The sequence below is a fragment of the Nyctibius grandis genome, chromosome Z (assembly GCF_013368605.1).
Source record: "Nyctibius grandis isolate bNycGra1 chromosome Z, bNycGra1.pri, whole genome shotgun sequence".
In the NCBI taxonomy this organism is placed as follows: Eukaryota; Metazoa; Chordata; class Aves; order Nyctibiiformes; family Nyctibiidae; genus Nyctibius; species Nyctibius grandis.
This window is the reverse complement of record NC_090695.1, coordinates 60,260,557-60,332,645: the sequence shown is the minus strand read 5'-3', so window position 1 is coordinate 60,332,645 and position 72,089 is coordinate 60,260,557. Positions and strand designations below refer to the sequence as shown.

Genomic DNA, 72,089 nt, shown 5'->3' with positions numbered 1-72,089 from the left:
GCCTGTGTCCTAGTGCCAGTCCCATTAAGAAGAGGCTCCACAGCTAGGATCTCTTCCCTTCTTGAACTCATGTAATGGATGCCAAGTCTAAACATATTTTGCCATCATGATGAAACGTTTCCAGAGGCAGGACAAGGGTCATGTCGTGGTAAGGGGCTATATATGAGACAGAGTAGTACCAACTCAGAGATATGAGGATCTATCACGCCTCAAAAATTCAACAAAACACTAAAAATGCAAGCTTGAATTTAAGGATGCTATGTCTGAAACATGTTGTTTTAAATATCAACACAAGCACATTTTTAAAAACATGGTTTAGGCAAACATTTGTACATAAATATACAACATGTTGGAGAAAGGGGCCAACAGGGACCCCATACAATTGGAGCAGGACCAGCAGCCAGCCCTGCCCCAGCAACGATGCCAGCAGGGTACTGGGGAAGACTCAACAGGCCTCATTGAGGCACTGAATCCTGTTTCAGGGCCCTGGTGGGAGAGATGTCAACAAACTGATGGGGACCAGGGGATGCCACTAAGATAGCGGGGCTGGAGCACTGCCCTGAGCGGACAGGCTGTGGGACCAGGGCTGGTTCAGCATGGAGCAGAGATGGCTTCAGGACACCTGACAGTGCCACAGTGCCTACTGGGAAACGATCAATGAGATGGGGACAGGCTGCTCTTCCTGGCAGTGCCTCATGGGAGGGCAAGAGACAGTGGCACCAGCTGAACCTTGGGAGGTTCAGGACAGAGATAAGGACACACTTCTTCCCCTGAGGATGGGCAGGCAGTGGAGCAGGTTGCCCAGGGATGCTGTGCTGTCTCCGTCCTTGGAGGTTTTCAAGACCCAGCTGAATAAAACTGTGAGCACCATGGTCTGATCTCATGGCTGAGACTGCTTGGAGCAGGAGGTTGGATGAGAGACATCCTGAGGTCCTTTACAACCTGAATTATCCTTGATCTTACATTGTAAATGTCAATACAAATACATAAATATATACATATTGTGAATAGCTGTAGATGTACACACAAATACCTATGTGTACATGCGCAGTACTGTAGTAAAACACTACCTTCTCCACCTACCCCTAAGGAAGCCACTGTGCGGATTTTGATTTTTAGTTGCTTATTTTTGCAGACATTGCAATAGATGTTTGTTTTGAAAGAGATTTGATACAAAAATTTTCCTCCCTTCTTTCAGCTCAGATACCTGTGCTCCCCTCCTGCTTACACAGAGTTACCCTAGAGTTTGGGGGGCTGAGGAAGATAGGCTGAAGAAGTGAGGAGAGCACAGGAAGGTGAGCGAGTGTTCTGTGTGCGTCACTGACTACCAAGGTACACACACGGGATGTGCTGGGCTCTCTTATATAGCTAGAATGTTCACATACAGGATACACAGCTACTATTATCGTTTCAGAAGTACAAGCAAAATAAAATGCAAGTGAATTTGACATGTGAGGTCTGATATCAGAGCAGAGCCTCAGATCACTAGGGAAAAAGTTGTCTGTTAAAATTTATTTCCAGTTAATGCCTATTATCAGTAAAGGCAAAAATTAAACAAAAAGTAAACCCAACAAAATCCAAATTGTTTCTCAGTTACATTCATGCTGTGCTACAGAAGTCTTGATTCAGGGCAGAATTAGCCCCACTCTGTCTAATAGCTGTCGTAAAAGTGGAATCATTGCACCCTACATGCAATTGGATTTGATGACAAACCCCGCCGTCACTTGTCTTGCTTATTTTTCCTGCTGTTGGAGGTTTCTGAATAGCTTCGCTACAGTGCAGGTTGGAAGGTGACTCACTGGACCAATGGCTAAGGAAGGAAATATTGCTTTTCATCAGATTGCATTCCTAAAGTTCACCAATTTCAAGCAGCTTTTCCCTCATATTTTAAAAAAATAGACTTTTGTTGGAAGGGGCTGAAAAACAAAAAAAAATTGTCTTCTCTATTGTTTTGTAAAAATCACCACTGGCAGAAGATTTTCACATTTGGTTTAATCCTGAGTTTCTTTTAAATCAAGATGTCATTCTGGGAAGATCCTGGTTACGACCTAGTTTCAACAAACAGTATCACAACCTGGGTTGATCTAGGTTAAATGCCAAGAGGGTCATTGTTTTAAAAGTAAAATGACATAGCGCAACCAGGAGTAATGCCATGTATAGCACCACAGAAGCAGTACAAATGAGCTAACAGTAGGGCAAAGAGGTGTTGGGTAAGGGGTGTTGTGATCTGTCTCCTTCAGCAGTAGTGAAGACCTGAACGTAAAGGAGGAGGGGACACCTACCAGGGTTGCTACAAAGTCGGCTTTACTGCTACTGCCTTTATGACAACAATATAAAGTAACTCCCACAACACAGTGAAGATAAGCTCTTTAAAGAAAATATAAAAGCATTAGCTTGGCAATTCATCTGAACCTCATCATGCATCTTAGACATTTTTGAAGTTTAACAAAGAAAAGCACATCATTAAAGAATACTGCTCTATCACCATTCTTATGCAAATCCTTTCAGATAGTTGGGTGGAAAATTCCATCTAACACGCAGTGAGAAATAAATGTTGCAGGGTGGAAATTTCAGCTATACCGAGTGCATCTATCACTTGTATAATCCAAACTACTCTATGTGCCCTGACTACAGAATTAGTATTGATCCATTCACCATGTAAACATCAAGTACTTTATATTATTACTTGAAATAGCATGCTATCACAATTTCTATTTCCTCCCTCTATCTTAAATAGAAGTATTGCACATTAGCTCTTCCCTTCATGTACTTTTTTGCACAGCTATCTAACTACAGTGTTCAAGGCTGTGCTGGGTTTCCTGCAGACATCTGCAGTATTACCATCAAAGTACTTTATTTTCAAGTCATCTCTGATGGAAGGCAATACAACTCTCATTTACACTGAAACCTGTTACTGTGGCTTCTCTTGGTAAAACACACAGGGTCCTTTAAGACCTCTGTTGTGACTACCATTACGAACTACTACATCAAACAGCTTTCCCAAATGTTACTCACACACCTCTCATGAGTACCACTAAGATAAAAGTGGACTGCAAGAGTCTGAATAGCTATGTCACCTGAGCACACACAAGTGGGGAAAAAAAAATCATGATTTCTATCTCATCTGTCTCGACAAAAAAGCTGATGTGTCTAAAATACAGCTTTGGAAAGTGCTGGAAGACACCTAGAAGCATAACATGTTTCACCTGGTAGAACCTTGCTTGTCTCTGAGAATGGTGAAAAATTTAAAATGGACAAATAAGGGCTTGTCTCCAGAAAAACTCCAAAATTTTAGACTTGAGAGTTCATCCTAAAATATGGAGGCTTCAGCAAGACAGCAATGCTGCCTTAGAGCCGTTTGGCACTGGATGCACTTCGGCTGTTTCTCCAGTACACCACAACCCACACATTTTGCTTTCCGGGTGCTGGGTCACACCATCAGCAACGTTTCACTTGTTATTCAGTGCTAAATGAAGTGTCTTCAGCCCATACAGCTGCTGCAGTCAAAGGAGAATTTTCTTCAAAGATAATTTATAGATTGCAATGAAGACTTCTTCCCAAAAGAACAAACGAACTTTGGTGCCCACATCTTACTGCAGCCGCAGTGGAAGCTGAGCCCCCAGCTCTCCTAATAGTTTGAAGATCCCCATCTGCAGCTTCTGAAAACATTCACACCTCCCTCTGTTTTGTATTGGTGTCCCCATGTATAAATAATGCATCTTGCTGAAACTTCAGTCACAGTTCAAGCTGATGCAAAAATAGAAATGCGGTGACACCCTATTCAGACAAAACCTCTAAGAACTACCGTACTTTCAGGTAGCTGCAAAGAAAGCATGGTCTGTAGGCCAACAAGGAGGCATTACAGTTGAAAACGTTTCATTGATAATGCCCTGCTGCCTTCTTTCTGGAGCCATTGATTCAAGTCCCTGCCTGAGCTCAAACGCTGTGTGTCAGATGGCTGAGATCATGTCTCCATGGCAGCCAGACCCCAAGCCATTTAAAGCTTTAAATGTCAAAAGAGTCTTCATGGATTGCATCAGGGACTCCTGCAGCCTCCAGGGAGAATTGCCACATGCTGCCCAGAGTAAACCCCAATGCCTCCATTTACCTCTCTAAAATGACAGTGGTGATAAAGACGTTGTGTATTACTTCCAAAAAGGTCCACTAAAGAAAAGTGTGGCAGGGACGGGAAAGTGGCATATGCAGAAGCCTGTGATTTCCTCTGCTTGGTGGATGCAAGAAATGGTACGGTCTGCTGTCACAGTCAAAAGCATTGGGTAACTATTCATCCATGCCTGTCGCTGGTCACACAGTGTGCAAAAGGCACGAGCCATGACCACGCATGCATTTTGCACTGGGCAATCTTCTATTCCAGGTAGACTAAAGAAACAGATCCCAGTTGCTCAGGCCTGCTTTTTAGACAAGTGCCCACAGCAGAAGCACACCTGGTTCTTCGCTCTCCACCTGTCACCCATGATGGCAGCACAACCCCACAAAGCATCCATGTGAGATGATCTTCTCACCTACCACACAGCCATGCTGTGAGCTATCAAAAAATGCTCACTCTTTCATCTCCCTAGATGCAGAAAAAACAGAAGGCCTAATAATCTAATAAGCACACAGATCGTAAAGCCCATCATCCCCAAAGATGCTGAGTATGGCAGGACTCTTTATTTCCAGAACAACAGTGCATCTTCCAGATCTCACTCTCACAAGCCAGCACAATAAAGCCTCCAGCCTCAGAGGTCGCAGCTGTTTTTCTTACCACATTTCAGACACAGGCTACCTGATGCCGCAGCACATCAGCATGTCAGCTGCAATCAAAATTCCAGCAGCTCCGAGCCCAGAAAATATCTGGGCAATCTCAAACCTACCTGAAGGGAGGTTGTAGTGAAGTGGGAGTTGGCCTCTTCTCCCGGGCAACTAGCGATAGGACAAGAGGACACAGCCTCAAGCTTCGCCAGGGGAGGTTCAGGTTGGACAATAAGAAGAATTTCTTTACAGAAAGGGCCATTAGACATTAGAATGGGCTGCCCAGGGAGGTGGTAGAGTCACCATCTCTGGATGTGTTTAAGAAAAGACTGGACATGGCACTTAGTGCCATGGTCTAGTTGACAGGGTGGTGTCAGGGCAACAGTTGGACTCGATGATCCCTGAGGTCTCTTCCAACCTGGTTGATTCTGTGTGATTCTGTGTGATTCTGTGTGAAACCATGTAAAAGTGATGGCAGACAGTAAAGGGTAGACAGGACCAAGGAGGAGGAGGAGTACTTACAATCTGTAGGTGCCCACACACCTTCCGTTAGGGGCTCATTTCTCTCAGCAGACCCGCAGCCTCTCCCTGAGAGACCCATGTAGAAAATAAAGGACACAGATGGTAAATGAGTGTGGTTCAGACATCATTTTCGACATAACTGGAGTGATAATGATTCATGCCAGCTGATAATCTGACCACCGTGTGTTGGGGTGCTGGGGAGGGGGACGATTCTCTCCCTGCAAAAAGAAGGCAGTAAGAAAGCCCTGTTTCTGGGCAAAGTATGTAAATTTCAGCGCAAGGCACATTTCTTATTGTTTATAAAGCATTGTGTAGGTCTGTGGTCCCATGCAACTACTGACAGCCATCTTCTGAGTGTGATTCTTTTGATATGACCCAGGCAAGAGAGAAGCCTCTCTCCTCAGAAAACCAAATAAACCAGGTGCCTGCGATGCACCAGGGATTATCAGAGAAAAACACAAACAGGAAGACAGAAGACTGCCTCCAACTTCCGTCAGATAGAGAAATGTTCAGGACTCGACAGAAGCATCTCTCCTTCAGCTCTCAGCTTCTCAAGTGTGTCTCAAAAACAACACAAAAAGAGGCCCTCCAGCAGTTTCTCCAGGCCCTGCCTGAGCTCTCCTCCTGTTGGGAATTTTAGATGTAAGCACAATGCCAGTATCATGTGCCTTGTCATCTAGACGAAGCTGTAGGGCTGCTACAGCAATCAGTGACCAAAGTCACTAAGAAGAAGTTGCTGACAGACCCTGAAAACAAAACCGACAACCCAGCAGTAGCACATGAGGAGAAGGGCAGCTCAACTGCTCTAAAAAACTGAGGGTGGGATTGTCAAGCACATTGGAATTCACTGGTAGCTGGGCAAGTAATTCCTTTTAAACTTCCTGAAAATCCCAGTCTTTGGGAAAATGATCAGGGATAGCTGTTACAAGCACATCATGGAAGGAGCTGGAAACGAAGAGAGAAGAAACAGGAGATGCGTAAGGGCGATGCAAGAGGTAAACGCATCATGAACTCATCATCAGTAGATATGAATGGAGCTGCGCTTCATTCTCATTGGAAAAACTGACAGTAAGGACATACTGTAGCATATTAGCATACCATTACCAGTTTGGTCACTCATTTGTCCTTCTCACATCTTCCAAACTTCTCTAATCATCACCCCAAGATGTTCCTAAGTACCGCCTTGGTGTCCTCTGCCGAATCCATTCTTTGCCAGGCCATCACCTTTCTTTAGTTTCTCAGATACACTTCAGATACCATGAATCTCGGTAGCAGAGACCTGTGGACCATCCCGTGCAAATTGGTTTGTCTGTTTCCTTATTTAAAGCTGTGTTATAAAACATGCTGAAGTGTTCTTTTTTTTTAATTAAGCAATGTAAAAAAAAGGAAACTGTGCTACCAGAAATGACTTAGTAAGTCTTGCTGTTAATTTCATGCAACTGCTAATTATAAGGCCATAAAACCATTCTCCTCCCACTTAGGCTAACATAGTCAAGTCTTACACATAACCAGGTACCTAAGCAGCAACTAATGCTTTATCACTTACTCGTAGCCTGTCACCATCATCTGCTGCTTGAACCTAGCATACTCCCAAAAAAGGCTGGCAGCAGAACACTTGTACCACACTACTTTTCCTAACATTATGGCTAGAGTCTCTAAAGAGTAAAAGGTGGAGCCTCAGTGCACTCTAGGCACTTAGGAATGTTGTCTATGGCACGAATTGTAATTTTCTTTAAAAAAAGGAAGTAATAGTGGAAATAAAGACTGGAGGCCAGACCCCTTTGCCAGCCCAGCAGCCAAATACTTTTCACCATTACAGCTACATCCTCTGGCCATCAGTGCAGCCTGCTCCCTGCACTCTTTGCCCCTCACAAGTGGCAGGGAGAAACTCATGCATCAGATGAGCCATTCTGACAGCCCAACACGCAGAAAACCTGGATTTTGAGGTGTCCCACTGTCTCTCCTCTATCTTATACTCTATTGTTCAACTAAAATGTGTGTGACCCTAGGCAGTGACTCCCATGAGCATGTCCACCCACATGCAAGTCTGGCACATATCCTTGTTCTCACGGCCAAAGGACCTTTTGCATTCTCTACATAGGTCTCCAAGATGAGTGCACTGGTAATTACCCTGCTGAATAAAAGGTTCTGAACTGCAGCAGAGTAGCTTCCCTCTCCTGCTACTGTGCTGACTTCAAAAGGGTGCTTTCTGTTTTCTCACTTCAAAATAACCACAAGCATTTCTTATTGGGAGAGGATTTTGGAAGTGCCTGTCCAAAGCCCTAAGTCCATCACCAGCACTCCAGAGAGGAGGAGAGATTGCAACGACCTCCTGAGTTTGCAAGCTTCCAGCTGGCTGCATTTTGGGTGTTCCTCATTCAGTATGCAGCTTCCTTAAGGTGCCCATGCCTTGTCACTCACTGGAGCCCAGAGGTCTGGCTATGGGACCTGAATCAGGGCAGTCAAATACACTGAAGTTCAACATTTTACCTCCAAATTTAAAGCAGCCCTTGTGTTCTCTGTTGATTCCCATTCTGGTGCAAATCCCTGCTCAGAGCAGATCCTGCTTCATTTGGTGCTCAGGTGCAGAGTACAGGGTGCTGATAGGACACAGTCACTTCTCTCCCTGGCCGTGCGCTTCTCTTTAGCTTTAATTGTGTTGGCACTCTCAGCCATGCCCACTCGTTCTTCTTCTGTCGACTTCATGTACAGTTCTCTGCATCTGAACTCTGCAGATGCAAACCCCAGCTGCACAGCCATACCACTGGCAAAATGCAGTTCAGTCTCACCAATCACCCAGCCCTTCTTGATCACTACTGCAATGTCAACTAGAGTGAATTTTCTGTGGGGTTACTTTCTGTCATGTAGACATATCATGGATGTGTGTCTACACAAAGGCTTTCCCCAGGGAAACCCCTATGAGATTATTCGGGATAGAATGACTACTAGCCTGCATTTGCTCTAAAAATCAGGATAAAGTGTAGAGGCAATGAGTTAGTATCTCCTTTCCCTACGGCAGGACTAGGACATGCACATAGGTCAATTCCTTCAGCATAAGAGACAGAGAATCCGTGAAACAGTAATTAATAACCCAAGTTCTGGAGTCTTAGATCGCAATAAAGAACCAAAGTCCAAATCCTCAAAGGTATTCAGATGTCTAAGTTCCTTTGGTTTCAGCATCATTAAGTATCTGGGCAGGACCTACAAAATGTCACCTGCAAAAGCAAGGCCACACTCACTGATAACACAATTGTTTTCTCCATTGAGTTCATAAAGACTTCAGAACCAGCTTGCATAGAAGCATGGTAGTAGGTGGTCTTTAACAGCCCTGGAACAAGTTACAAAGGCAGGCTAATTGAGAAGCACACTTTTTTTTTGTGTAACAGAAACACAAGTTTTTTTCATTGCTGCCTGTGCTACTCTTTAAATGAATCCCACACAGACAGTTAGTTGGATCCTCTGAAACGAGAAGGCTACACTTGGCACCTGCTGCATTACAGATTGTGCCTGTGAAATTGAATTTACAAAGACAAGACCAGAGAGAATGGCAAAAAACAAGGAGCTGTTGAAATGATGTATTTACCTATATTATATTAATAATTTGTCATTAAGAATAAGCAAAGACTGCCATGCACTTCACAGTGAACATCTCCTTCAATAAGTCTTCAGCGTGGGACCTAAGCTATATACAAAATCAGCTTTTTGGGAGAATGACTCTCTATCATACATCGCTAATGCACAAGAAACTAAACCCAGCTGATTTGCAAGTACTACTGTTGTGTACATATTTATTAGACAATGCATATGAAAAGGTTACATTGTGAGCTGACAGGTGGCATTACCAATGTGACTTCACTCTGCAGAACTGAAATCCAGGCACACTGCTAATTCGTAGATTTAAAAACACCACATCCCTAAACAAAAGAAGTATAAAGATTGTTGGACAGCTGCCTGATGTTTGGGCTTGTCTGTTGAGAACAGAGAAGAAATCTCAGTAGGTCAAAGCTAACTATACACTCGAACATTTGTTAGTAGAGGAAGAACTTCATGTAACTCAGCAGAAACCCCCTCCAGGACGCGTGGAGTGTGTGTGTATGTGTGTAACGTATACAGAAAAGATAATTGTGTTTGTGCGAGTAACTTTTTCCCAAAATGTAAGCTTGCTCACATAGACCAGCCAAGGGTCACTGACAGAGTTGGAAGAAAAATTTTAAAAAGTGTGGGATTAAAATATGTAGTATCTCGTAACACTCCAGTGTGACAAGCTTGATGAAAAAGCACTAGTGTTTGGAGTCATGCAGTAACCTGGGAAGCAACTTCATGTAAGGAAATTAAATCTATGCTTACAAAAAAAAAAAAAAAAAAGAGAAAATTATTAGAATACAGAAAACAAGGTGGCAACCAAAATTCAGATTTCACTACATGAACCTCAAACGACTTGGAGAGCCACGGGACCCGTGCTGGTGGTGACTGCGCAGAAGAGCCTGGGGCGGGCAGCTCGCCCGCTCCGTGGGCTTGGTGCTCCAGCACGTGCTGTGCAGGTGGGCCAGCAGCGGCGTGACGAGACGCCGGCACCCCCGCGAAGGGCGCCGGCCCCCGGGCGTGCAGACCCCCCGTACTCGCAAAGGGCTCCCCGCCACCGCACGGCGAGCGGCGCTTCGAGCCCGGCGGAGGCACGAAGGGAGGGAGGGATGAGAGAGGCAGCGGGAAGGGAAGCCGGCACCAGCTCCCGCCGCTCGCGGCTCCTCCCGCTTGCAATACGGCGCGGCGGCGGCAGCAGGCGGGCGGGGCGGGGGGCGCCGTGCTTGCTCGCAGCGGGGAGCTGCGCGGCGGCAGCGCTCCACCCGCGCCGCACGGTGCCTTCCGCAGGGTGGCCGGCGGACGGGGACCAGCACCAGCACCGGGCGGTCGCTGTGCCCGGGGACCAACCGGGCGGCGGCAGCGGCGGGCGCGCGCCACCTGCCGGCAGGCACGCGGCGGGGCCGCGGCCACGTGGCACCGCCCGGGCCGGGACGCGCCCGCCCTCCCCCCGCTCAGTCCCCTTCCTCCCCGTACCCCCGGGGTCTCGCCGGGGGCGGGGAAGCCGCGGCCTCTCCCGGGAAGGAGCCGTGCGGCACCACCGTGGGGGCTGGAGACGCCCCCCTCCGCCCGCCGCCCCCGGAGTTTTCCCCCGCCCCCAGCCCGGCACTCAGAACCGAGCCGCTCTTTGCATCCTGTTACAGCCCACCCGGCATGTGCTTTCACGCGTCCTGGACCTTCAATTTTTCCAACCCCACCCCCTGCCTCTCCCCGTCTCCGAAACGCGCGGTCCCTTTTCAATGCCAGCCACCTGGGTGTCCAATTCAGCGAGTTTGTCCGAAAGAACGTCAGAGGCGCCATCCAGGGTTATCAAACTGTTCGCAGCTTTTCTGTTCTGCTGAGGATGGCTTCAAACGTGGGGTCCCTCGTTTCAGCATCTACGATCAGGTCGGCATAGATTCAGAGGCCAAGATGGCACCAGTTGTGGTCTAAACACTCCAGTTTGATTGGCTTTGGGTGTACTTCTTTCTTTGTCTTTCAGAAACAACAGCTCTGAGCTTCAAAATAAATAAAAGCCTTGAGGCCATCTATACTGTCTGTGAGCACAAGAAGATTCTGTGGCAGATCATTTGCCATCCAGAAAAGACTTTTTTTGAACAGAGGAGAGTGTGGAAAATTCATCAAAACAAATTCTGCAAAACGAAGCCAAAGTAGACAAGAGATCATCATGGGAAACTTAGCCAAGTAGGTTATTTCCCACCAGCTCTGTTGCCAATTGTTAAGGGGGCTTAAACGCAGCTGATTTTTTAGCTTTAATCCAGAACCATTGCAGAAATAGGGAATTGACAGAGAAGTATCTGTGCTCCAGAGTCTCACTTTTTTATATCAGGACAACACTTGCATCTATCAACAACCAACTGCCATGTTAGAGCACAGCCTTCATATCAAGAGGTAACAGGGAAATAATTTCTCATAGTATCCATCTCTTTTGAGATCTTTATTACATGGTTTCTTTTTAAAATTCTGTACTGTGTCATAATACATCCCAGTGCAGAAAGATTTATGTAAACAATTCTGTCACGTTACCACCTGCACTGAAGGAGCTGATAACCCACCTGTACTTGATTCCCCTCCAGGAACGACAGAACAGATGGGTTCCTTCGATGCTCAGTTCCACGTGATTACCTAAGGATGGCAGTAGCATGGGCAAGACATTCCAATATTGTCCTCCAACTTTCATATCCTCCAAGATTTCTGGTGAAAATGTATGGCCAGGTACAGTCAGCACCCACTGCAAATAACAAGAATTTGTCAGTCTTGCTGGTACTCTAGAATAACATTATAAATACATGAAAGTACTGCAGCAGGTACATGCGAATTTGTATCTTTTGAATTCTTACGGCATCCACACATCAGTGTCTTGGAAACACAGGACTGAAAAAGGCCTCCTCAGTTCTCAAATTAAGTCCCTATTACTGTAGGTAACTGCACGTTATGGTTCCCTCATAAACTTAAATCAAGTTAGTTTTCTCAGACTTATCGTTTACATGGGTGGTGAGTGACCAGGGTATAATGATTCAAATGCTCTTTTTTTTTTTTATAGGGAAAGCATAGAGAAAAGTGAACAAAAAGGAAGATTTTAATAACAGAAAACATTATTGAAGTACTTCTGGCAGTACCTTTTTTTACTTCTTTTGAACAATATCTTGATCTGTTAGCAGTCCCCCCAAGATCAAGTTAGTAACCTACTGCATAATTGATCTGGCCATCAGGTTGCCTGTAGACACTTCCTGGCTTCACCACTGATGTAGGGTACACACTGCTAGATGGAGTCCTTCCGCCAATTCCAGTAAATTTGACAACTAATTGTTGCTGAGATACACTGAAAAACAACTGAGCACATGTATGGAGTATAATAATCATCTGGGTCACTAGGGTTTTGTTAAGCTTGGTACTTAGAAGGCCAAGACTAAGATACATTGTGCATGCAGTCCATCTGAAATTCCAGTACACAGTAATTTCTAAGAATCAAGTGTCATATCCACAGAGATATTAAGGTGACTACCTCCCATTTATCAATCAGTTAGTGGGAGTTTCAGGATCAAAAGAGACCTGCAGGCAGGTTCCTATTCATATCCCCAAGGCATTGCTGGAAAAGGAGCTTCAGCATGCACAAAAATCCTTGACTTCTGGTCTGATAACTGAAGGACACATACCAGAGCTGTCATCTGCAGAACAAAATACTGATGGAGAAGCCAAAGTCTCAGACTTCCCAGGGAGATCTTCCGAGAAGAGGCAGTTGCTCATGGCGACTGATGGTACTTTAAGCTGATTGAGCCAGCAGTAGCAGTGGGGCTGGACGACACAGTGAGAGGGGAAGGGTTGGTAGAAAAGGTGATGTTACTGTTAACTTCTAGCATAGCTGTAGCAGCAGAGATCCTTAGGTTCTTGAGACACTTGGGTGTTACGGGTCTGCTACAAAAGGTGAAAAGCATTGGCTAGTGGGCAAGGGCAGGACGTGAAAGAAGCACATGAATGCAGCAGTGGTGTAAATGCTCTTAAAAAATCCTAACAAACGCATATTTTAAACATGCCAATTTTACACATGTCAATTTTACACACAGGTCTTGGTTATGCAAACAAGCCTAGGACTAGTGTACCACACCACCACTACCCACTAAGTCAAATATACACCTCTGTGTACAAAGGGAAAATGGTATCTGACTTATATTGCATGGGAAATACTGTCAGCATTGTGTACAGCTCAGCCAAGTTTGTGGCAGACCTTGCAGCCTAGCAGAGTGCCAAAATACATGGCCTAATGGGTTTTGCAGTGTACATGGTCTCATATTTTATTTGGTGATGAATACTTGCCATAAAGTGTTTGTGGAGACAAAGAGAATAAAGCAAGAGTGGTATTCATGTTGTTTGCCAAGAATAATACCACAATATTTGTTTATGTAGTTTACCAAAAATATCAAGTATCACAATATACAGGCATTAGGTCAAATTTATCTGTTACTGACACCATCTACCCAGATGATTGCAACTGAAACTGTCATTTGGTCCTCTATTTTAAATATTTCAAAGAACACAGGGTATCTCTTTTTGATTTTTAAGTCAAATACTCTTTTCGTACATATATATTATACATTACACATACACACTTTACTCTTGCAGGATACAACATGAACAACCATTCCAAAGAGAATGACACAGAGGCAAAGTCTCCTCTCCTTAAAGTTAACAAGGAAGCATAATCAATACCTAAAGTGAATGAGTTCACGAACAAATGTAAATCAAAGTGACATAACAGCAGGAGAAAGTTACTTTCACCATTCTCTGTCTTCTCTGGGATCAGCCAGCCCTGTCAGCCGAATTATAAATGAGCCTTGTGACATAGACATATTTTAAGTTTGTTTACCTTGATTTACTTTTTTTTTAAGAGAGAAGAGGGGTTTCAAAACAAAACCCCAAACTTGAAAAACAGTAGGTCAGGAAAATTTGTACAACATAATCCAAGCTTAAATATTTTCTTCCTTTTTGCCTCTTTTATTAATAAAAGTCCATAAGGAATCAAGCTCCCAGCAACAATTTCTGAGCAACTTTGGCCCTGGACTGAGATTTTTGTGACCGGACATTGCCTCCAATGAGTTCCCAGATGGAGTGCTACCAGACTTTTACGAAAGATGTTTTTACATCCTGGCCCCAGTTGTGGAACACAAAATTACAAGGAGCGGGAGGAATGAATAGTGTTAAAAATTGTAAATAAGACCAATGCATTTCAAATTAGATTCTGGTAGAACATAAAACAGTGAAGGTAAAATATCATTTGCAATAGAAAAGCAGAAGGAAATGAGAGAAAACTTGAATAAGCAATGGAATAATCACATCTGACACATAGCTGTATGCTGCAGAGTGTGAAATGATTCAAAGGATCATAGTTGAGCAGTAATGATGTAAGGTCCACTTCTGCTGAAGTTAGTGAAGACACTGCTGCTGACTTTACCAAGATAAGGATTATACAGCTCAGAGTTTGAAGGCCAAATGCCAGCTATCTCTAAACTGATAACCTTGGAAAAAGATCCCTTGTCCATTTAAATCACCTTGGCTTCAATGACTTTGGATGATTTTTGCCAGCCTGCTCCAGCTGGGGATGCAGTCATCAGTGGATAAAATGACCATGGGAAAATGTGTTGTGAGGAAAGAAACTCATGATGGAACACAGTTTTAATTGTACTTAATTAAATTTAGTATTTCTTACTGATGCTGAGTAGTATTTTCTCACACTGCAACTACTGTCATGAGCAATGAGGAAAAAGAGCACTCAATCTGGCCACAAACAAAGGCGCTGAATTTCATCATGTCTAACAGGGAGCTTCAAGAGAGGCTTCTGGACTCCAGATGAACACTTGGAAGTGATGAGGAACCCTCTGTGTCCACTGTCCTGGTTTGGCCTAAACCAGGCCAATTTTCCTTTCAGTGATTTTTACTTTCAGCTAAGTCTCTTCTAAGTAACTGCACTTTCTGAAACTAACTGCATGTTTTGCAGACAGTGTCTGCTTCTAGGACTGGTAACGATTCCTTTAAACCGTGACAGTCCACTGAAGTTTTATTCCTGAAACTGATAACTTTCCCTTTTCAGCTATGCACCTTAAGAACAGCACGTGCCTCCCTCTCAAGGCTTTGCCATCAGGCTGTCCTTTTCATCAAGAACAATTCAGGCTTCCCTTGAACAAAATATTTGAGCTTGAAGTCCTAAAATCCATTCCTCTCCCAGTTCCTTGTCACATATTTTCCAATACTCATAAGCTATAAATAGAGACAGATGGAGAGAAAAATAGACACTCATTCCCTTGAAACCTTTGGGGCCAGAAGAACTTTCTGGCAGGAAGCAATGGAAGAATGATAACTATTTTGCTTTTAAAAACCTTTGACTTGTTCCTCCTAAGTAAGGCCAGCTGATGTGTAAGGCAGTCAACTATTTTAGTACTATCATGTAATTGGCCAAGGAGTGGCTGAAATACTAATCCCTTTTAACAGAAGCCCTGTAAGTCAACTCCAGACAATGATCTCTGGAACTTCCCAAAAGACAGACTTCAACCCTGGCAAATTTTATACACATACAGGAAGGCACGGAGAAGGTGCCTTGTATAATATCACCAGTTTCAGGGATGCACAATGGCTGCTAGAGACAGGATTTCACAAGGCAGTTTTCACATCCAGATACTCATTGTCAGGAGGACACCTGTTTTGAAAAGATGCTGTGGGCGATTGTTCCAAAGACCTGACACTTGTCCTCTGGAACACTCTGATCTCTGGCTATGCTTCAGCTAGTTCTGGTAGTGCAGATTTCCATCCTCCATCTAATTTCAATGAAAGAAACAGAACTTCTGCCCGCATGTATGGTTGGAGACAGGTTGACCGTATTTTAACTAGCAAAGCTGCTATGTGAAAGATAAATTGTGATTTATAAGCAACTTAAATTATATGCAATTTATATGCAATTTAAATTATATATAAGTCCCAATTCTAATGCAAACCTCTTCCTTGGAAGTAACAGTTTAACAAATGTACAAATCAACTACTAGATCTTATGTCACTGTTGATGGTTTTCACCTTGCCTATTTTGTACCAATGTAACAAACAACTTAAATGCAGGAGGTGAAATGCAAGGCTTTTGTTCCTTGAAACAGGACCTCCGTGCTGTTTGGTCATCATATTTTCCTAGTCTTGGAAAAGAAAATAAAAATCTGTGAGCTTTTGGACTAGGTCATCAGCCCATTTGGACTAGCACAGCTCCTTTAAGGAAAATATTCACTTCTTTGTTTTGGAAAAGGAATAAAAAATCAGTCCCTACTTTTACCAAAAGAAACAATAAATCCTACAATACATTGATAGATACCTTTTCAGATGGGTCAAGAAGCACCTTTTAATTGCATAAACATGAGCTTGAACATACCCACTTGCTTTCAAACCAGGGCAGCAGTTGTGTATGGCAGAAGGTGCATTTACAGTTAGATAGTTGGTTAAGTTGGACAAGTTAACTGCCTCTGTACTTACTAGTTTTCTGTTAACCTTTTACTCCCTGAATTGCTTGATGAGTGTGATATTACTGCCATCTCTGTCACTACCGTCGAGACTGCCTGTTTTTCAAATTTGGTATTCATGCAAAATGCTGCCATACCTTTTACCAGCAGATGCCTCCCAGGCTGTGCAGACATGCACCCAGAACGCCTGTGTGGTAAGACCGTCAGGAAACCGAACAGCTACAAACCCTGTCACAATGCCAGGATGTGACATACAGAAATTTCAATGAACGTGCTTCAGCATCATGACTGCTGTATATAAAAAGTATTAGGGCCAAGCCTAGTTCAATGCATCTCATGCCTTATACTAAATCTTGAATACCTCTCACTGTTTAGCATAGCTTCGTGAATAGTCACTACCACCAGTTGTTTGCAACATCCTCCACGATTGCTTGTGACCAGACAAGTTAAAAAGCTAAACCGAGCTCTCTGCTTCTGTTTTCAGAGCTGACAGGGATACTTCAATGTTGCTCAGAGTACATTGCTTTATCAGTTCTACTACACATAGGCCAGAGAAAGCTGGTAATGCATGGACTATTACGTGTATTTTCAGAGCCATGGGAACACTCCAGGAAGAACCCAAATGGTGACAGAAAACACAATAATAAGGCAGAACAGATGAGAATCTAGAAACAATCCAGACAGTGGGGTTTTGTCTAATATATTTTCAAATACGAAAGTTAAAAGACATCATCAAGGCTGTGTGTGCAGAGAGCACAGTGATGCAGAGTTCACAAGAAGAAACACTCCGCTCAGACAAGGAAGCAAGTTGCAGACTCTTCCTCCCTTTGAGGCATTGGGATACTGGGACTACTGGTACCACAGAGACAAGAACAGAGATTACCTCCCTAAAGGAAGAGAGCAGCTTAGGGGCGTACTCCACCACCTCAAGCTCAGCCCCACCCCTACACAGGTCTTACACAGTTCGGAGGACATGTGTACCACCTCTCGTGCTTCTCAGCAAAATCCATACCTTGGCAATCATAACTTCAGCTTCTGGGGGGTGGGACTGCTGGACTGTGGAGGTGAACACTGGAAGACAAGTATTTGTCACTGCAGGTGGAGTATTACTCCATGGATAAAACTTCCCACATTCTGATCGATGCTGTCCTAATTAAGGATTACATGTGTTATCTGTGCTAGTGTAATACCTTCCATGCTGGGTAATTGACTGGCTCGGTCTTTGTCATCAGAGTCTTAGCCATGCCACACAAAACCGAACACTCCTATTCTACACATTGATCTTCAGGTTCACACACTCATTTTCAGGTTCACATCTGTCTCCACTGACATCAGGATGACTCCTCTCTTCTTACATCAAGTGTGTTGTGTGTTTACAGGCTCATGGCTTTACCTTCACAATCCTTTTGTACCTTTCTGCCATATTTTGCAGGATGACACTATTGCATGCCACCCAACAATGTTCTGTGATGTTAGAGCTCCTACATATGAATGTCTCACAGGCAAAATAATTTCATTCTTTTTAAAAATAATTACCATATTGTTACTTTGTAATGTGAATGTCAAAGGAGATAAAGGAAAATAACCATGGTAAGGTGGAAAGAACAGTTTAATTTAGCAGGCAATTAAAAATCTCCCAGTCACAGTGTGGACAAAGGGTTGCCATGGCTTAACAAGCTACAGCTCATCAGTTGAAACACATTTAACTAGGCAAGCTGCAAATACAAAACAGAACAGGTTAGTTTAATCTATTTTTGGTTGAAGACCGTCTTAGATGATGACAGTGAGCGGAGAGAGAGGGTAAAATGAGAAAAGTTGTATGTGTTGATGGAAGTAGCATGGCTTCATCAGCAGCAGAGAAAATATTAAGAACGCCCACTCCATAGAAAGAGGAAGACTTTCTAAAGGACACTTAGGCATCCAGCTTTGGTCCATGCCACTGGGAATTGTGGAAGTCATTTCCCACTGTGCTCCTTCCCTCTCCAAATCCCTATGAGTAGCAAGATGTTCACAATAAAGTGGAGCCAGGAATTGCTACAGCAAGGCCTATTCTCCAGCTGGATGCTCAGCACATCCATATGGGCTTGTAAATACATGTTGGAGAAGCCCTAAATAGAGTGCTTACAAGACAGAATGCAACCACTCAAAGAAGATGTCATGGCTGAGGAAATAATGGCTTTTAAATGTGCCCCAACATGCATGTACAGAAGAGACTGTGATGGCTCCAGAGAGCTGTCATTATGCTTTCCCAAGTTATTTCTAAAAGCTGAGGCACATGCAAACCCAGAACCCAGCACCTCTTCTCACCTGACTGCGAGCCAAGGACACACAGTCCCTCAGACAATATGCTCACTGCTGGATCTCCAGGCCAAGATTATCAAAGCCACTTCAGAAATTTGCACACCCAAGGGGAATAAAACATTAAATGCATTCAGCATCTTTCCAAGCATCCTCTTGTTAAGAGTTCAGGCTAAAGCTTTAAATGAGCATAGATGTATCTAGAGCCTTCAAGGCACTGCCAATGCCCTAATCACACAGAGCTGGAAACAGGAGCTGCATTTTTTTTTATCTTGCTAGTTACAACACATGTTAAATGGTTTTGGGGCACATGAGAACATTTTTTTTTGCTATGGGAATGCCATCACAGTTGGTGATAGCTATATCAAAGCTGATTTTGACTCAAGCTTTCTCATGGTTTATCTGTAATTCCTTTGGCAAAAAGCTTTGGGTATAATAGCAAAACCTCACGTCAAGCTCTTCAGACAATTCAACAACAGCATTCAGGCTATTTCATGGGTTACGCTGGAGGTGCCTGACCCACCCATTTCATGCTGAACAGTCCTTCATTTATTGGCTGTATGAAAGAGCATACTTTGGTGTGAAAAGGAGCACACTAAGCAGCAAAACTTCTGGACATCCACTAATCAGTCATGATAATATGAGGCAAAATAACACCGGGCAAGTAAAGGAGAGGTTTGTAGCTTGTTCATAGTTCAGATTCGGTAAACATAACAAGATAAATACAAAAAGAGGTAAGGTACTCTAATTAGATCCAAGAGAACCAGGGAGGCTGACCCATGGTTTGTCACTGTTCATATCCAGGCCAGCCTTCATGTTCAGCTAATGCTAAATACAGCTCCCAGCCCTGACTCCATAGGAAGATGGTTCCCAGATTTTATAGCTGTTCATATGACACAAGTCACAGACCTGACAACCATCAGGTAAAACCCTTGAATGGGGCACCACAGACTGATGAATAAGAAGACTCACCTTCCTCTGCTGCAGATGTTCCTTCTGGTTGCTGAGGCTTCACTGCCAAGGGGGAAGCTTAGCACTGCATCCATGCCAGTTTCAACACTTTTCCCATTTTGCTTTGTCTTTCAAGAGTATTTTATGTTTCCACAACACCAACCACAAGACAGGTAAAAAAATGCTTTTCCCACTTGCTTGAGATGCTCTGTTCTTACAAAATTAGAAGTAGAATGGCATGAGTTCGTACAAGTTAAAAAAATCAATACCCTCTCACTATTAATAGCACCATGTGATGGGCTTAAACAGGTACTTTTAGCATCAGCTTAACATTGGAAGGGAAAAGGGACAGGACTGCTGTAAACAAGACTAAAACCATTCTTTTTTTTTTTCCAGCCTGAAGCTTTTTGAGGCTCCCAATATTAGAACAATGCTTATTTTAATGTGGCTTACATCGGAAAATAACAAAACTTCTTTTATGACCAGAGTATTGAAATAAAACTCTTATCTGCAAGCTAAACAATCAAGGCAAGTGATCAGTAATATTACCACATGACCACAAACTGAAAAGGTAAGAATTTTTCTACCCACTACCCAAGATTTCAAAGTACTGTATTACCACAGAATATTTCCAGCTGCAGCATGATGATTCTTCCAAAAACATATTTGGCCTGAAAAAAAAAAGATGGATGCGTTTTACACACAGAGCAGATACTTACTGAAAATCTTCGTTAACCTCGAAGTCTGCTTTCTGAATGACAGCTTCAAAGAAAATTTTCTGTCAATACCTAGGCAAATGGATAGAATGCAGCTGAGGAAATTACTTTTTCCCAAAAATTATTCATTTTAAGGTTTTCTTCATTTTCCCATGATGAATTAAACATCAGTTTTCCATAAAAAATAATACTTCTAATTAAAATAAAGGGAAAAATAATTTTCACAAAACAAAATCCATCTTTTAAAAGAAAAATAGTTTTATTGGTTTTCTTTGCTACACAGAGTTAAAAACAATTTCCACCAATATAGTTTTCTTGCAAAAATATGTTTCCTTTCAGTCAAACCCATTTTCAGCTGGAAAAAAGCCGTCAACAAAACAACCATGCTCAATACTAATAGTAATAATTCACGCGTCTAGAATACCCTTTCGCTTGGGCTCCTGAAAGCGTTCTACAAATAACAGAATGAACCGCACACAGGCAAAAGAATGACTTCTATTTTATAGGAGAAAACACTAACAAAGCACAAGGGCCTGCTTTTCAGAAGCAAATATAAACATTACTACTGCAATACAGGATCAGCCCAACAGTCTCTCTAGCCCAGTAGCCTTTTGCTTGCCCAGTACAGGAGACACCATGGTCATGGAAGGTGGGATTTCTAGGGTGAAGCCAATCCTTTGCCCTCTAGATGTGCTGATCGCTGTAGTTTCCCAGATGCTGATTCCTGTAATTTTCCAGGAACCTCAGCTGCATAATTTTTCTTTGGAGGAGACTGTCTGCACCTTTCCCTGGCTAACAGGGTCTGCCAAGAGTAGATGCCAGGAGTACATGCCTAGAGAAAATCTGAGAATAGGTCAGGCATGTACTATATAATACACTCATAATACTCTTCCACCAACAAAACACTATGAGGCCTGCCTGAGTCAGAACTGGTATCTAATTGCTTTCCATTTCTAGCATTTCCACCTGAGGCAATGAGTTCCACAGCTTAATTATACATTGTGCAACTTACATAGTAGCTTTTTTTTTGGTTCACTCAGGGTCCATTACCTACCAGCTTCACTTGAAGCTGCTGTATTATGCAAAGAACATTCTGTGTGCACGAGGTTCGATTTTTATTTTACAGACCTTTGAAATAGCCAGTGTTCTCCTCTCTCTTCTCTAGCAGTCTTGATTTACTGAGTCAGTCACTCTCTGTGCCAAAGACAACCCATAATTATTACAAGTTTTCTTGCTCTTTCCTTTCACCATAAATAAGATCTGGTAGCCACATCAGTCTGATGCCCCTGGAGGATCAACGAGAAGCTCCATATTGCCCATACAAGAGGTGGTTAAATTCTGTATTGCCTGACATGACTACTTTACAGCGTACCAAGAAGCAAGGATGCTTTCTACTAGGAGTATCTTGTTCAATGCCCTCATTTATTTTTTTCTGACGTTAATGAATTGCTCAAATATAACCCCACTCTTCTCCACATCATTTCAGCCTGCGTAAAAAAAAAAAATCAGCACTGTTTGAAGATATCAGAAGCACATCTCATTAATAACTTGAAATGCCTGATTGCATTCTTGTAGTTCTTGCTGCAAACATATCCCCAGGGGTCTTACCCAGCTTGACCTTCTTAATCATTGCTTTTCCTTACAGCATTGATGCTCTAATTTCATAGACATCCATAAAGACCGGCTATAGACTCAGAAATGCAGCATGTCACCTCTTAGGTCAGCAACAATAAGGTTGTACTAGTGTTAGAACTGAATGAATTTTTAGTTCATTTCTGACAGCAGTCTGTTGCTTTTGCTATAGTAATAGCTCGCTGTATAGCATTTCTAGGAGTTCCTCCACTTTGTCCTGACTCCTTGTGTGCTTGCCTCATCTTGGGCTGAAGCTTATTAACCTTGTGTTCCATTCAGTTTGCATTTGAGGACAAGAACACATAGATAGCAATGCACGATTTGGAAACTTGTTTCCTGCGTCTGTATGCAGCCACTTCTCTCAGCAGCAATGCATGGGTTTGTTTTCTGAAATTTCTCTGCTTTTCTTAAGTATAGCCTTTTAGCACTAATGTTTTGTTGGGTTTTGGTAAACTCTTTAGCATTTGGTATCTGTATCTTCTTAATTAATAGATATTAGCATTGAAACTTCTTTTTAAACAGCCTTTGTGTTTCAGCTTTTTCTAAACTCAACTATGATCCAGTCCCCACCAAACTTATCCACATAAAGCTTCAGTCTGAAATAAGCAGGAGATTTAGGTAAAGATAAGGGAATGAAAAATCATCAACACATTTGATTTGTAAAGAGCTATTCTTTTGGCAAGACAGTTCTAAACCAAAGCCAACTACAAGACATCTGGATCACACTTGGGAGAGATGGATTCAGAAGAATCCAATCTGATCCTGAACTTTTTATTCCAGAAGGTGCAGTATAAACATAAAGCTTATGTGTACTCTTTACAGGAGAGGATACCCGAATAATCAGAATGCAAATCTTCGGAACCATGCAACATTGCTTCAAAACTCGGATTCAAGTTTGGCGATAAGGTCATCAGCTCTTTTTTGCATGTTACCAGACTCTGAAGCCTAAATTGATTTTAAAAATCCACAAACTCCACAGAAGAGGCTATTGTTAAAGGGGCAATTCACTGCTGATCCTCCTTCCTGACATGCCAGTTCTCAGCGCTGCTGGTGGGGTCTGCTATGAGCTAAACATATCACATGAGCTACCTCTCCTTGTTTTCAGCTGCTATACTGAATTAAAGGCACCTAAAAATACATTGAATAATTGGATTGAAGCCAAAGCATATGCCCCAACTAATACAAAGGCAGCTGCTCAGAAAGATGGGTCTCTCTCCCATGCTCCATTCTTTTCCTTGTCTCAACTTGAAAATATCAAGTAATGTGCTAAGCGTCTCTCCTGCTGTTTTAAGCTTTCATGAGCTAGAAAGCAAACACCAAAGAAAAATCATCTCCTTTGCAGGACAACAGCTCACTTTGGGAGACCCTGAACCAAGCTTCAGTGCATGATGGGTGACTGGTAAATAAAGATAGAGAAGTTTTCATACAAACAATGTTTGAACTCCAGAAGTCACTCCTGTGAGAGAGACTTTGCAATGAAACCGTACTCTCTTCAATACAAAACTCATTTCTTCACCTTGGATTTTTCTGATATTCTGCTATGACGGTAGAAGAACCATATAAATTCATGTCTTCAACTTGCTCAGCATAATCTTGTTAAGTGGCTTAAAGGTGTACTCAAATTCCACTGGCAGACTCACAAAAATACTTCCACGTAATTCCATAAACATCCCAGGACCATAAATGGATGTAATTTTCAGAAAACAAAATGTGTGCCAAAGAGCTTTTGATCAAAAAATCTTTCAGTGATTTTATTCCAAATTTAGGTCAAAAAATCTTTGAGTGATCTTATTCCAAATTTGGCCCCAAAAAGCCCAGAAGAGGGGCAAAATCACCTCCCTCAACCTGCTGGCCACGCTTCTTTTGATACAGCCGAAGATATGGTTGGCCTTCTGGGCTGCAAGTGTACATTGCTGGCTCATGTCCAGTTTTTCATCCACCAGCTCCCCCCCTTCTCCACAGGACTGTTCTCAATCCCTTCATCCCCCAGCCTGTATCAATACCAGAGGTTGCCCAGACCCAGGTGCAGAACCTTGCACGTGGCCTTGTTCAACCTCATGAGGTTCACATGGGACCACTTCTCAAGCTTGTCCAGGTCCCTCTGGATGGCATCCCATCCCTCAAGTGTGTCAACCACAACGCTCAGCTTGGTGTCATCTGCAGACTTGCTGAGGGTGCACTCAATTCCACTGTCTATGTCATTGAGGAAGACATTAAACACTGGTCCCAATACAGACCCCTGAGGGACACCACTCGTCACTGATCTCCATCGACAACCTATTCTGTTCCTCCTCTATTAGCAACCTCTTATGTTCCTCCTTCACAGAAGTCGGACATATGCATGGACTAGTTTATCAAACTTGGTTGCAGCAGTTTTTGTTTGGTATGGTATTTTGATCATCATATTCTACTTCTTGACTAGATAAAACCCAGTTGCGGATCAGTGTGCAATAGGCTGTTCTTGCCTGAGAATATTAATGTATTATTTCTCTGTCAGTGTTCATATTGCTATCTGTTCCTTGCTGGACATTTTCACACATTCACAAAAGGCATTTGACTGCTTAACAGGGCAGTTTTATCAGAACAAATGCAAGTTACTATTTACAACACATTTTTGATTCTCATCTTAGTATCAAATGCTGCTTCTCCGTGGCTACTCTTTGTAAGACTTCATTTAGACCTTAGAAATGAAGATTCACCTTACAAATTAAGGAGCATTCTGAGTAAATCTTGCATTCACTGTCTAGATTGTTGGAAGATGTTCGGATTTCAGCATGCCCCTTATGTTGAGCAAATTCAGATTCCTACAGAAGATAGATGTTTGGAATTCCTGAACAACTGTGTCTTGCCTAATAATACACTGAAGAATCAAGTTGGAAATGGAAGCACTGTCTGTAATACAAACTCCATTTCTTACCAATAAAATGAAATGGAGAAAATACAGAAGAGGAAAGCAAAACACATTTATGATCTAAAGCAACTTTGGTTCTGTTCATGAATCACATCTTAAGGTATTTCTTTTTACAGAAATTGTAGTAGAAATGAAGACCCAGATCAGCAATTGGATTAATCAGGAATAGGCACTTCCAGCCTGAGAACTGAGCTGATGAAACAACTCCTTCAAGCCTTAGTTTATATTAGCACAAGGGAACTACTTCTAATTTTACCAGGCTAATGCCAAAATTAGATACAGCCAACTAGTTCATGTATGCCATTCTGCTGAATCTGACATGCCTTACCAGAACAGAACAGTTATAAGGAATTCTTACCAATCTCACACAGAGAAGTTTAGCAGAGATACAGAACATCAACATGAAAGCTAGGAAATAATTTTTTATTTAAGGTATCCTGTACAGACTGTATTGAAGTCTCCTACAGAATTCAGGTTAAACCCTGTGCAACTGGTTATCTTTTTTTGTATTATAAAAAAATAGTTCTCGGAACACTTGCATGTATATGGAGCTCTTTTGAGCACCCATCCTTCAGAAGCCTGTGAGATCTTTAAACACGACTGTTTGTTTTCATGGTGCTTACAATGGGATTTCTTTCAGCATAGCTTGTGTTCTGTCTCACAACAAGATACATTTTTAGTGGGATGTGTATTTCTCTTAAGGCATTCAGTCAAGAAAAACCTTTTTTTTTAATATTGTCATCTTTAAGTTCAAAATGAATACAAAATCATGTATTTTCCTTCTAATTGTAAACTTGTTAAGAATTAGTCTAAGCATATTTTCACATTTACTTTGGCTAAGAGTAGCCAGATATCAGCCAGTGTTTCACAGCTGTGCAACGTAGTTCCATAGTTCTTGTGACCTGGTGTACGCAATTACACCTCTTCAAAAAAAATCAAGAAGTTTTAAAAACCATGGCATACAACTTTTGCTGGTGTTGCTGAATAACTAGTTGATCATTAACTAGTTAGGTGGAAGCTTCAAGTTTATCCATACATCCGTGATACCAAGATACAAAAAAACTGAGACACCCTGCACGTGAATACTCCAAGCATTTATAACTGTACATCAAGTTCCAATGTAAAATGTCAGGAACATGACTGCTATTTTGTCCGAAAAGGTGGGGGTTCTTTTTTTTTTTCCTTTTATTCTTATTCTTCTCTGTTGAAGAAAATACTCATTTTAGCTTTCAAGGTACAGCACATTTGTTATAAAGCTGGACTCCAAACTGAGGAGTTCAGTAGTTTTGGTCACTACCACGGAAATGTGACTAGACAGGCACATTTCTTGGGTACTTTTTCTTTTCTCTAAGCACAGCACTGGTGATAGTTTTTCTAAATTTAGATATGTACCTGGAACTAGAACTTTGTCTTTTCAAATCACATCTCCCTTCACAGTTTCCTTGGCATCCCTGCACAGAGACTAACCTACCTCTTTTTGCTGAAGAATACTATTCAAATAGTGTTCAAAGCAGTACTCTCTGAAGACAAATAATCTAATTCTGTAAAAATAGTTTAATTTATTCTAAAAATTGGCACATCAATGAAAGATTCCTCTGAAAAGATTCTCTTGTTATGAAATGTAACATCTCTAAAACGTCAAAGTTCTCAGTTCTGAAGCATATGCCACTTAGAACTGCTCCACATCATGTGCAAAAAAAGATGCAACGAACAGGAAGCAGCAGGCTTCAGCAAACACTAATAAATAGTTCCAGTGCTTCTGATATTAATAGTTCTTCCTCAATAGCACCAGAGCTAATTGCTACAAACTACTGCTGGTATTTATTAACAGCAGGCATAATAAGGCTGAATTCATGAGAAACAAGGTAAATGTACTGTCCAGCATTCTTTTATAAAAGGAAGTTTGGCTTTGAAAAGAAACAAATGAGTATGCTTGGATAAAAGCACAGGCAGAGATGTCTAGTCCCATTCAAACTGAAAGATAACTACAAACCACATGTAAATCACCTATGAAAAACAGCTACATATCAAATGCTTGCAAATAAGCAAAGTAAACCTACAACAAAAATATTGGACTGTTTCTACTTGCTAACTGTAAAGATTTTTAAAAGTGACAGATAATTCACTCCTATTTTAAAAAATAGAAAAATATGAAAAATATTTACTTGAGTAAATGAAGAAAATCTAGACCAGTGCAATGTGAATTACAACAGTAATTCAGCTATTTTTCTAGTTAAAGGCATTAGTTCCGTACATTTTCATGGGTTTACAGTGCAACTGGCCGGGGGGGAGAGGTGAAACAAGTGATATATCAGAAGAAAAAATAAAGCTGATTGTCACATTTTGAAACTATCTTTTTAGCATGTAAGCATTTAAAGTTATCATAAATACAAAATTTAGTAAACTTACCACAACTGTAAAAATTTGTAGTTTTTAACTTACAAATCAAACATGTGCATTTAAACATCTAAACAGTGGCTTACAAAACACATTCCAAAGCCAAACAACAACACAGTAGTATACACCCCTGTTCTCTCCTCACTTGCATTTCTTTAAACAAATTTCCCAGCCAGTCTAACCTGAAAGACAAACATCTTCAAATGTTATGACCATCAAGGATTTTAAGCCACTTATTCTGTTTTCTTTGCCTGTCTTTTCTTAACACCATCATGGTGCTGTTCAGAAGAAGACCGGTCACAGACTGAAGAGCCATTGGAAGATGCGGCACCTTCACCCTTCACTTTGGATGGTGTCTTTTGCAAGCCAAAGAACATATAGCCTAATGCAGCCTCAACAGGAGCAAATGGAGAAGTTGCAGATCTTGTCAACATCATTGTTACCTATGAAGAACAAGGATCAAGTTATAATAAAAGTTTTAATGACTTCACAGTCATTGAAAAAAAGTGCAAAGCTGAATGGATGTACGGCATTTCTAACTTTCTGCACCAGCATGAGCCCATGCCACCAAGAACAGAAATATGTTCATTTTAGCTTGAATTTATCAAAGAATGCTTTTCTTTCTGACCTACACTCTCCACACAGCTTTACACAAAGAATGTACACAAAAAACTTTCTATGTAAGTTTACTTAAATCATCCTAAGAGAAAACCACATTTAACGTCATACGACTAAGGTGAAGAGCAACTTTTATGTATAAGTTTTGTACCTTGTTCAAAATGAAAAACTGTAATCAGAGTGGCTACTTCCATTTAAATTGAAATAATGCAGTCTGTAAGCACTTAAATATATACACACAGACAGACTTTACTTAGAATTCCAGACAGCCATACTCATTCCATAAAGTTGAGAGATTTAGGTGGAAATTCCTTAGAATACATAAAAATCTGTTTTGTAGATCCACGTACTGGACAAATTTATATCGCAACAGTTTCTACAGTTTTCAGAGACATGAAAAGTTTCTCAAACAAGACACTACTACAGGACTATGCCAGATCCACAACTGTTAATTTATTAGTTAAGTGGATGCTCAAGTTCCTGATTGTCAGTATGACCATCAGTTTAAGAACTTACTCAGTTCAGTGCAGCTTGACAGCCACCATCTGAAGACAGCTGTAATTTCTCACTTCCAGAATAACATTCATTTCCTTCTCCATTCCCAGCATCCCCAGTTCAACAATACCTTTATTGGTTTAGGTGGAGAATCATGAGCATCAGCATGAACTCTTAGCTCCCTAAAGCAACTTCGCTAGAATTAAACTTGTCAGCTACTTCACAGAAAGGAGACTGGCAAACACCACTTTAAGACAGTCTCCAGTCTGTTCTACAGCAGCTCTGAAGCTCTTAAAACTGCCAGACTTCTGCTAACACAGAGACTATACTTTCTTATTAGCTAATAATCCAGAAGACAAGCATCATCCTGGAAATTAACAAAACTGGAGGGATTAAAGGACTCAATAGAGAAGTAGAATCTATTTTATTATAAAAGTAGTTACAGCTACTTCAAAGTGGTTTTGGAACACTTTCTCTTTCCACCTAAACACTTATGTTGCAAACACTTTAAGCTCGATGAGAACCTAGATGGCTTGTTCTGCAAACCCACAGATGACTGCTCTGGTACAAGGAACGCATTAAGCAGCTAGCAAAAGGCAGAGAACAGGAGAGCTTCTTTCTACAAGCATAACCTTTGTTCGAGATTATGAATATACAAGCCTGGCATATCAACCATTGGATGCCAAAACTCCTGATTTTTTTTTCTTTTTTTTTTTTCCCATACATTGAACAGTATCAGTAACAGAATAGGTCTTCTGTTCTGCTCCTGTATAGAAGACTAAACACAGGTTTAAGACTTCAGTAGGAGCTGGCCTTCCCATCCAAAAGTACGCATTCTAACTTGTGGTAGAATGTTGAGGGCATATTTTTTGCTCTGAAATAATGAAATAAAATATCTTCTGTTATTTGGTTATTTGCAACACTTTCACATTCTTACCTTAGAGACGACAAGAAAGACGGTGTATAAAAACACGAGGTTGTGTCTTGCTATTGGCAAGTACTGGCTGTGATGCAGGGTGAAAAGAACTGCTCCTATCAAAGTTACCTTCACAGGGCTGGAAATCAAACAAAAGATGTTAATTTCTCTTCTCAACTCTACTGTGAAAGCTGCCACGGCCTGGAAAGCAATAAATGTTCTTAGTGTGCAAAAGACTTATTTCTGAATAGAACTAATGAACACTTGTGGTAACAGTGACAAGGTCCATAACCTAGTTATAATTAAACAAACACTTTCACTTTATATACTGTTACTATGTTTCCTGTCCATAATATGGAGAAGCATCAAGTTCAGCACTACTTTACACACCCAGCAAACTCATATTTGACAAATCCTTCTCAAATTAATGCCTCTATTCAGACTCTATACATCAGCTTGCTCCTCTTTTTCCTCTTCCAATGTATCTTACTGAAGAGTTAAATCACAAAGCTTGCACTACTTGGACTAGACTTAAAAATAAGTTACTTTCCTATACTCCAGGTGTTAGTTACTCCAAGGACTTGCTTAAGGTGTTGAAGAATAACGTAGTCCAAGTCTCAGTCCACTGTGACACTCCAGCAGTTCTAGGGCTGTAGTCAGCTTATACTTCACTTAAGCCACGCCTGTGTTACCAGGTTTTGCCAACATAACTGTGTTGACTTGAGACGTGCAAAGATTTACATCTTCTAGCTATCTTCATTGTGATGGCAAATCCCTTGCTAGGTATGCAGTCAGAAAACAAAAGAACTTTGGTCAGTTATCTAAAGTCATCTGAAGAGAGAGCACTAATATACTGCCAGAAAAATTCTGTGCATTTCTTAATCTGTATCTACATGTGACACGTACAGGTGACATTCCTGTTATCACAGAGCATCTGGTGTAGACACATTCTTCACTGTCTTCAGTAACTCAGAGATTTACTGCATCCACTTCTTGCTTAGGAAGTCCAAAAACCAACCCTGTGTATCATAGAATCATAGAATAGAATCATAGAATGGTTTGGGTTGGAAGGGACCTTAAAGATCATCTAGTTCCAACCCCCGCTGCCACGGGCAGGGACACCTTTCCTCTAGACCAGGTTGCTCGAAGCCTCATCCAGTCTGCCCTTGAACACAGCCAGGGAGGGGGCAGACACAACTTCTCTAGGCAACCTGTTCCAGTGTCTCACCACCCTCACAGGTAAGAATTTCCTCCTAATATCTAATCTAAACCTACCCTCTTTCAGTTTAAAACCGTTACCCCTCATCCTATCACTACATGCCCTTGTAAAAAGTCCCTCTGCAGCTTTCCTGTAGGCCCCCTTCAGGTACTGGAAGGCTGCTAGAAGGTCTCCTCAGAGCCTTCTCTTCTACAGGCTGAACAACCCCAGCTCTCTCAGCCTGTCTTCATAGGAGAGGTGCTCCAGCCCTCCAGTCATCTTCATGGCCCTCCTCTGGACTTGCTCCAACAGCTCCATGTCCTTCTTATGTTGGGGGCCCCAGAGCTGAACGCAGTACTCCAGGTGGGGTCTCCAAGAGTGGAGTAAAGGGGCAAAATCACCTCCCTCAACCTGCTGGCCACGCCTCTTTTGATGCAGCCCAGGATGCGGTTGGCCTTCTGGGCTGCAAGCACACGCTGCCGGCTCATGTTGAGCTTCTCATCAACCATCACCCCCAAGTCCTTCTCCTCAGGGCTGCTCTCAATCCATTCTCCGCCCAGCCTGTATCTGTGCTTGGGATTGCCCCGACCCACATGCAGGACCTTGCACTTGGCCTTGTTGAACTTCACGCGGTTTGCACAGGCCCAGCTCTCAAGCCTGTCAAGGTCCCTCTGGATGGCATCCCTTCCCTCCAGCGTGTCGACCACACCACGCAGCTTGGTGTCATCAGCAAACTTGCTGAGGACGCACTCAATCCCACTGTCTATGTTGCTGACAAAAGATGTTAAACAGGACCGGTCCCAATACCGACCCCTGAGGAACGCCACTCGTCACTGGTGTCCACTTGGATGTTGAGCCGTTGACCATAACTCTTTTGAGTGTGAACATCCAGCCTATTCTTTATCCACCGAGTGGTCCATCCTTCAAGTCCATGTCTCTCCAATTTAGAGACAAGGATGTTGTGCGGGACAGTGTCAAATGCTTTGCACAAGTCCAGGTAGATGACATCAGTTGCTCTTCCCCTATCCCCCAGTGCTGTAACCCTGTCGTAGAAGGCCACCAAATTTGTCAGACATGATTTGCCCTTGGTGAAGCCATGTTGGCTGTCACCAATCACCTCCTTGATTTCTGTGTGCCTCAGTATAGTTTCCAAGAGGATCTGCTCCAAGATCTTGCCAGGCACAGAGGTGAGACTGACTGGCCTGTAGTTCCCCAGGTCTTCCTTTTTCCCCTTCTTGAAAAGGGGGGTTATGTTTCCCCTTTTCCAGTCAGTGGGAACTTCACCAGACTGCCACGACTTCTCAAAAATGATGGATAGCGGCTCAGCAACTTCATCCGCCAGTTCCCTCAGGACCCGTGGATGCACCTCATCAAGTCCCACGGACTTGTGCACCTTCAGGTTCCTTAGATGGTCTCAAACCTGATCTTCCTCTACAGTGGGTGGTTCTTAATCCTTCCAGTCCCTGCCTCTGCCCTCTGCGACTTGGGTGTTGAGGCTAGAGCTCTTGCCGGTGAAGACTGAGGCAAAAATGTCATTGAGTACCTCAGCCTTCTCCATATCCCAGGTAACCAGGTTTCCCGTTTCCTGCCAGAGAGGGCCCATATTTTCCCTAGTCTTCCTTTTATCACTGACAATACCTCTAGAAGCATTTCTTGTTGTCCTTGACATCCCTGGCCAGATTTAATTCTATCAGGGCTTTAGCTTTCCTAACCTGCTCCCTGGCTTCTCGGACAATTTCCCTGTATTCTTCCCAGGCTACCTGCCCTTGCTTCCACCCTCTGTAGGCTTCCTTCTTGTGCCTGAGTTTACCCAGGAGCTCCTTGTTCATCCATGCAGGCCTCCTGGCATTTTTGCCTGCCTTCCTCTTTGTCGGGATGCATTGCTCCTGAGCCTGGAGGAGGTGGTCCTTGAATACTAACCAGCTTTCTTGGGCCCCTCTTCCCTCCAGGGCTTTATCCCAAGGGACTTTCCCAAGCAGGTCCCTGAAGAGGCCAAAGTCAGCTCTCCTGAAATCCAGGGTGGTGAGCTGACTGCGCACCCTCCTTGCTGCCCTGTGGATCTTGAACTCCACCATTTCATGGTCACTGCAGCCAAGGCTACCCTTGAGCTTCACATCCCCCACCAGCCCCTCCTTGTTGGCGAGAAAAAGGTCCAGCATGGCACCTCTCCCCGTCGGCTCCTCTATCACTTGGAGAAGGAAGTTGTGATCCACACATTCCAGGAACCTCCTGGATTGCTTGTGCCCAGCTGTGTTGTCCTTCCAACTGATGTCAGGGTGGTTGAAGTCCCCCATGAGGACCAGGGCCTGTGAACGTGAGGCTACATCTATCTGTCTGTGGAGGGCCTCATCCGCCTGGCCATCCTGGTCAGGTGGCCTGTAGCAGACGCCCACTCTAATGTCTCCCATCCCTGCCTGCCCTTTAATCCTGACCCATCAGTTCTCTGTCAGCTCCTCCTCCATCCCCAGGCAGAGCTCCATGCACTCAAACTGATCGTTGACATAGAGGGCAACACCCCCTTCTCATCTCCCCTGCCTGTCCTTCCTAAAAAGCCTGTATCCCTCCATTCCAACACTCCAGTCGTCAGAGTCATCCCACCACGTCTCTGTGATGCCAATAAGGTCGTAGCCTTGCAGGTGTGCGCGCGTCTCTAGCTCCTCATTTGTTCCCCATGCTCCGTGCATTTACATAGAGGCATTTCAGTTGGGCCCCGGACGAAGATGCCTTCCGGCCTTAAATTCCTATCCATGGCTCTTCTGGCGCTCTCCTGCCGACCTGCCATCCTTCTCCGGTCTCTGGGCACCTATTACTGGCCCTGGCATCGGACTGGCTGAATTGGGATGGACTGAGGATCCCCTTCCCCAGCAACTCTAGTTTAAAGCCCTCTTTACCAGCTTGGTAACCTATGACCCAAGATGGTCTTCCCCTTCTCTGATAGATGGACCCCGTCAGCTGCCAGAAGACCGGGTTTCTCAAAACAAGTCCCATGGTCTAAGTAGCCAAATCCCTGGCTGTGGCACCCGTCCTGTAGCCATGTGTTGATTTCCCTAATATGACTGTCCCTTTTAATCCCCATCCTTTTGACTGGAAGGATCGATGAGAAAACTACCTGGGCCCCAGAGTCCTTTACCACTGCTCCCAGGGCTCTGTAGTCCTCCTTGGTACGTCTCAGACTGCTCTTAGCTGTATCACTGGTGCCCACGTGAAACAGCAGCAGCGGGTAATAGTCTGAGGGCTGTACCAGGCTCGGTAGCCTCTCCGTGACGTCCCTGATGCGAGCCCCCAGTAGGCAGCACACCTCTCTAGAGAGCGCATCAGGTTGGCAGATGGGTGCCTCTGTGCCCCTCAGTAGAGAGTCACCTACCACTATCACCCGTCGCTTTTTCTTGGTAGGACTGGTCTTTATACGGGGGACACACTGGGCTGTCTTAGTGGGCTCCAGCATCTCTTCCAGTGCAGTGGGTCTTTCCTCCTCAGACTGCAGAGGACTGAAGCCGTTCTGCAAGGGCACCTCAGGCCTCAGGGGAAGTCTCTTCCTCCTGCTAGTCCGTGCTTTTGCATCCTTCCAATCCTCTGCAGTTATATCCCCTGCCACTGGGGGGTTCTGCAGGGGCGCCTCAGGCCTTGGAGGAAGTTGCTTCCTCCTGCTGGTTTTTGTCTTTATTTTTGTCTCCATTCTCCTGCAGTTTTATCCGCCCTTCCTTCTGAGTGTGCCACTGGGGGGGTTTTGGCTGTTTGGCCATGGACTGTGGGGCCACTGCAGACTGCAGTGTATACAGGCATCTCATCCATTTGCACAATGTTTTATCCGTTTAACTTTGTAACTTACTTCTATTTAATATTCTTAAGCTTTATATATTAAAAAAAAAATAAAAATCCTTTCTGAGTTACCTTGAGCCACATCCACCATGGAGAAGGAGAATATATGCAAGCGCTGCCGCAGCCAGTAAGCATTGCTCTATAGTGTTGCATCTATAAGTACAATGTTATTTGTGTTTACAGTGCTATTATTGACAGTGACCTCTTCCTTCTGGAAGTTTGCTTTCAAGATTGCCACTTAGGCACTGACAGAGGGAGAGAAATTCTAAATACCTGGAATTTCAGAAAAAGCCAACAACTAACATAAGCCATAAAAAGTTGAAATATTGCCAAAGGAAAGGCTACAAATTTCTCTTCTGTTATTCTGTTGCTAAGAGTGGATGCAGAAAAGCAAGATAACTTTAAAAAAATATTTCTAAAGACCTTAGAGTAACATGAGAAAGATCAAACAAATTTTAGGAAATTACCACAGTGAGCTTATCTTGACTTACAGTAATAGCTTGTGGCTTTCTAGCCTGTCTCAATTCTCATTTTACAGACTAAACTGGGAGCCATGTAGTATTTCCATTCTTTGCTTCGGCAAGAGAAGTAACATTTCTTGTCTTGCAGTACATTTTTACTATATTGAATAACCAATTTGCACCTTTGCAAGTAACTGGTATCTATGAAGGAAAACAGTACTGGCAGAGAAAGTAAGAGCGACAACACTCAGAGGAAGTCATCTTAGTGATGCTCAGAACATGCACCAAAAATGCAGACTTCACTTGTATACTTCTGGTACTACTGTCCTGTCATTTTGGATAGAAGACTGTCTCCCTGCAAGACAAATTGAGTCGATACTGCTTTCCAGCAACTTCCTACTGACTCAATAATGCTTTCTGCTAAATAATTTTTGTTGAGTTGTCCTCCCATTTGGTATTCTTGTGCTGTGAACCTAAAATGATTAAAACATCTGCTAAAATTACCAAAGATCACCAACCAATCTTTCATAAGATGCACACCAAAACATGGAGCACAAATGTGTCCTACTGCTTTTTTTTTTTTAATTTGAACCACTAAAAGAGAGTGTCAACACAAGGAGTTAGCAAAACAACAGCAAACATGTTGCAGTCTTTTTTAAAAACTTACTAGGACATCTTCAGTAGTTCATTGGTTTCGGGTTTCCACACTCCTCTCACCAGCTGTTCAAAGTTGGAAATTAGGCCACCACCAGCTCCTGAAATTGCAGAGATTTACGATAAGCCTCCACTGACTGCTACCACTACTGCACAACCTATTATTGCTCCCAGCAAAACTCATTACAACAGGTGCCAAATGTGGCACCCAAAGCTCAAGACTTAAAATAGACTGATCCAATCTTTTATATGTACATGACTTGAGCGACCGACATGAAACCTCAAAGGTTTAACTACTTAGCAAGAACCCAAGAACCTCAGGTTTACCTTTATGTGATAGCATCTGAACTGATGCACTCATCACTACCAACAAATGCCTGAATTGCCAAAGCAAATCTCCAGAGAGGCTTATATCATTCCATTCTTCATGTCAGCACATAAGTACAGAGAGTGTCTCTATAAACTACAAGGACCCTCTGCGAGAAAAGTGGCAATGTATTTTTACATTAAAAGAATACAAGACATAAGGAGGTGTTAGACATTCTGGCCAATGAGACTGATTGTATTATAACCTGGGAAAAGAATACATTAGATCATCACATTAACACTTGTTTTTCACCAAAACAGAACAGAATGAAGCAAATAGAAACAACAGCTGCACTACTATTCCCTGAAGTGGTTCTAATGTTGTGACTACAAATACAGCTGCTAGGAAGGTAGCTTCCAGGGTCACACTCCAAACAGCAGGCAGGCAAGAAGGTTCATTCCTGTGTTTAAAATCAGCTCACGCTTACAGCCCAGAAGCTAAGAAAACAGGTTCTCTTCTTCAGCCACATGCAAGAAAAACAGCTCTAAGGAAATACGCTGTTGGAAAGTTTAGTAATAGCACTGAAGCTACACGGGAGATCTATTTCTTGATTGCCATCAACTGCCCATCCTACAAGTCCTCACAAGACCTTCCGACGAGACAAGATGAACTTCCCTCAAAGTCATTCAATGTCACCCTTAATCCAGGCAGAAAAACTGCTGCACAGGCTTTTGCCTTGAAGGGATAACAGACTGTATTAGGACTATCATATCCAGCACAGCAAGGAATGGTGCTAGAGTTACGCTGAAGGGCTAGCCATTTAAATACCACGCGAAAACATCACAATCCATCAGGACAAGATGTTATGCATGTTACCTCTGGCCCAGCCCACAGCTACCATGACAAGCCAGGCATCTTTGAAGTGACTGTCTGCATGCGCAACGCCAGCTGTTATCTTCCAAGTCCTAGTCACTTCTTTCATTCCTGCAACAAGAAGCCGAAGAGGCAGAAAGGCAAAGCACCGGTAGAATATGTCTTCTGGGCAGTAAAACAGAAGATACCTGAAAATCATGAGAAAACCCATTAGCAGCATGCAAAAGTTTTTGCTAAGGAACTCACTTTCTAATAACCTTTAAATATATTTTTGGAATATGCCTAGGAATGCACGATATACTACTGGTAACTCACTGTCTTGTGTGGTAGACATACTGGAACAAATCTGAAATCCTTTTGAGCATGCTTGAGCTCTTGCACCAGAATCATCAAACATTATTTGAAAATGTTCTTACTGCCTTATTGTCCCAGAGAAGAATCCATTAAAGTACATGAGAAACAGCTTTAAATTTTACCAACTGTTCTATAGCTTACATACTATGTTTTTAGAATTCAAATTATCAAATTAGTGTCTGACTGACTTTGTGTGGTTTGGTTTTTTGTGGGTTATTCTTTGGTTGGGGTTTTGGGGTTTTTTTTATGGGATTACAACAGGGTGGTAAATTGCATGCTGAGACCATGCTTTCATATTGATAGGTACATGGAATTATATAACCTCAGCGAGAATGCCTCCACTAGTTAGTGTCATACCAGATGAAATGTGCAACTATTTTCAAACACATTTCCCATCTTAGTAACCACCAATTCTAGCTTTTCCAGCTTGCCAATTAGTAGCACATTTATTTTTTCAAAGTCTTGAAAGCAGAGCACTCAAAATTTAATAATATCTTTTATCAACTTGCTTTTAAAACAAAGTTAAGTTAAAGATTGTCTAACAATGAAAACTTAAGCTGACAGTAAATGTTAAAAGATTAGATTACGTGGTGTTTTATTCGATCCCTTCAATCATAAACAAAATTCAGTTCTTACAGAGACATTCAAGGTCTCAAAAAATAATCAAGATTAAGTACAATCAAGATTAAGTATCTAGATTATTTCAGCATAGGAATAAGGGAGTGACAATTAAGTAAAAGCAGAGAAAGCCTTTAAAAGATCGGAAGGGTACTTTTTAATTTTCTAAAAAGAAAGATATTTGCCTGCTGATTCAGGTTTCTGAGCTCAATCTTTTCCACCAGGAATTTCTAAGGCTGTATCCTTCTCCTGTTTATTCATGCTACAATGCAGACATGCATTTCTCATATCTAGTTTACTTAATTAGGACTACTAGCAGACATCACAAATAGAAGAGTCATGCTTCAGAGTTAGATATTAGAAATCAGGACAGCACTTGGGTTTGGGGTTTTTTTGTTTTGGAAAAAAATGCTTATCCTTTACAGCAGAATGCCAGGAAGCTTCCTCCCCAGAAAGGCAAAGTTTAGCTGAAGTCCTGTCCTAGTTATATGGTTTCATTTTCTGCAATGGATTTAGTACCTTGCCAGTGCAAACTTCTACAGCTTCTTGGTTTCAAGACATCCCAGAGTGGAGCATACAACAGCCTGTTTCTCACATACAAGGAAGTTATTGGAATTTACATTAATAGCTAACTAGTGCTTTGGTGTTCAGTTTTAGCTTTACTTCTGAACTACTCATATGCTTCCTTTTTCTCCTTTTGTAAAGTCAATTGCCTTTGTATGCAACCAAACTTCAGTTGACATGAAGTCGTGTATGAAGATGTGTAGAGCATGTATTTTAATGGCTACTGCAAATAGTCATTTAAGCCAAGTACTCAGCAGACAACACTAACCAGAACTAATTTACAATGGCAGGATGTGGATTTAGGACCCTGAAGCACAGGCAGCTGGACTGAACCTGGCGCTGCAGTCCCACCAGGACATTTTTGCCCACAGTTGTGCTAGCAGCGCTCGCGAACAGCAGATGCCGCTGTCCCACCGGCTACGGAGGAGCACTGCTCCAGCGCCGCACACCCCCGTCCACGCTCCGCTGTCACCCACGGCTTGGGGAATTTCGTTTCACATGATTTGGGACCCAGAATCAAAGTCATTATACTCATGAAGAAATAACTTTGTAAAACTATAAGTTTAAAAGTTTTGTAACATTCATAGCTCCTCATTAAAACCTCGTTTTATTTGTGCACAGCAAATCGCATTTGACCACGTTAAGTTCAACAGAAATCATGTTCTGTTCAAGTGTACTCCTAACTCACGTCATTTGTGAAAACAAGCAGTCGTGTTGCCCGCATCAGACTAATAGAAGCCATAAGCAGATTCTATAAGCTTTGTTAATACTGCACTATTTATTGCACATTATTCATTTCACCTATTTGCCTAAATGAAATCTGCAAGGTGGGTCCGGGCAATCCCAAGCACAAATACAGGCTGGGCAGAGAATGGATTGAGAGCAGCCCTGAGGAGAAGGACTTGGGGGTGATGGTTGATGAGAAGCTCAACATGAGCCAGCAGTGTGTGCCTGCAGCCCAGAAGGCCAACAGTATCCTGGGCTGCATCAAAAGAAGCGTGGCCAGCAGGTTGAGGGAGGTGATTTTGCCCCTTTACTCCACTCTCGGAGACCCCACCTGGAGTACTGGGTCCAGGTCTGGGGCCCCCAACATAAAAAGGACATGGAGCTGTTGGAGCAAGTCCAGAGGAGGGCCATGAAGATGACTGGAGGGCTGGAGCACCCCTCCTATGAAGACAGGCTGAGAGAGCTGGAGCTGTTCAGCCTGTAGAAGAGAAGGTTCTGGGGAGACCTCATAGCAGCCTCCCAGTACCTGAAGGGGGCCTACAGGAAAGCTGCAGAGGGACTTTTTACAAGGGCAAGTAGTGACAGGACATGGGGGAATGGTTTTAAACTGAAAGACGGGAGATTTAGATTAGGTATTAGGAAGCAATTCTTTCCTGTGAGGGTGTTGAGACACTGGAGCAGGTTGCCTAGAGAAGTTGTGGCTGCCCCCTCCCTGGAAGAGTTTAAGGCCAGGCTGGATGGGGCTTTGAGCAACCTGGTCTAGTGGAAGGTGTCCCTGCCCATGGCAGCGGGGGTTGGAACTAGATGATCTTTAATGTCCCTTCCAACCCAAACCATTCTGTGATTCTATGATCCTCCAGTGCAACATGAAGACCAGAAGACTAATATATAGATATACACTGACAGATAGAAACACTTACTTTCATTTTAATGAATTTGCAATTATAAAGCCTAAGGGGCTGCAAGGAACAGATACTAAAGGATTTCAAGCAGGTAACACTTCTAAGATACGAATTGAGGTTTTTAAATTAAAAAACCCACTGCTGCTCACAAATTTTGTTAAGTTTGGGGGTTTCTTCAAAGATTACTTTCTAGAACAAATGAACTCCACTGGAAGGTCACATTTATATGAAAATAAATCCAGTGCTTTTTTTTAATTCCAAAACAGGCCAAATTGATGCCTTATTTCCATACCTGAATTCCCATTCAGCTCTCTACTGTCTTCTACTACAACACCCATCCATTTGGGAAAGGGCAAAATATAGAGAAAAAACGATGTCACAAAGCAAGAAACTAGAGGAGAGGAAAGCAGTTCTGTGTCTTAGATCCCCAATTACAGAAAAGTTCAAAATTTCTACGTTAGCCAGGTTCTGGTCTTCAAGAGCTACTGCTGAAAAACTAGTCTGCGTTTATGACTTACCTATATCCAGAAAAGCAGTAACTGAATTCTGCTTTATTCCAAAGTCTTGCTTTCAGCTGTTTGACCAGGAATACTATAAAAATCTAAGGCAAGTCTAGTCTAATGACTGAGTATTTCATTATACAACACCCCGTAAGAGCTGCTCTCTTATGAGCATTTTATTCCTATAGAACAGGATCATAACATCTATTTTGCTGCAGTGACTTTCTGGATTAAGAGACAGCATCCAAATCCATAACATTTTTAAGTTAAGCTTCTGATTTACACGGAAGCTTGATGGTACAATCTCAGTTTACAACATACAGCTTCCTCAGAACCAATACTACTCATCTAACTCAATTGTGGCTGCTTACCAGACTGAAGAGGCCAGCAGAATATTTGTACCCTTTGCCAGAATTGCTACTGGAGGTTCTGCAAGCATCAACGAAGACAAAACTGAACCACCAAAGCAGTGAAGCATAGCACTAAACCAGCAGGCAACTGGACTTCGGACTGACACTTCCACAGCCCCTGAAAAAAAAAGGGAAAATATGCATAAATAGAAAAAGACATTTGAGAATCATATCATGTTTTAGAAGCCAGTATTTTTCAAATCATTCAATCCAACGTTGTTTCTTTAGGTAATGAAAAATCCTGCAGAAATCTGTAGGCTTTCACAGGAAAAGTCTTCAGAAATACAAACTTCAGAGTACATTGACTTAAGCATATGCTATCTAAGTAAAAGACTGACATTATGTTCTCTGAACATCTTTTGTGGGTTCGTTTATTGTAACTATTTGTCTACCAAGAAGAAAAAGCTTCCAGAGCATGGCTGAGAGGTCTCCTTGTTAATAATCTGGCATAGATACAGAGCTGCTTTCAAATTTGTATTAAAAATACACAAGTGGCTTTGCTGAGCTAGACAGATTGGTATTGCTAACTTTTTGGGGGTTATTCTACAAATTCCATTTCTGCTTTTGACTGTTCATGAATTCAAGGTCACTGTTTTCCTTTTTCCTCATAACGCCCTGCTAACTGTGTTTGCTGACCAAAATGAAAGCAGTATCCAAAACAATTATTAGTTTCACCTGTAATCCTGAACCGAGAAAAAAGGTTATGTGAAGCCATAATAATAAATGTAAATTTCCCTTGTTATTAAAAGCTTCACAGTTTGGTTTATTTTGTTATCTTTAAAATGAAATATCCCTTTTAAATTGCAATTGAACTATGCCAAAAGAGTATTCAATATGAAAAGATTATGCTGGAGGTAAAGGGAAGCCTTAACAGTTTTGGGGGGAACAACACTTTATCAAAGCCAGAAATATCCTCAGGTAGTTGTTTTGCCTATTTCCTTCCATTTCAAAAGTCCAACGTTGCCAAAGCTTCCCCTTTAACCAAGTGCAGAGCTCTGTTTGCCTGAATAGTTTTCATTTTCCATAGTCCAAAGGCTGAAGTTCACAAAAGCAGACATGAAACCTAGTGTCTGTCCCAAAATGCAATTTGACATATGTTCCAAACTCAGAGGACAAGCTTTTGGTTTTTCAGGCATTTCTGTGGGAAAAGATGCTTCTTACCCAAGATGAGAAGCTCAAACATATCAAAGAGAATACAGCATTCTCAATACAATTCACTTCATACAAGAGTATTAACAAGACAGTTCCAGTTTTAGTACTGGCAAAGCTATCACATACTGCACCACTATCTAAATTCCTATGTAACAGCCAATTTATAAAAATGAGCACTCCTAAGTGTTACAGAATATCTGAATATAAAATATCATCTAATTTTTTTTAACTCTTCCGTAATTTATTTTCCATACTGCGGTACCTGGTAGTCCAAGGCGGTCATGCGCAGCTCTGTTAACATGTATTACCACTTCTCCAAAGTAGCTATCAATTATGTTCATGTGCATAAAATTCACAGCAGAAAATTCTAAAGCCTGCTAATGTTATTTAACAGCAAAAATAAAAATATAAAGTGGGTCATTACATCCAGATCCCATATAGATGAATGTGGACCTATTTTCACCAACATATTTGAAAAGGGTAAGGCACTTGCAGAATATTAATGGTTTGTGCATACTACATTGAGTTTTCTTCAACTAAAAAAAAATAAAAATAAAAAATGCTGGCAGCCATTGCATTCAGAAAAAAATGCAAAATTATATTAAGTAGACACTCATCCAAAAGAACTGCAGTAGTTTCCTTCTCAGATGTAATTATTCTCTTGTTTGATGACACAGACACATTACAAGTACTACCATATACCTACTTTAGCATGAAAGGACTGAATTCCTTTTCTTGCAACGACAAGAGAATATCCTACCCCCACATTCAGCAGTACTCTCTCAGCTGAGTAACTCCACTAAATGCTGCTGTGGCATTATAGCACGAAGTGACCATATAGAGAAGAAACATCCCAAACTTTACAATTGCTTTCTCAATTGTCCCAAATAGGACAATTGAGAAAACCCAGCTAACAGAGGCAGCCAGTGTAAATCACAATGGAGCACACGCTGGAACTGGGGAGTGCTGCTAACAGATCAGCTCCTGCGCTATGCACAAGCTTTAACTCCTGGACAGATGTAATACAGTGTAACCTGCACAGTACAGAATCAACCAGGTTGGAAGAGACCTCAGGGATCATCGAGTCCAACCGTTGCCCTGACACCACCGTGTCAACTAGACCATGGCACTAAGTGCCATGTCCAGTCTTTTCTTAAACACATCCAGAGATGGTGACTCCACCACCTCCCTGGGCAGCCCATTCCAATGTCTAATAACCCTTTCTGAAAAGAAATTCTTCCTAATGTCCAACCTGAACCTCCACTGGTGAAGCTTGAGGCTGTGTCCTCTTGTCCTATCGCTAGTTGCCTGGGAGAAGAGGCTGACTCCCACTTCACTACAACCTCCCTTCAGGTAGTTGTAGACTGCAATAAGGTCACCTCTGAGCCTCCTCTTCTCCAGGCTAAACAACCCCAGCTCCCTCAGCTGTTCCTCGTAGGTCAGACCGTCTAGACCCTTCACCAGCTTGGTAGCCCTCCTCTGGACTCGCTCCAACACCTCAACATCTTTCTTGAAGTGCGGGGCCCAGAACTGGACACAGTATTCAAGGTGCGGCCTCACCAGTGCCGAGTACAGAGGGACGATCACTTCCCTAGACCGGCTGGCTACACTATTCCTAAGAGAGGCCAGGATGCCATTGGCCTTCTTGGCCACCTGGGCACACTGCTGGCTCATGTTTAGCCGGCTGTCAATCAGCACCCCCAGGTCTCTTTCTGCTGGGCCGCTTCCTAACCACTCTTCCCCCAGCCTGTAGCGCTGCGTGGGGTTGTTGTGGCCGAAGTGCAAGACCCGGCACTTGTTCTTGTTGAACCTCATGCCGTTGGTCTCGGCCCATCTATCTAACCTGTCCAGATCCCTCTGTAGGGCCTTCCTACCCTCCAGCAGATCGACACTCCCACCCAGCTTGGTGTCATCTGCGAATTTACGGAGGGTGCACTCAATCCCTACGTCTAGATCATCTATAAAGATATTGAACAGCACCGGCCCCAGAACTGAGCCCTGGGGAACACCGCTAGTGACCGGCTGCCAGTTGGACTTTGCCCCATTCACCACCACTCTCTGGGCTCGGCCATCCAGCCAGTTTTTAACCCATTGAAGAGTCCACCCATCCAAGCCCCGGGCAGCCAGTTTGTCTAGGAGGATGCTGTGGGAGACAGTGTCAAATGCCTTACTGAAGTCTAGATAGACTACATCCACAGCCCTGCCCTCATCTACTAAGCGGGTCACTTTGTCATAGAAGGAGACCAGGTTGGTCGAGGAGGACCTGCCTTTCATGAATCCATGTTGGCTGGCCCCGATGCCCCGATTGTCCTGCATGTGCCGTGTAATGGCACTCAGGATGATCTGTTCCATCACCTTGCCTGGCACCGAGGTCAGGCTGACAGGCCTGTAGTTCCCTGGATCGTCTTTCCGACCCTTCTTGTAGATGGGCGTTACATTTGCTAATTTCCAGTCAGCTGGAACTTCTCCAGTTAACCAGGACTGCCGGTAGATAATTGAGAGTGGTTTGGCAAGTTCATTTGCCAGTTCCTTCATTACTCTGGGGTGAATCCCATCCGGGCCCATAGCCTTGTGGGTGTCCAACTGGCACAGCAGGTCACTAACCGTCTCCTCCTGGATTACGGGAGGTTCACACAGCCCCCCGTCCCTAATTTCAGGCTCTGGGGGCCGAGTCTCCTGAGGACAACAGGTCTTGACGTTAAAGACCGAGGCAAAGAAGGCATTGAGCACCTCTGCCTTTTCCTCATCCCCTGACACTACACTACCCTCCTCATTCAGCAAGTGGTGGAGGCTCTCCTTGACTGTCCTTTTGCTGTTAATGTATTTGTAAAAGCTTTTTTTGTTATCTTTGACTGTAGCAGCCAAATCAAGCTCTAATTGAGCTTTGGCCCTTCTAATCTTCTCCCTACACGACCTGGCAACGTCCCTATAGACCTCCTAAGTTACCTGACCCTTCTTCCAGAGCAAGTAGGCTCTCTTTTTTTCCTTAAGTTCTAGCCTAAGTTCTCTGTTTAACCAGGCCAGTCTTTTTCCCCGACGGCTTGTCTTCCTACACACCAGGACAGCCTGCTCCTGAATATTTAGCAATTCCCTTTTGAAGCATGTCCAGCCTTCCTGGACTCCTTTGCCCTTCAGGACTGACTCCCAAGGGACTCGGTCCACCAACCTCTTAAACAGGCTAAAGTCTGCCCACCGGAAATCTAAGGCAGAAGTTCTGCTCTTGCCCCTCCTTACTTCCCCCACTATCGAAAACTCTAACATTTCATGGTCGCTACTCCCAAGACAGCCACCGACCCTCACATCTCCCACTAGTCCTTCTCTGTTCACAAACAACAGGTCAAGCAGGGCCCCTCCTCTAGTGGGCTCATTTACCACTTGCATGAGGAAGTTGTCCTCCACACATTCGAGGAACCTCCTAGATTGCTTCCTCTCCGCCATGTTGTATTTCCAGCAGACATCCGGCAAGTTGAAGTCGCCCACGAGTACAAGGGCCGGCGACTGGGCCGCTTCTGACAGCCGCTTGTAAAACGCCTCGTCCGCCTGCTCATCCTGGTTGGGTGGTCTATAACAGACTCCCACCGTAATGTCCGCCCTGCCAACCTTCCCCCTGATCTTTACCCATAGACATTCAACCTTGTCATCCTCATCATCTTCCTCAATTTTGACACAGTCCAAGCACTCCCTAACATACAACGCCACGCCACCACTTCTCCTGCTTCGCCTGTCCCTCTTAAAGAGCTTATAGCCATCCATAGCAGCACTCCAGTCATGAGAGTCATCCCACCACGTTTCTGTGATGGCAACCACATCATAACCTTCCTGCTGTAGAGTGGCTTCTAGCTCTTCCTGTTTGTTGCCCATACTGCGTGCATTGGTGTAAATGCACTTCAGCTGGGCTAACGGTCTTGCCCCTGACGCAGGCCTGTTGCCCCTAGGTTCATTTGCAGTTGCCCTGGTCTTATCCCCCTCACCCATCAAACCTAGTTTAAAGACCTCTTGATCAGCCCTGTCAACTTCTGGGCCATAACCCTTTTCCCCTTATGACTCAGGTGTTCCCCATCCATCATAAGCAGGCCCGGTGCCATGAAAGCCGCCCCGTGGTCAAAGATCCCCAAATCCCACCTACCAGTCTCTTAGCCACGTATTAATCTGTTGTATTTTCATAGTCCTTTCCCTATTTTCACCTAACACCGAAGGAACTGAGGAGAATATAACCTGTGCACCTACCCCCTTCACCAAACACCCCAGGGCCCTGAAGTCCCTTTTGATAGCCCTGGGACTTCTCCCTTCAATCTCATCCCTACCCACCTGGAATACTAATAGTGGGTAGTACTCAGAGGGCCTCACCAGTTCAGGAATCCTCCTGGCAACATCCCTCAGCCGAGCCCCAGGGAGACAGCAGACTTCCCTGTGAGTTGGGTCTGGCCTGCATATGGGGCCCTCCATTCCCCTTAGCAGGGAGTCGCCTATAACAATTACTTTTCTTTTCTCCTTTTTGGAGCTGGTTGCAACCCTCCTACTTGGTTGCTTCTGTTTACGTAGCCCTGTAGAAGGCCTTTCACCTAGATTCATGTCTTCCTGACGCTCATGAAGACGCTCAGGCTCCAGCACCTCATACCTATTTTTCAGGGGGACACGGGGAGCGGAGAAAGGTTGGGATGGAATTCGCCTGCCACCCCGAGCAGGGACCTGCCTCCATTCCCCCCCATCCCCTAGGTCTCCTCCTGCTCCTTGTGGAGGAGGAAGAGGATCCTCCACTACCCGGGGAGCATTAGGCCCATCCGTTTTCCCCATGGCAGGTAGGGAACAGCACTGCCCGACAACCTCTTCCTGGGATGCTCTTGTACTCCTTAACCTTTCCACCTCCTACTTGAGTTGGGCCACCAAGATCAGGTAATCTGGTCTTGATGTGAGACCGGTAACCAGATCATGACAGGAGGTTCCACATCCAAGAACTGTCAACCTCCAGACCAGGTTTAAAAAAGACAATCTTACAGTTCAGACATCCATGGTCAGGTGGGTACGCACCAACCTCTCTTTCATTAGAACAAAGCTTCTCACCTTGCATTAGCAGAGAAATAATCATCTTAACATCTTACTGGCGGCCTTCATCAGAATATTGAACTCACACCCCACGAAATTCAGCATAAAGAGAGCTAGCTAGCTTCACTTCACCTGGTCTTCGGTCAGATTACTAACATAACGAAAGGAAACCATTCCAGGTACTATGTCTTTGAGTTCAACACACTCTATTTTTTTTTTTTCACGTACATGGACATTGAGTGCAATTAATGAAACAAAGCTAGTAACAACTAGCTTTAAGGAAAAAATGGAAGATTCCCATTATCAGGTTTGAAAAGGTTTAGATTTATTTGTATTGTACATTTGACGGCATTTATAGTTCAACTTGCCTTCTCTTCAACATACTTTGTGAAAGTATTCTAATGATTTTTAACTTCCTACGCTAAATGCCAAATTAAAAAAAAAACTTAAAAAAAATCAATGAAATGTTGGAGTTGTTTTAAAATTAGTTAGCTATCTGTTCTCTTTTCTAATCCGTTCCCTTGCCTTTCAGCAATCACTGCTTTTCCACTCTTCCTTTCCCCCACAACTAGCAGCAAATGGTTTCCAGTTTTGAGGACACATATAGGAATTACTATTATTATTACCAGATTGCCTTCTATGAGCAAGCTTCACAACAAAGCATGTAGATTTCTTCATTAAGCTACTATGTATAAAAGAACAAGAGGCTTTTTAAATGTTTTAAATGTTTTTTCTAGACAATAGTAATAAAAAAAAAACCTTGCCAGCAAACTATTTCTGTCAGTAGGATAAGATCTGCTTTTAACCTTTCCAACATGTTCCAAATAGGCAATAAATAATACACACCACATACACATCTAAAGAGCAAACCAGAAGGACTTGTAGAAGTTTTTCTAGCACCTCTATTCAACTATATATAATAACATCAATTAAGCTGAAGGATTTATAGAGTCAGATTTAATTTAGCAAAACTATGCAAAAAAAAAATTAGTTCTCTTCAAATCACCAGAATCACGTCATAGAAAACTTGCAAGAACAAATCCAGCACATTCCTTCCAAATATGACACATCCTCAGCCCTCAACACCTTTTGCTGTCCTTCCATCCCAAAAAAAGAAAACTGCCAGTTCTGCAACTGACTGGAGTTACAAACAAGCAACTCGTAAGCAATCCCAAACGCACTAACCAAGAACTCTTAGTTTCAAACATGTGGAAAGCAACATGGTTGTCACTGCTGTAGTTCGCCAGCACTCACAAGTGACAAAGAAAATCTAGCTAGAAGGACTGGAAAAGTCTCACTTAATGTGCACTCATCCACAATACAAATACCCACACTGAATCTGATTTTAAGCAGTAGGAGGGTGGGGCGTTGGTATTTTAGTGAGACAATAATCTGGGATAAAACAAACATGGCTCTGACTTGACCACATACTTGTTGTATCACCAGCCACTTCAGGTTATCCAGTTATTCCCCTGTGAAATATAGCTACTGTTTTAAGTTTCCAAAAAGAATATACAGTAATGCCTAGAGAATATTAATCAATGATAATATAGCCATCCTGCATATTTCATAGTGACTGCTATTTCAGTTATGATTTAATACTCAGTTCAAACTGCTTGCAAGTGAGCAACAGACCAGCATGCAGTCACCTGAATTACAGTTATTAGTTCAAAGTATTAGAGGATACTCAAGAGTTCTGAACTTTCCAGCTATTAAGCCAAGAAGAAAAAAAAATTACCAGCACAGATCTGACCAGACTTCTGACAGCACTTCTACTGTCCAGAAGTGCTGTCTCTCTAAGGCTAAGCTGATGCTAGCGAAGCAGAGAGACTCTTCTCATCCTGATCTTTAAATGTGTCCATTCCAGAGGAAAGTTTAAAGGTAGTGCATGATAACGTCAAATACCTTTAGACAGAAAGTCCTGATTTGAATGGAACAGTTATATTACACAATGCCACAAGTCAGCACCCAGAAAAAAATTACCAGTAGTAACAAAATTTGGTGAAGATGATAGCATACATAAGCATTTTATATCAGTCCTCACAGTCTGCTAACTGCACTTAGTCAGCAGGAAGTAAAAATTCACCTTGACACATTTAGGAAGGGACCAAAGAACAAGCTCTCACTAAACAAACAGTGTAGAGCCTTAAAAATCTGAAGCAAGCAGAAGCTCCCAAATCTGCACCATAATCCTGAAAGCCAGCTTAGTTTCCTACAGCTACCAGCTGGGATGCACAATCACTGTAACTGTCCAAAGCCACACCACAAGTAGTTATTCTAAACATTAAAACAAGGCTAGTCTCTACATTTGTGACAACTAAAAACTAGGCTTGGGGTTAACAACCATAGTGTAAAAGATTTTCTAGGAATGAGCATGTAGAGATTGAAGTGTCATTACGCACACTCACACAAAATCCAGATCCAGTTACTGGGAGTGAAAAGCTTTCCTAATTTAATTTTACAATCTATGGGTACATGAGAAGTCACTAGCACACAACCTGCCCATTAGATTCCCAAGCTGTGTTTCCTAGACGACAGAACTGCCTTAACAGCTTCCTGTATATCCAGGATGTGTGAAGGATATTAACCCATGAGACGACCAGCTCTCCTCTTACCTCTCAAATGTAATACCTGACAGCAAGTGCCTGTGATCTGCATTCCTTCTTTGCATGCATAGACCTAACTTCAGGGGGTTCAGCCCTTCTATTATTGGACTTTTAAAATCTTAAACTGCAAAAAGGTTTTCAACAAAACTCCTGCCTGATTTCACCAGTGCCTCTAGTTCTGAGAAGGCAAGAAAAGTTCAGCTGGGCACTTCCTATGTAGTTTCTGCAGTCAATTGGACATTATTTATTGACAGACGGACTAATGAAGACTGCAGACAATATTATTTGCACGCTCACGGACTAACAGAGAACACCTGGATTTTGTTGCAAGAGCAGCAGGGGCAGAGCAGGGCGAGGCGCCGCTGCCCACGGAGCCCCCGGCAGCCCCCGGCAGCCCCCGGCCGTAGGTCTGTGCAGAACCTGGAACTTTGGCTCGCGGGGCTCCTGATTCAGGGCCCACGAGGAGCGCTGGCAAACCCCTCGCTGCACCCAACGAAACACAAGCCACCTGAGATTTTGTGGGAGTCCGCACAGGAACTCGGGTTTAGCCACTCGGCGTCACTAAAAACAAACAGAATCCAAAAATAGTGAAAAAAACTCTCTAGGATTTTGCAGGCACCCCACCCCGGGCGAGACACCTGCAGCTCCCGCAGAGACCCAGCGGCAAAACACGGGCAAACGCAGGTCACCCCCGGCACCGCTGGGCGCCCCCCGGCCCAGCCCCACTCCCGCGAGCCGCCTCGCTCCCGGCTGCCGTCAGGCACCCCCCGCCATCTTGCGCGGCGGCCACCCGTGCCCAGCCGGGGCTGGGGCGGAGGGGGGCTTCCCGGTGCCCGCCTCTGGCCTGGTCGGGACGGAGGGCACGGTGGGGGGTCACGGGGGAACCCGGCGGGAGACACAGGAGAGGGACGGGGGGACACGGGGGGACGACAGGGGAACACGAAGGGGTGCTCCGTCCCGTCCCGCCCCGACAGCCGCCCCCGCTCACCCCGCTGCTCCTTCAGCGCCATGATGGAGGCCACATAGTGCGCCAGGTCGAAGAAGGGGAACATGGGCAGGCGCGAGAAGAGCAGCGGCACCTGCCACAGCTCCATGGCCGGGCGGCGGCGGGACAGGGGACCGGGGAACGACTACCGATCGCGGCGGCAGCGGCGGGCACCCAGAGGAATCTTGGCCCCTGCCGGCCGCCGTCAGCGGCGGGGCGGGGCGGTCGGTTCTGTCCCTGGCGGCCGCAGGCCGGGAAAGGCGGCGGCGCGGCGAGCTCCGTTCAGGCGGTGCCGGGGACATGCAGCCGCTTTCCCCGGCGGCTGCAGCTCGCAGGGCTCCGTGTGCTTGTCCTTGCGCGCTGCCTGGCTCCGTTGGTCCGGCTGAGCCCGGCCAGGCTCTCCCCGGCTCCTGTGGGGCTCCGCCACCCTGCCTGCTCGGGGGCAGCTCTGGGCAGCCCCGGCAAAGGCCGGGGGGGGCATGTGGGAGCATCGCCTTTAGCTCTTGGTCCAAGCCGCCTCGGGCCGCAGCCGTGCGGCTGATTCCCTTCACCTTTGTAGCCGTATTTTGCCCATCGGAACAATTTAACATTTCTACCGGGTCTTTTGTTTGCCTTTTTTTAACAAAATCCAGATATGCCTTGTTCATGGTCAGTTTGAGATTGGTTGTGGCCCCCAGAGCCTTTTCTACACTAGTGCTTCTTCCCTCTTACACATCGCTGCAACTGGCTGTCCTTATGCACAGGTCACTATACTTACCAGGTATAAGTGTGACACCTTGCCTTTATCCCCTTTTTCTTTTTTTTTTTTTCCCTGTAGAATATTTCTTCAGTACATCAAGAGTATTTAGGATTACCAACATGGATGCTGCAGCGTGTGGTCTTTCCCAGGTTGATGTCACCTGTTCATCACCTGCCTAATAATTATTAAGTGTATTAGTGTACACCAGATCCTGGTCAGACCTCAGCAGAAACCCTTTTAATACATCTTTACATCCATTTTGATAGTGAAGGCCATTGTTAACTGTTTTGTCTTCTAAAACTAGATCTCTAACCAGTTTTGCATCAATCCTACAGTATTTTCAACAAAACTAGTTTGCTTGTGAGCTTCCCAAGTGAAACACTGACAAAGATCTACTAACTTCAAGGTACACAACATCTGCATTTTCTTTGTCCACCAGACTGGCTAACTTGTGATAGAAGTCAATGACGTTGATGTGACACTGTTCTTGATGGACCCAGGTTAGGGTTTGTTGGTCTTCTCATTTTTTCAGCAGAGTAACTTTTTTTTTTTCCTGGGGATGGAAGTTAAGTTTACTGGTTTGTGAGTCTTTGGCTGTTTTTCCTACTAAAGAAAGGCACCAGTTTTGCTTTTCCATTCAATTATTTCCACAAGCTGGTGAAAAGAACTGTTAATGTCTCTACGATTTGCACACTATGTGGTGAAGTTAATCAAGCTAAGCAATCTGAAAACATATAACTTCCGCAGGTGCTCTTAAACTTGTTCTTTGCCTACCAAGAACTAATTTCAGGAAATACTTGGAATAACTGTAGCATCACTTTTGGGAAAAGGTTTATACAGGGAAAGATAGCAAACACCTGAACTTTTCCCAGAATATTTTTCCCTTGACATGAATAGTAAGCCATTCTTTTCATTGTTTTTCCTTTTATCAGTACCGTATTCACAGAATAAGTTCTCCTTATTCTCAACACCTATTCCTTTCTGTTTGTCCAGTGACTCATTTTCTCCCTAATGCTTTGTACCATATGCTTGTACCTGTTTTCTATTTTCTGGACATTTCCATCCTGCATTTCATCTACATGAAGAGCTCCTGATTTAGCCAAAGTGATCTCTTACTAGTCTTATTATTACCATTTCTAATTATTATTTCCTGTTGTGCTTATGTGCAGACATGGAAACTGCAGTTTGTCTTCTAGAGCAAAATATTGCTTTGCCACAGTTGATAGATGGTAAGACATACTAAATTAGTAAGCTGCATTCTCTGGCAGAAATCAGTTCAGTATCATTTTGTTTCCCACTGAACATATGTGTCTATGCAGCTGCAGCAACAGATGAGCTACTGACAGTTTTATACGATGTAACAATCGTCTACCCACAGGCTGTAGGAATGCTAGACCGTTTCTACTTGCAGTACTGTCTTATTCCCGCTGAGTGGCATCAGGTTCATTGTTAGAAGTGACAACTAGTCAGACTATCTTGTATGTGATCATAGAAGGAGAAGAGAAATAAAAATGGCAATGATGACCACAATGAATCTGTAGTGACATGAAATTGTAATTTGGGCCAGCAACGTGTTGTGCCTGATGGCAATGTCTGCACTGCAGCTACTGCTATGCCTACAACTCATGTAGATGTACCCAAGTTCTCTAAAATGTCAGCAATGATACCACTACTGGTGCTATCATGTGGCAGATTTGCAATAGCTACCTGAATAATTACGCAGGTCCTCAAATACATACTGTGTCCTCTTGCAGGCAGTCTTCACTGCACCTGACACCTTGCTTTCCAAAGCAGAGATAGCTAGTGTGAATGTGTATCTCCACAAGTCACCTTCGCAGCAGTTACATGGGAAAAGTGCGCTAACTGGCACAGCTAAACTAGAAGGAAGCTCTAGTGGGTTTTCTGCATCCAGCACCAGAAGGAAATAAGCATAGCAGTTTCTCTAAGTTTGCTGATAATTGAGGAGGGGTTCCTGAGATTTCTGTGCATTCAGGGTGGCGTCTTAGCAGAGCATAGGACAGAGGAACCCACCAAAGAGAAATCAGGTCAAGGAACACTGTGTACTAAAAATAGAGTAACAAATAAGAAAACTTTAAATTGGTCATTGTTTTTCTAGCCATCCCAGATATTTCAGGAATAATTTAAAGATAACAGAGGATAAGCACCTCTGAAATAATCCTGTTCATCCTTGGACCAAATACGCTGGTGCTGAGAGAACTGTGGCATTGAGAGAGGATGGTATTAATGTGTAAGCTAGGTACACTTGTGTGTGTGTTACACAATTTTTTGTGTTTTGCTGATTTCAAACTGGAAGAACAGATACCCCTTTCTTCATTTCTTGGGTATAGGCTAATAAAAAGAGCAGAGCATGCTATACATATAAGAAATTTAAAGATGAACTGATTCGTATTCTGCTCTGTTGCATGAGCATAAAGCTCAACATGAAAACAAACCACAAGCCTGAAGTGACTTTCTTGGCCAAGGAATGTTAGCATGACCTTAAAAAAAAACACTGCAGGTACCTGCTGATTAGCTGCCCAAATTCCACAGGCGCCAGAGTACTTTTTGGCAGGATTAGTTGTCCTTTCCAAGAGGACACTGGTAAATGAATACAAATATTTTCTGAATTTGCTTCAGAAAACATTTCAGCTGTTCATGAAGTCACCACATTTTTACTTCTGAAACAGCTGTGAAAGTCTAGGATGTTACGTGCCTGTCAGCTATTCCTGACAGCTGCCTTCCTGCATGTCATAACTGATCCTGGATAGACAGTTGTTCTTGGTCCGTTCTAGGCAAAGCTGAAACCACACATAACACCTGACAGTAACAAAGAGAGAAGTAACGAAGAGAGTTGGTTTCAAAGTGAGTGCATGTCCACATCTTTAATCTCCATGGAGCATGACATCAGCAACCCATTACTCCCTAGATCTTATAGAAGCTGTGGATAACGTGAACTAGAGCTGTCATACTCGATTCATCTGTTGTGTCCATTTAATACGGCAATTATGCTAATTTAGTGTTTGAAAAGAAGGTCTGTGTACCTAGCATGGAAGCATGGCTGGTGAAGTTGCTGCTAAATGTGGGATATGTTTATTTAGAGTTTTATTTCATAATGTCTGGGATCCTACAGACATTGATCTGGAATTCAAAAATGGTGCCTTATGAAAAAAAAGGAGGACTTCTTTAGTCATCGGTATGCCTTAAAACTCATACGTCTGTACTCTACATCCCAAAATTGGAAATATTCCTGTTTTATGGATTAATAGATTAAATTTATTTACCTTTCTTAGAAGATGCCTCAAACTCAAGTCTATGCATCAGAATCAAGTCAGGTGAAAATAGTAATCTTTGCCACATATGAAAATAGACATTCCCATTGTCTGCTGTCATCCTGCTGTGTTTGTGATTTGTAGTCATCTGATACACTGCTATCTATGTACTTCTAATCCAGTTCCTGCTCTGCTCTGTAGTTTTCTGCCTCATTTATATTTCACCATTTTCCAACAGTTTCTTATCCTCCTCAAGCTGCTTACTTTGATCTTCTAGTACATTTTCTTCTCTTTCCTCTCTCGCTAGCACCATGTATTCATCAACCTTGCCTCTTTCTTTCGGTGTCAGTCCTCACAGTTATTATTACATTCCCAGTTTCCCTGATTTTCTTGCTTTCTCCGTGCCATCCTCAGCATTTAGTCATGGCTTGGTACACCTCTCAGTCTCCTGTCTCTCTCTGAGAATCTGCCTGTTCATCCCATCTTTGTCACCTTACTCTTGTGCATGCTTTCAATGCATATGCTCATATAGTCAGGCCTGACCTTTACCTCTGCATAACTTCCAGCTTTGTGTTTCACTACTGTTACCTTCCTTCTTTTCCACATTCTTTTCTTCTTTTTACCTTCCTGGTCTTCTCCAGCAGGTGACCTTCTCCTGTCTCCTTTCAGTTTTTTCTATCACGTTGTTTGCTAAGGTGCTTTGAAAAAATCAGCTGAGAAAATAAATCATAGGAAGTTCACACAGCCATTTATCTCCTAACACAACATTACTTTGGTCTGTTTTCCTTATGTGCTGGTTGATGTCAATCTAGATTGCAAAGTGGAGAAATAGAAGTGTTTCTTAAGCTGAGCAGTAGTGTTGCTTAGACTTACATCTGCCTCAGATCCCTCCTCTCTCACACTGGATTAGATTCTCACAACTATTTCAGAATCCACTTAAAATTTCTCTTCTATTACAACCTTTAAAGCAGCAGCATTGTGTTGATTCCTCGGTGAAGCTTGGAACTGGGGACTTGAGCAGCTTGTAGCCAATTCTGCTGGCTGTATCCAGGAGCTCCCTAGCATATACCCTTAGGTTATGTCCACACAATTAGGCAAAGCATGTGCTTCAGGCTCTTGAGTTACATACTCCATGTATTTTATCTTTATTGCAGCAGTAAACTCAGTCATGACTTCATATAGAGCTGAATTCAGGTGCTAGAGGTATTCCATACGAAAGTTATGGTCTTGGCTGCAGGGATGTAGCTCTTCTAGAAATGGTCACTTGACTCCTGAGTGCTCAGATCTTTTCATCTCTGCTTAGGTTTTAGTGTTGGGTTAAGCCTCTTCTTAGCACATCTTCTTCCCTAACAGTATACTTTTTGAACAAAGCTCATTTCTAGGGTGGGCTTGAACTCTTACTTACCTTCTTTATCGCCCTACTGCATCATTAGATGCATCACTAGGTGCTTAGTTCACAGGACTGAAACAGGTCCCAGCACTCTATTGATCCAATCAAGGTTCAAAGATGTCTTTCCTTCAGCAGACACATGGGCTGAGGCAATGGCATGCAAGAGTGCCATGGTGTCACTCTCCTATAATGTTCCCTGACTGAACTTTTAGCCATTGTATTGACTTGTGGTTCAGCTCCAACAAGCGCTGAGCAGCTTCTCACTCCTCTCATTACATGCATGATTCCCAAGAGTGTCTGCTTAATACACCTTCTGTATGTTTCATCTGTACATGACTGTCATTGTAGTTGATTGACCAGTCCCACGCTATCCTCCAGAACATGAGAGTCTGTTCCAGGTCTGAAAGTTGTGGGCCTACTTCAACCAACGTCTCAGGTTTTTTTCTGGAAAAGTCCATGTCATTAATAATCACTGCTAACTAGTTTCAGGGTTATTGCCAGTAACAGTTGGCAATACATTCCTTATATATTCCTGTTACTACAACTGTTATTGCATTAGTTTTATGTGTCACAATATTACTCAGGTGTTTCAAATGAGGCCACAGCCTGTTGCATTAAATTCCCTATATGTGCACAGCATGAGAAACATCCTTGCTTAGTATAACTCGCTACCTCTATAAAAAAAAGTTAGGAAAAACAGCGGTCTGGGCAAGGTCATACCTCAGGTCAGGAGAAACACAAGGCGACAGAGCAAGACCTTCTCCTCTAGATTATGCTACTTACTCTGTTTATCTCCTTTGTCAAATCCTCACCAGTCTGATCTCACCCAAGTCCTGCTGTAGAAGGGAAGCAAAGGATACAGTCAGACCTCACACAATAGAAATCAGCATACCTCAAACTACTTCAGTGCAAACTACTACCTGCTGCGTGCACTGACTTTTCTCGGTTAGATGCATCAGTAAAGCAAAAGCCCAGGTCTTTAAAGTTCATTGGATATCAGTGGATTTTAGGTGGTCCAATACCTTCAAGAATGTGGCCTTCAGGGAGCATAGGATCTGGGATTACTGATTGTCTCCGATTTCAAGCTATTTGTTTAAGCAGGTGTATTTATGTATAATATAACACAGCTCATAAAAATACTGTTTGGTTTGGCTTACATCCGATAAGCTTCCCTGCTTCCCAGGGTAAAAAAAGAAAAGCAAGGGACATTTCTGTGTATATTATGAACACAGAGGCTCCAATCAGCATGTGGTAATTTGAAAAAGCATACTCTTTATATTTGAATTTAACCTTTTAATCTTATGTTTCTGAGATTTTTTCTGCTCCTTTGCTTAGTTGCTCCACTCACAGTGTTATTTAGAGCTGGTTTTGTTAAATACTGATATATATGTGTACTGATATACATTGTAATGCACTACACATTCAGCCAATGAGATCTTGGATATAGAAGAGCAATGCTGGCAAGATACTGCATATTTTCTACCCTATCAAATGAACTACATGTAATCCCCTCAGCAGCAAATGCAGCTGAATCTGAGACTGGATCTGAGACAACAGCTTTTAGACAGTCATTTTTCCTCCTCCATTTGCTTTCATAAAATGGTGTCCTGAAATATTCTGCTTAGGGCTGCAGGACTGAACAAATAGTCTGCTCTGTGTGAGAAAGGGGAGCTGTCCTATTTAAGATGGAATGCAGAGCAAATGTCTTCCTTCCATCTTCCCTTTTCCCTCTCAATAGCAAATGATTTATCTTCACCAGAGGCAGGAATCGTCTCTCAAAAACTAGCCTTCTGAATTTCTGCCAGAAAGGAGCACAGAACAAAAAACAGACATTAAGGAAACAGTTAATATTCCCTTGTTGCCTTTGGCTAGTAAACAACGTTCACCAGAGTCTCAGGGACAGAAAGTTGAGGCCCATCTCTTTCTGGAAGTGTTGTAATGCCCCCTTCTCTCTCTTGTCATCTCTGCCAGCATGTATGTATAGACAGTGCTTTTATTATGTGTGGAAACAAGGTGCCTCCTTCCAATGATTTCCATTTTGAAAAACAAAATATACTTCTAGTTTGTGGCAAATATACTCAGCAGAGGCAGTGGTAGAGTTGTGCTCGCTCACACCACCATTGGAACCAGCTCAGACCAACACTCAGTCTTGATCCTGCACCGATACCAGTATCCTGAGGTACAATCAAGGTCCTGCAAGCAGGTCGAGGGAGGTGATCCTTCCCCTCTCTTCAGCACTGGTGAGGCCACATCTGGAGTGCCATGTCCATTTCTGGGCTTCCCAGTACAAGAGAGACATTGACTTACTAGAGCAAGTCCAGTGGAGGGCCACAAGGATGATTAAGGGACTGGAACATCTTTCGTAGAAGGAGAGGCTGAGAGAGATGCGACTGTTCAGCCTGGAGAAGAGATGGCTGAAGGGAAGCTTCTCAGTGTGCACCAAGATGTGTTGGGAGGGAATGATATATAGGGAGCCAAACTCTTCTCAGTGCTGCCCCGTGACAGGACAAGAGGCAATGGACACAAATTAAAAAACATGAAAATCCATCTGAACACAAGAAAAAACTTTTAATACGAGGGTGGTCAAACATGGGAATCGGTTTCGCAGAGAGGTTGTGGACTCTACGTCTGTGGAAATACTCAAAGTTAGACTGGGCATAGTCCTGTGCAGCCAGCTCTAGGTGACATGGCTTGAGCAGGGGGGTTGGACCAGATGATCCCAGGAGGTCCCTGCCAAAGCAAACAATTCTGTGATTGTCAAAACTCTACCATAGGGCTGCTTTAATCTTGAAAACAATTTTTTCCATACCCTTTGTGTGTTTCCTCTCAGGACTGTTTCCTGACCAATTCCGGATGTAGCAAAGGTAATGTTGGTAAAACCAGGATGGGGACACTGTCAGCTGCTGCAGAGGTGGAGTACATATTTAGAGTTGTGAGTGTGTGTCTGCAAAGTCACTGCCGTTATTCAATAAATTTCAAGTGCAGTGTCAGTCTAGTTGGACAGAGGAGGTTTTATGCGCTCAGAAGCCGTCTAGTGCCATAGCTACCATCCGATGAACGATTTGTGGACCATACTTCAACTACTAGATTGTGGGAAGGATTAGTTAAGGAGAAAGAAAAGCGATGTTCAACAGGAAACAGACTTCTCATTGTGCCCCTTCATTGTACATTCTCCGTGCTCCCTTTTCTGCTCAGCAGCGCAAGCCAGTTTGGGACACTCTAAATTGTCAAGAGCAGCAAGGGGTTACCCGGAGTGTGCTTTGTTTGGCAATACAGCCGGCTTTTTTTTTTAACTGACTTGAACCCATTGTTTGTGCCTCCCCCTCCATACCCTCTCTCCTGTCCTCAGCAGCCTCATCCCCAGCCCATCTCACCCTCCACAGATCCCCTTACAGTCTTTGGGTTCATGAAGTACAAATTAGCATAATCAGATTAGCTGCATGGGGTTGTTCAGCGTGGAGCTGAAAAGGAAGAAAAAGAAAAAATGGTTCACAAAGAGAAGCCCTGAGGAGGGCAAAAAGGGGTGGTATTGCTGTTGTGCTGTGGTGCTGAAAACTTGCACCTGCATAGCAATCAGATCCTCTTCTCACTAAGGACTCTTAGATGGTATTAAAGCATAGGAATTAATTGGGGGGAGGGTAGGGAGGCAGAGGAAGTATGACAGAAGAGCTGGTATGGAGAGGAGAGGAAAGGAGGGGAGAGATTCTGTAAATTGAATTATCTGGACTGGGAATGTATAGTTTGCTGACAGTGGAAAACATTGTTTGATTCCTATTCATCATGGAGAGGAGATCAGTTTAGTAATCTGGCCTATCAAGATAAGAGTTTTAGAGTCTCTGCAGGAGATTGATAAGAAACATGGTAGGAAAAAAGCAAACTGGATAAGGGAAGGGGGGTGGGTTGGTTGTTTGTTTTTTCCTGGGTATTTTCTGTGGTGGGTTTGCATCACTAAGAGTAGTAAACAATCTGCTTGATCACCTCAGTGCCTGCCCTAATTTTCTCCTTTCTGCCCTTGCTGGGAGAACTCTCCCAGAGAACTCAAGACTCAAATCCATAGCCACAGGTTTTAAAAGCAGCTAGGGGCTTTGCATGCTTATGTATTCAGGACCACAAGATGAAATGACTTGAAGATGCCTGTTTTTAAAAAAATCTTCAGATACCTTCCAAGGCAACTTCCACACTGCCAGCTCTTCCAGCTGAATTCCCTGGCCAGTCACCCTCATCTTTCTGAGGCATCTTAAAAGCATGCATGGACAGAGATTACAAGAAAAGCACCCCAAAAAGCAGTCATGACAATCCTAAAATGTTTCAAGTTAAGCCCTCAAGATCAAGAGTCTTACTGACAGCCTTAGCCCTAGACTTTCTCAGTACTTCACAGAGTCAGGATAAAAGGAAACAGGATAAGTCAAGCTTTGAGGCAGTATTTATGACAAGCCCCTGGCTGACTCGGACCTGCAGTTTTCAAGAAGAAATACTGTCCTTGGTTTGATTTACCTTAACAGAACATGGCAGAGAACTGCTGGAAGTATTTAACTGATGAAGTTGTGATAAAAAGCAAAGAAACTTTTTTTGCTATTATTTTAACAGTATTTTCATCTCTTTTGACTTTAGAAATAAGCAATTAACTTACAACTGTATTGTTAAGGGAAATATAAAATATATTTAGATAATCAAAACATACAATCAATGTTTGTCTGTATTGGCTCAGTAGCCTATACTCTTAGGAAATGTTTGAAATTAGTAGGAGCCACTGTATCAGGGCTTTCAGAATTACCTAACTGACAGCTTGACTGACTTCTTAGAAGTAACAGAAACAAGGTGGTGGTGTTCCGTTTTCTGTAAGTGATACACAGAGAAATAATACAGAAGTCTACCCCCCCTAGAACAAGAATAGTGGCCATCCAGGTATGTCAGACATGGCAGAACCATCCTACACACTTTCTCCCACTTTCACTGACAATTTGTCTTGTTTTCGTTCTTGTAATTTTTCTTTATCCTTAGTCTGAAAGAAGGATAATTTTGATTTTAAAGGCAAACTGTGTGGTTTTCCCTTTGCATGTGACCTTAAATGAACTTCAACATGGACTTCAAGGAGATGATAAGGGTACTATAGATAGATGAACAGATAGAAAGACAGACAGACATATATATATATATGTATATGTTTTCTAATCTGCTCAGCTATTCAGTTCAAAATTGACAGGTAAAATTATGCAGCTGAAGTTACCTGCCATGAATTTCTCCCCTCACTTCCAAATCTGAGAGCTGGGGAACACCCATTTTCATTCCACATGTCTATGTAGAAATTTGGCCTTTGAGACTGGGCTGTCCTGTGCCAAACACAGTGGCTGGGCATGTTCACCAGACAGCAGCTGGCCGCTCTTCTGTGCCTGGAAATTTAGGGAGAACATTTGCAGCACAGCTCAGGAGGAAGAGTCAGAATGGGCAGCTCCCTTCAGCACTGAGTTATTTCAGTTCCCATTTAAGAGGGATGTGCCAGCACCAAGCGCTTTTGGCAAGTTAAACTTGCTGGGCTCATTTGCTCTGTCTTGGACTCTCAATTGGCAACCGACTTTTTGCTGTTCAGTCCCATAGAGATTGCTGCAGAGCCTCTTAGCAAACACCTTTTAACCTACAGGCAGGAAAACTTCAGGTCACAGTCAGCTGGCCTGGGCTTCTGTGGTTAGCTAGGTCTAACAGCCTCCACTCAAGGTGCTTTTAGGCATTGTGGTTTCCTCTTGAGAGTCTTCGGGTCTTTTCAATAAGTGTAAAGCTTTTTAAAGCTTGAATTTAATACTGTGTAGTCTTGTGTTGGGGAATCTATAGGTTATGTTTTGGTTGTTTGTACATCTATGTATCAGAGCACAGTAATTCTGCTGTGATTTGAAGGAAGGTTTAATATTGGCTGCTCTTAGCCTCTCTCAGCTCTAGGACTGAGCACTGCTGTCTAGCAGGATTTGCCAAATACAGTTACCAAGAGAAAAATCAATGCTAAACGTTGTCTACACCCAGGACTGGAGGCAGAATGCCTCCCTGGAGACTTGCTAACCGTGGGCCATCATCCTTTAGCTTTCCATTAAGGTTTTAGACTACCTGAGAAAGCATCTGTCTTTCAAGGTGCACAGTAGGGAATTTCAAAGAAAGTTAGAGATCTTCCCCAGGTCTGAGATATTCCGTGTTGTTCACTGTGCCCCTGGCCAGCTGTAGTGGGACAGAAAGGTAGGTGCACGGGAAACCACTCCTGCCCTGTGCCTATGAATATCTCTCTGCATTGCTTGCCAGCATAAAAGTTGGAGACTTTGTCTGAGGCTCAATGCAGTCCATGCCGAGATCCTCATGATTCTCACTGAATTCTTTCTGCCCTTCATCCTGAGCCACTTCTGTGCTGTTTTGTAGCATTGATGCTCAACAGAGGAGATGTACCCACAGAAAGGTTGGTTGCTCTTTGCCTCTCTTTTTGGTTCTCGGTGTCTGAGGGGTCCCTTTTGCAAAAGACGATCCCAAAAGGGTCTTATCACGGGGTCCTCAGTTGTGCACTGTTGGGTTTGCAATCTGTGGCAGAAAAACAAACCATGGAGGGATGGGATGTGCATTTGTTTGCACACATGGGAAGGGGGTGGGGGGAGAATACAATGGAATGAGACTAACTCTTTTTCTTATAGAGAAGAGCTGGACCAACTCAGAGTACAATGAAAAAGCTACCCATGTCTTACAGACAGAAGAATAATGAATAAATTCAATCAGAATAAATATTGACCAGACACAGGGTAATCTCTACCTTCTATAACCCAAATACTTGTTTTTGCTGCTTCCTCCACCCACCTTCTCCCCTCTGATTCTCTCAGCACCTGCTATATCAAAAATACAATTACACCCCTGAAAAGTGATGGATTTAGACCCTGTCACTTTGTTGATGACCTTTAGGTTTAAGACTAGCTCCCAAGTGACCCCTGCCCCACAGGTCAGTAGTTAAGTCGCCCATTCTCTCCGCCTCCTTTCATCACCCAGCCTTCAAAGAACAAAAGTCAGATCTGCCTTGCTCACACTACTTTGGCCGTGGTCATTGCGTATCATTCACTCACAGCAAAGAAATTTGTGGGAGCCAGTTAGATACTGGAAGATAAATTACTGAATGGTTCATGAATCGTATGCCTCTGAAACACATCAGTCCTGCAGCTTCCACTTCTTGCTCAGAGCAAGATGCTAGGATGTATCTTAGTGTCCTAAAACAACTCTGTTTTGCCATTTAATTCGTCTGGTTTAGGAATCCTGTGAGTCACCCTCTCTTACGCTCATTGTAACCTTCTCCTCCCTGATTTAGACTCAATAGTACTAACAAGGCTGCTGAGTATATGCCTCAGCACAAAGTCTTCCTGGGCATGGGCAACACTCCAGAAGGAATAAGGCACCATGCAGATCTAGGATTTCACTGTTCAGTGTCCAGTGCTAGGTGCAGTGTGTTCATACCATCCAGGATTTGAATCCACTGAATCTCAGGCCAAAAGCTTGATTGCAGACCTGCTCTTCCTCTGACCACAGGCTGGCCATCACTAGTATTCATGCACAAGAGTACTGCATCCTTGCAAAACACAGTTGCAACATATTTCTTTCCAGACCCAACCCAGATATCCAACTTCAGTTACACTCCATAGCCACAAAGGAGATACTGAGAAAGTGGACATGATGAACAGCAGTCTGCACAGCCGGCTTCTTTCTGGTGATGTGTAGGTTACTTTTAAGGACAGTGTACATTGCACCTATCCTGGCATCAGTTCTCTTAGGTTCTGTGATAGCTGAAGAGTGGCACTTGTTTCCTAGCACCCAGCCTCTGAAGAAAGTAATCCTTATTGGACCTGAAGTGTGGAGCTACATTTTCCCATTGATCCTCGTGGAAATTCCAAGTAAAGGAATGTCTTACTAGCATTTCTGCATCACTAAGGCATGGGAGGACACCTCACACCCTGTGTGCAGGTTAGGAGTACCATGGGTTGGAGGGAGTCATTACTCCTCCATGACTTCTTTAACTTTGCATCATGTCTTTTTGTGTCAGAAGATACCGAAGATGCTTATAGAAGATACCACTTTAGCTGGTCTTCCTTGCAATATTGATAGCCATATCCTCACCAAAAAAATTATAAAAGGAAAAAAAAGTTCTGTTCACACAACTCTTTAGCACTGCTAGTTACAGCTAGGAGACACAATAGGAACCTTAAGACTAGGAACATTTTTGTCATTTATACTAAGGTTTTGCCACTGCTGAAACATATGTGAAACATTTTCAGCCAGCTCCAAATGACTTGGTACATCTCCATGATCCCATTATCTCACAGCACAGCACCATCGTGAGCTATACCGTGCTTAGTTCCAGAGGAGGCATTGCCACATGATCCTCAGCATACTAATTCAGCATTACCTGCTGTAAGCAGAGGGTCCTCTCTAAGGTGGCATTGCCTTGCTTAGTATAAATACATATTTTGAACCTCACACTTGCTAATTTAATCACTTTTACATATAATCTCTTGAGACGATGCCTTTCTCAGACACATATTGTGCAGAAATCCCTCTCTTGGTGTGTCATAGAGCAGCGTAAGGGCTTTGAGACATCCAGTTAAGAATGAAATGGAAACTGGCCCCATGTCCCAGTGATTTCCCATCTTTTCTTCACAGCTTCTGCATCTGTGATCCCAGTCCTTCCTTTCCCTCTCCCAGCCTCATATTCAGTTGGGGATTAGGTTGTTCCCACCAGGTGTTAGCCAGAAAGAGCAGATTTACATCCTAAGCTCCCCTCAACTTTGGATGAGTTTTTATATCTGAACCTGGACTCCAGCCCTAATCTGTAGGTTGTGCCTGTATGAATATCTCCAGATATGATAGACTCAAATCAGAGGCCAAATTAATTCTTTAGGATGACTTCTGCTTTTTAAAATGGAGTTGGTTAAAATCTTTTGAATTGTGAATATTTGTAAGACAAACACAACTGTGTTGCACAATGAAATTTTATTTATGTCTTTTGCAAGAGCTGGTCAAGATCTTCTTAGCATGTAGACTGAAATAGAGTTCAACCAAAACATGTTATAAATCATAATAAACAATGAATTCCTGTCATTCTTCATCATCTCATAATGTTGTTTCTAACATCAAGACTCTTGCATAAGTGCTAAATAGTAGAACGATCCTCTACTGGAAATTACATTGTAATGTTTTTGGTATCCTCTACCAAGTGGCATGCAAATGTAAAATGAAATTTTAGAGAAGTTTAAAAAGACAAAGATTAGTTTCTTATATAATTTATTTGGAATATATTAGATGTTAAATAACATATAGCACAAAATGTGATCAGTTACACCGTATTTGTTCATGATCATACAGATAACAAATCCACAAAGAATGAAGAAAAAACCTGACCAAAAAAAAAATCTTTGGTAGATCATAGAATCATAGAATGGTTTGGGTTGGAAGGGACCTTAAAGATCACCTAGTTCCAACCTCCCTGCCACAGGCAGGGACACCTTCCACTATACCAGGTTGCTCAAAGCCTCATCCAATCTGGCCTTAAACACTGCCAGGGAGGGGGCATCCACAACTTCTCTGGGTAAGAGAGAGATCTAGTCAAATACATACTGAACATGAGAGTAGGAAGCTCCTAAATGGAAAGGAGAACAAAGAAATCACTGATATGAATCAAAGCAATAACAAGAAGGGAAGCTTTTTAGGATAGAAAACATAACAAGCATGTTATGTTACAAAATCACCAGGTTTTCTTTCCCCTTCCCTGGACAATAACTCCACTCACAAGATGTTTTGGCTTGCCTTGGTGACGTGTGTTTCCTAGGATAGCAAGTGGCTGATTTACCAAATAGCACCACCACACCTTGACAACGAGTGCTCTGATTTACTTGGACTAATTTATCTTGCTGTAACTCCCAGCAAGTCAACAGAAAGCTAGGAGGAGGATGTTGATCATTACCTTTGAGGCGCTGTGCAGAAGAGTCTGTGACTCCATTCAGTAACGTTAAAGTGGGCAGAGGAGGGGAGAAAGCAGTACTGATTTCACAGACTGCAAAAGACTCTTGTTGTGTTTCCACTAAGCTGCTCTCCAGTCCAGTCCTCAGCCCTGACAGCTCAGAAATGCAAGGATAAGCAAACAAGTTTAGCAGTGTTCAGGAACAAAATGAAATCGCCATGAACACTTTCAGCTTTTTTTTAATTCATTCAGTGAAAATCTGTCCACTGGGATGCCTGTACTCTACAGCACCAGCCCTGGACAGGGTGAGCTGTGTTCCTGTCAGATCTTGGTGTTTGTCAATGCACAGCACAGTCCAATACACGCTTAGGAGGAGCCGGCCCTGGCTGCTTTGGTGCACCTGGTGGTTGGTGAGGCTTTCAAAGGCAGCTCAGCTTTGGATGCCAAATCCCCTCATGCAGAAGGGCTGTACGTGTTACATGCACTAACCCTATCTCTGCTTCCTGAAGGCAGCTCATTGTGTCATGAATAAACGGAAACAGCCCAGGGACATACCTTGGCACATGGGAGCTCAATTTCTTCACCAGTGATGAATAGTTATCTTTTCTAAGCATTGACATGTACCTTGGTCCACATAGAAATCAAAAGGACCTGTGTCAGTGGGAGCAGGATCTGACCAGGAAACAGTTCTACTTAAACCTGGTGCCATTTTTTTCTGTTGCTCTAGGCAACTTTATAACTTGCATGAGCAGTCCAGACTTTTGCTAGCATAGGTTATAACTCAGTCAGGAAATTGCATTGATTTATGGGCAACAACCCACCATGGTCACCTTCATGAAACCTCTTTTCATCCTGCTTATCATCTAAACACATACAGCATGGTGGCTGGCATTCCCTAGAGGGAACTGACCCGCTGAATCAAGTGGAAGACATTTACACCAATTTCTTTGTCCTTGCTCCATCAGCCCTTTTGGGATAGTGTCCAGATGGAGGAACCTCAGGGACAGCAGGCGAGAGCAGGGAGTTTAAAGGCAGTCAGCTTGGTACAGAGGCAGGATGTCTTTGTCCATGGTCTTGGTACCCCTCCTGGGGCAGGCCTGAACCCAACTTCACGCATCCCAGTGTCACAGCACCAGGGTCTTACAGGTGACAGCAAGGATGAGTGCAGATCAGTTCTGCCTCCCGTGGCAGCAAAAGCAGGGCTGGTTCAGGAACTCGATGCCCAAGACACGTGGCGCACAGCCCTGTGCTGAAGGGGCATTGTAGTACACCAGTAGTGCATGCTCAGCACCTTCTACTGGGCCCAGACATGCTCCAGCTGCTTCTGCACCCTGGCATTTCCATGAAGGTGTTCACAGTGCATCAATGAGGCCTTTCTCCTGGGACCTCCCTCCCAAAACAGAACCTCCCCTATTGCTGCAGCTGTTGAAGAACAAAGACTTTTATCCACTAACCTGTTTGATGGGCCTTTAAGGCAGCTGGAGCATAGCTCACCGGCTTGCTTCACATGCACACTGTCACTGCTATGGAAGAGGTTTACTCTGCCTATTGAACCCACTGAAAATCATCTATGACTGTGTCTTCTTTTCTCTTAGATTGGCATTTTTGCTTTAACTTAATGTTTAATTTTTTTTAATACTGTTTTGCTCTGACACTAGGGATCCCTGCAGTCTGATGGAGAAAGATGTAACCAGGTTAAAGGGCTAGGACTTGTATTTTCAAAAAAAAAGAATCAAGCTGGAAAGAAGATACACAGGCTCAAGAGTGAGTGCAATTAGCCTTTGGAACCACTGGTGGAGAACTCTGGCAAATATCACATCTCTCAAAATCTTTCACTACTGAGGCCAGATGTCTGTCTTGGACAAACTTTGTGGTGCAGTCATCATTCTTGAGCTCAGTAGTGTTTCCTCAAAATAGCATGGGAGAATAATCTCTTTACCTGCCGGAAACACTAGATGAATTTCTATGTCCTGATTTATGAAGGAGATCAGGGCAGAAGACCCTTCTGGCTTGGACTCTGCTGTGACAGCAGTGAGTCCTTCCAAGTTCCCAGGGGCTGCAACTTCTCTGTCTGGTCTTCCAGCTTGTTGGCCGACCAAGGATTTCCTTTCCTATTAAATAAAAATGTATACCAAATAAAACAGGAATAAATATAAATAAATAATCACAATACTTAGAGGAGCAACCCATAGATTCTGCAAAAAGAGGGGGACTATCAGACTAACACCAAGACTGCATGTCTCATTGTCTTCTAGGGAGATGATGTCTCTGACCAACACTCTACTATATTGCTGCTCATGCCAGGAGAAGAAACACCACAGTTTTCGATCAGAGTCAGCTCCTCCATGCTTTGTAAGCATGGGGCTTGCTGGAAGAACCCCAGGATGCTGCCCCGTGCTGCTACTGACGTCTGCTGCAGGCCTGGCTCTCCCAAGACCTTGACGAGGAAGTTGATGTATCTCATAGCTAACCGTAGCGTCTCATTCTTGCTCAGTTTTTTGTCTGGCGGGTGGGTGGGAATGAGTTTCCGCAGCTTGGCAAAGGCGCTGTTGACATTTTGCTGCCTCCATCGCTCCCTGGTGTTGGTGAAGATTTTCCTTGTCATTCTCAAGGTGCTGCAAAGCAAAGGAGGTTGTGAGTGAATGCTATATACCCCTGGCTTTCACACAGGCTGCTGCTGTGGGGGCACTGTAACCTCTGGGCCAGCAGTGGGTGCACAGTGGTGGTGCTAGGCATTTCTAATTTTTGCCCTCTGTGGCCGACACCCTTGTCCTACATATCCTGCACAGATTCACCCTCATACCTAAAGTCATATCCCCATTTGTAGCCTTGGTCATAAGCATTGCAGCTGCAACCAGATGCCAGAGTCCAGTAAGGACGTCACAAAGGAGTAAATGGAGTTTCATTTCCTCATACAATGGTTTGGTACTGCTGCGAGCCCAGCTTCTCCATGCTCATGAGAGTTCCCCTGCAGCAGAATTCCCAATAGCCAATGCATTAAGTCATCCCACCAGGCTGAGTGAGGGACACCCAGGCACTTTTTGTGGGGGAAGGCAGGCAGGCCCAGGGCAGAACACATCCATGCTTTCCCATGCCCAGTTCACACCTTCTTGGGGGCTGCTCCCAGCTGGCCCAAGTGTGATGACTTCTGGCTGGAGCTAAGCCAGGTGGACCTTCATCATGGGCCTTCAGTGAGCAGACAGCAGACACTACAGACATGTGTTGTTGTTTCGGGAGACTTCTCCAGGGAAGGAACAGTCTGGTTCCCTGCCCAGCCCACAATGACTGCTGGTGGCACAGTCTCTTTGGTCTGATCCATTCAGGCTTCTGTTTTAGCCTCTGAGAGCTGCCACGAGTGCCGTGAGTGCAGACGGCAGAGGGAAAGTGCAATTCTTACAAAACGTGCAGGCATCCCCGCCAAAACGTCTATGTAGGTGTAACCTGTCCACCCTGCCTCACAGAGCTGAGCAGTAAAGGGAACTCAGTGCCCAGAGCAGACCTGGCAACAGAAGAGTGCTGTGCAAGGGGAGCGCGGTAATTATAAATGCCATTTACCAGAAAGGTCGTCAAAAGCTCTTGGGGTTGCCCTAACCCTGCTCCCACCGCCATTGGAAAGTCTTCCCTTATCTCCCACAGCCCTGCAGGAGACACTCACTTCTCCATTTCTGAAGCTGCTTTTTATGCCAATGGCACACAGACAGAGCAGGGAAAAACTATCCACAGCCAAGAGACTAAAGGACAAATGTTTCCACTTACCCTCTTATGCATGTGAAAACCTCAGCTTTTTATATTCATTGGCAAACCCATCCTTACAGCAGTCCCACAGGGGACTGGGGAGCAGGGGGAATAGCACCCTTCACCCCTAGCAAGAGGAAACTTCAGGGTGACGGCTCATATGTGACCCTGTGTCCTTGTGAAGCAGCCTCATACTGTGCAAGACACTCGGGGTTCACCAAAGTACGTGGTAATATTCCGGGTGAATAAAGAAATCCCACTGTGACTCAGAGGTTAATTGGGGTGCCCTGGCAGGGAGACAAGATATGTATGGCAGACAAGAAAGTTCCCTCCCAGCTCCTTCAAGTCCCAGTCCAGCACCGATTACAGGGGAAACACAGTTACAGCCTTGTAAATTATGTCAGAGCCGCATTCAGAGACCTCGGTCAGAGATGCAGCTAATACAGATGCGCCCGTGTATACTATATATGGCTACGCTCATGCCACTCATACCTCACAGGCTGCTCTCAGCCCTAGCCTTTGCAGAGCTAACACATTTCTATTTTGGTAGAAGTCTGAAATTACTGTCAGACCTAGTCACCTACTCTGCCTTTAGGGGACGATAAAATTGTCTCATCAAAATGTCCTTGCTTCATGAGAGGCTCATTTAAAAAACAAACCGCCATATTTCAGGTTGCTAGGAGTTTTCCAGGGTTTTTGTAGACTTACATTGAGACCCACTGCTTGATCTAAACGGGGATTGTATCTCTCTTTTTTTTTTATTATTCTCCTACTCCATGTATTACTTTTGGTTTGAGCTACGGGAGAAAATCTGCTTGGTATTTTGCACCTATCTAACAGCTAGCACGTACCTTTTTGGCAGGAACGCTGCTGCACCAGTGATATGGATTTTAAACACTGTCTTCCAGTCCTCCTCTGTACCATGACATGTTCACTCCCCAAGGCAAAACTTTTGCCTTTACAGTTTTATCCTTCCAAGCAGCTGCTTGGATCTATGTGAAATTCAGAGTGCCATCTGCTTCTCTTTCTTCTGTTTTTGGTGTTTTGTGGGGGTTTTTAAGACAAATTTATCCATGTACAAAGACAGCTATTTTTTATAACCAAGGGAAAATTATTTGGTCTTCCTTGTTTCTTCTAATGGATCAGGTGGATTGTACTTTACCAAGGCTTTTAGTCTCTGCACTGTAATTCTGGTATGTGGGTCTGGGTTTGCTGGGTGCGTATTTACACCTGAACTACAAATACCAACAGAGGGTCTGCTCCTTGTCTTTCTCCTGCTGCAGACAGACCCCAGCGCAGCACTGCAGGAAAGCAGGTTAGCATCCAGCCCTGGTGCTGTGAACATGTCATCTTGTCCTGTTACCAGTATTATTGGTGGAGAAATAACCCCAGCCTACTCCTTCACACCATGCTTCCTTTGTCTCTCTTCTCTTGCTTTCAGAAAGGACAATACGACTTTTGTGGTCACAAGCCTTGTCAGCAAACAGATGCCTTTGTGAGACCAGCTCCTGCTTTACAGTTCAAAAACGTGTGTTTGTATTTCTGATATTTATTCAAGATCAGCAAACAGCAGCTCCCCCTCTCCCCCAGTGCTGCCTCTTGTGCTGATAGCTCTACGCAGAGCTTCATTTCAGGTGTAATCCACCTCCGTACTTCTCTCCACCTTAAACTCCTCTCTTTTCCTGTACTGGTGTGGGTTTCCTGTTGTTGTGCTCAGAGTTTCAGCTAGAAATGTAAGAGAAAAACGAGCCTGGTCCAATCCTGCAGTAATTGTGATGTTTCAGCACAGCTTCTTTTTTCCTGTCATCACCTACGCATCTGAGTTCTCTGTAACCACAGCACCTTCTAGTTAAAATGCAGACAGTTTACTGGCAAGCGATCTGATTTCCATTCCTTTTGTCTCATTCCCTTCCTCCTCTTCCTTCCTTCTCTTCAACCCTCCCCAACAAGCTTGGCTTTCAATATGATATTACTTGCAGCTTCAGGTCTTTGCTAATGTTGAACATCTGAGCAATGTATTCTTTAGCTTTCTCTGTATAAAATATGTATTGTCTAGTGACTGTGTGTGGCTTATATCCCACTGGTTCATTTTAAATCTCTGCAGAAATCACCCATTTGTGCATATCATGGACAGATAAATTGCATCAACCTGCAAGCCTGGATTCCATGCTTTCTGGCCACCTCCCCTAACCACAGGTTAACAGCCTCATGTGTAGCTGACCATAAAGAAATCCAGAAAGATAGCAGCTTGAATTCAAGAGGATTAATTCTGCTCTCAGGAATGTAAACCTGGAAGGTTACACCATTTTCACTGGAGGAATTACTCCGAAGGGCAAAATGTTGCCACTGAGGACAGGATTTAACTCAGATCAAGGAGACATGTCCAGAAGTAGTGGGGAAGTGCAGTTTCATGAGGTAAGATGCGCATCTGCAGTGTGTAAAGAGAATTGTGCAAAGAAATAACCCCAGCACAGCAGTGAATCTGCTCCAACAGCCAGAAAGAGAAAAAACAGAACACCACCACCCACCAAACAGATAACTGA

At 43.4% G+C, this 72,089-nt stretch overlaps 2 protein-coding genes across 2 annotated transcripts; both read right to left on the bottom strand.

The window, feature by feature from the left end:
- Positions 1–20,544: 20,544 nt before the first annotated feature.
- TMEM38B (transmembrane protein 38B) lies at positions 20,545–50,635 on the bottom strand. Its single transcript, XM_068423215.1, has 6 exons — positions 50,453–50,635; positions 40,625–40,781; positions 36,593–36,777; positions 35,423–35,510; positions 29,299–29,416; positions 20,545–27,691 (listed from the first exon to the last, which is right to left on the bottom strand). The coding sequence occupies exons 1-6, from the start codon at positions 50,556–50,558 to the stop codon at positions 27,482–27,484; spliced, it is 864 nt and encodes a 287-aa protein (XP_068279316.1). The 5' UTR covers positions 50,559–50,635; the 3' UTR covers positions 20,545–27,481.
- A 17,427-nt stretch (positions 50,636–68,062) lies between these two features.
- TAL2 (TAL bHLH transcription factor 2) lies at positions 68,063–68,416 on the bottom strand. Its single transcript, XM_068423906.1, has one exon. The coding sequence runs from the start codon at positions 68,414–68,416 to the stop codon at positions 68,063–68,065; it is 354 nt and encodes a 117-aa protein (XP_068280007.1).
- Positions 68,417–72,089: the final 3,673 nt, after the last annotated feature.

What these genes read in the sequence shown, in the direction of transcription:
- TAL2 (XM_068423906.1), bottom strand. Translation starts at nt 68,416, where the DNA reads ATGACAAGGAAAATCTTCACCAACACCAGGGAGCGATGGAGGCAGCAA.
- TMEM38B (XM_068423215.1), bottom strand. Translation starts at nt 50,558, where the DNA reads ATGGAGCTGTGGCAGGTGCCGCTGCTCTTCTCGCGCCTGCCCATGTTC. An exon ending in CTGCTGGCCTCTTCAGTCTG is followed by an intron (nt 36,778 to 40,624) that starts GTAAGCAGCCAC and finishes CATGATTTTCAG; the next exon opens with GTATCTTCTGTTTTACTGCC. An exon ending in GAACTACTGAAGATGTCCTA is followed by an intron (nt 29,417 to 35,422) that starts GTAAGTTTTTAA and finishes TTTGATTTCCAG; the next exon opens with CCCTGTGAAGGTAACTTTGA.